The 68,347-nt window shown below is 45.5% G+C and overlaps 4 protein-coding genes across 11 annotated transcripts in view; 2 read left to right on the top strand and 2 right to left on the bottom strand.

Annotated features, from left to right (window-relative positions):
* Positions 1–7,765: 7,765 nt before the first annotated feature.
* LOC118940335 (dynein light chain 4, axonemal) lies at positions 7,766–11,248 on the bottom strand. Of its 3 annotated transcripts, XM_036949111.1 has the most exons (5): positions 11,070–11,248; positions 9,548–9,601; positions 9,348–9,431; positions 8,832–8,915; positions 7,766–8,680 (listed from the first exon to the last, which is right to left on the bottom strand). In XM_036949111.1, the coding sequence occupies exons 3-5, from the start codon at positions 9,417–9,419 to the stop codon at positions 8,516–8,518; spliced, it is 321 nt and encodes a 106-aa protein (XP_036805006.1). In that variant the 5' UTR covers positions 9,420–9,431; positions 9,548–9,601; positions 11,070–11,248; the 3' UTR covers positions 7,766–8,515. The 3 variants fall into 3 exon arrangements, with proteins under 3 accessions (XP_036805006.1, XP_036805004.1, XP_036805005.1); XM_036949109.1 differs by lacking the exon at positions 9,548–9,601 and having other exon boundaries at positions 11,065–11,245; XM_036949110.1 differs by lacking the exon at positions 9,548–9,601 and having other exon boundaries at positions 11,070–11,245.
* A 5,764-nt stretch (positions 11,249–17,012) lies between these two features.
* On the bottom strand, positions 17,013–35,830 carry LOC110519827. The gene is made up of 11 exons (XM_036948334.1): positions 35,053–35,830; positions 34,177–34,220; positions 33,796–33,861; positions 32,704–32,770; positions 31,226–32,500; positions 27,404–27,547; positions 24,415–25,170; positions 21,222–21,561; positions 19,900–20,141; positions 19,546–19,725; positions 17,013–18,728 (listed from the first exon to the last, which is right to left on the bottom strand). The coding sequence occupies exons 1-11, from the start codon at positions 35,119–35,121 to the stop codon at positions 18,480–18,482; spliced, it is 3,432 nt and encodes a 1,143-aa protein (XP_036804229.1). The 5' UTR covers positions 35,122–35,830; the 3' UTR covers positions 17,013–18,479.
* A 3,367-nt stretch (positions 35,831–39,197) lies between these two features.
* LOC110512844 (85/88 kDa calcium-independent phospholipase A2-like) lies at positions 39,198–65,500 on the top strand. Of its 5 annotated transcripts, XM_036949098.1 has the most exons (20): positions 39,227–39,349; positions 40,086–40,117; positions 40,536–40,759; positions 43,734–43,946; positions 44,494–44,674; positions 46,644–46,831; positions 47,529–47,625; positions 53,071–53,253; positions 54,630–54,738; positions 56,366–56,488; positions 57,604–57,694; positions 58,085–58,248; positions 58,523–58,673; positions 59,245–59,381; positions 59,785–59,862; positions 60,099–60,253; positions 60,356–60,407; positions 61,514–61,629; positions 61,885–61,958; positions 64,230–65,500. In XM_036949098.1, exons 3-20 carry the CDS (start codon positions 40,545–40,547, stop codon positions 64,375–64,377), a joined length of 2,475 nt encoding a protein of 824 aa, XP_036804993.1. In that variant the 5' UTR covers positions 39,227–39,349; positions 40,086–40,117; positions 40,536–40,544; the 3' UTR covers positions 64,378–65,500. The 5 variants fall into 5 exon arrangements, with proteins under 5 accessions (XP_036804994.1, XP_036804993.1, XP_036804996.1 ...); XM_036949099.1 differs by lacking the exon at positions 40,086–40,117 and having other exon boundaries at positions 39,198–39,349; XM_036949101.1 differs by lacking the exon at positions 56,366–56,488.
* Positions 65,501–65,784: 284 nt separating this feature from the next.
* LOC110515368 (brain-specific angiogenesis inhibitor 1-associated protein 2-like protein 2) overlaps positions 65,785–68,347 on the top strand; it is a 14,095-nt gene continuing 11,532 nt past the window's right edge. The window contains exons 1-3 of one of the 2 annotated variants that reach the window (XM_036949103.1): positions 65,787–66,070; positions 66,257–66,318; positions 67,855–67,930. In XM_036949103.1, the coding sequence (XP_036804998.1) occupies positions 65,962–66,070; positions 66,257–66,318; positions 67,855–67,930 (247 nt within the window). In that variant the 5' untranslated portion in view covers positions 65,787–65,961. Of the gene's footprint in view, positions 66,319–67,854; positions 67,931–68,347 lie in introns of both variants that reach the window. The other variant, XM_036949104.1, reaches the window with a different exon arrangement.

Raw genomic sequence — 68,347 nt, 5'->3', positions numbered from 1 at the left:
ACTCAGACTCCGATATACCTTTCACTATGCTTCTTCAGACAAACACACACATGGATGCACACAGTCACATTAATATTGGATTATGCTTAATCAATTCTCAACAGAGGCCTACTGGCACGGACAGGATGAAAAAAAATCAGCCCTTGCTTTCTCTTTACACACACCCCCTCTCGCTCTCTCTCTCTCTCTTTCCCTCTCTCCTCTCATTATCTCTCCTCTCATTTTCTCTCTCTCTCTTTCCCTCTCTCCTCTCATTATCTCTCCTCTCATTTTCTCTCTCTCTCTTTCCCTCTCTCCTCTCATTATCTCTCCTCTCATTTTCTCTCTCTCTCTTTCCCTCTCTCCTCTCATTATCTCTCCTCTCATTTTCTCTCTCTCTCTTTCCCTCTCTCCTCTCATTATCTCTCCTCTCATTTTCTCTCTCTCTCTCCCTCTCTCCTCTCATTATCTCTCCTCTCATTTTCTCTCTCTCTCTCCCTCTCTATCTCTCTCTCTCTCTCTCTTTTATTTATATTCCTGACATTAGTTGGTTCACATTCTAAGAGCCGACTCTCTTTTTATCTTTACCTGTTTTGTATGCAGTTATTGAATTCTGTGAGTTTTCTCTAACAAGACACACACACACACACACACACACACACACACACACACACACACACACACACACACACACACACACACACACACACACACACACACACACACACACACACACACACACACACACACACACACACACACACACACACACACACACACACACACACACAGCCGGTCAGCGCCAGTCCAGCATCTACCGCTCTGTCCAGTGGAGAGGTTGCTAAGATACAGCAGCAAGGGTTTCTCACATGGCAGGATGAAGTAAAAATTAACCTCTTGTCACAGACAGTAGAAGCCTACAACCAAACAGAGATACAGCAGTATATCATTATCTAGTATAGACTATTTAGCTGTATCAACCATAGATTATATAGAGATCCTGGGATAGATAGAGTATATCATTATCTAGTATAGACTATTTAGCTGTATCAACCATAGATTATATAGAGATCCTGGGATAGATAGAGTATATCATTATCTAGTATAGACTATTTAGCTGTATCAACCATAGATTATATAGAGATCCTGGGATAGATAGAGTATATCATTATCTAGTATAGAATATTTAGCTGTATCAACCATAGATTATATAGAGATCCTGGGATATATATAGTATATCATTATCTAGTATAGACTATTTAGCTGTATCAACCATAGATTATATAGAGATCCTGGGATAGATAGAGTATATCATTATCTAGTATAGAATATTTAGCTGTATCAACCATAGATTATATAGAGATCCTGGGATAGATAGAGTATATCATTATCTAGTATAGAATATTTAGCTGTATCAACCATAGATTATATAGAGATCCTGGGATATATATAGTATATCATTATCTAGTATAGACTATTTAGCTGTATCAACCATAGATTATATAGAGATCCTGGGATAGATAGAGTATATCATTATCTAGTATAGACTATTTAGCTGTATCAACCATAGATTATATAGAGATCCTTTTTTTCCCACCTTTATTTAACTAGGCAAGTCAGTTAAGAACAAATTCTTATTTACAATGACAGCCTAGGAACAGCGGATTAACCTCCTTGTTCAGGGGCAGAACGACAGATTTGTACCTTGTCTGCTCGGGGATTTGATCTTGCAACCTTTCGGTTAACTAGTCCAACGCTCTAACCACTAGGCTACGCTGTCTCAGTCTGACTCTTTGGTTCTTTATTCATATTTCAGCAGAGCAGAGAGACACAGGGGATGAGATATATAAAAAGACACACACACACACACACACACACACACACACACACACATACACACATACACACACACACACACACACACACACACACACACACACACACACACACACACACACACACACACACACACACACACACGGGAGGAGATAAAGGGCATCTGACCTGAATAATACATGAGGATCAAACAGGGTACCTGAGGGTGGCTAAATGTTTACTGGGAAGTCTCGAAACATGTTGGTTATTACAGCGATTGTTACATCAGTAGGTTCCTGTATGTGGGAAAGAGAGACGGAGAGTGACGACACAGAGTCTAACGTGAGACATTGTGTGTGTTGTCAGAGGACAAGGTGACCTGATCAGAGGTCAGTCTTTGAGTAAGCAGCTGCTTCTGTCCAGATTGCAACACACACTACCCGTGTAATAATCTGTCAACAACTAAATCTGTCCCTCTCTCGCTTTCCCCTCCTCTGCCAAAATCTCCCTCGTTCTTTTCCCTCCTTTCACTAATCCTGCTTTCTTTCTCTGTCAAAATCCTTGTATTTTCCCTCGTCAGAACTGTGTTACTTTCCCCTCCTGTCAAAATCTTTGTATTTTCCCTCGTCAGAACTGTGTTACTTTCCCCTCCTGTCAAAATCTTTGTATTTTCCCTCGTCAGAACTGTGTTACTTTCCCCTCCTGTCAAAATCCTTGTATTTTCCCTCGTCAGAACTGTGTTACTTTCCCCTCCTGTCAAAATCTTTGTATTTTCCCTCGTCAGAACTGTGTTACTTTCCCCTCCTGTCAAAATCTTGCATTCTCACCCCCCCTATAGTTTCTTTTCAGATAAATGATTTAGTCAAATATGTCTCCCTGATATCCACCCATAAAGAAAATGACTTCTATCCCCTATATACACTGAGTGGACAAAACATTAGGAACACCTGCTCTTTCCATGACATGACCAGGTGAATCCAGGTGAAAGCTATGATCCCTTACTATGATCCCTTATTATGATCCCTTATTATGATCCCTTACTATGATCCCTTATTATGATCCCTTACTATGATCCCTTATTATGATCCCTTATTATGATCCCTTATTATGATCCCTTATTATGATCCCTTACTATGATCCCTTACTATGATCCCTTATTATGATCCCTTATTATGATCCCTTACTATGATCCCTTATTATGATCCCTTATGTCACTTGTTAAATCCACTTCAATCAGTGTTTAAGAAGGATTTTTAAGCATTGAGGCATGGATTGTGTATGTATGCCTTTCAGAGGGTGAATGGACAAGACATGTAAGTGCCTTTGAACTGGGTATGGTAGTAAGTGCCAGGTGCACTGGTTTGTGTCAAGAACCGCAACGCTGCTGGGTTTTTCACACTCAACAGTTTCTTGTGTGTATCAAGAATGGTCCACCACCCAAAGGACATCCAGCCAACTTGACACAACTGTGAAAGGTATTGGAGTCAACATGGGCCAGCATCCCTGTGGAACGCTGTCAACACCTTGTAGAGTCCATGCCCTGACGAACTGAGGCTGTTCTGAGGGCAAAAAAAGTCTAAGTCCTTTCTCAAGCTGCTGCCTATAGCAACCATAATCTATCCCCATGTAACCATGTCCCTATAGCAACCATATTCTATCCCCATGTAACCATGTCCCTACAGCAACCATATTCTATCCCCATGTAACCATGTCCCTATAGCAACCATATTCTATCCCCATGTAACCATGTCCCTATAGCAACCATATTCTATCCCCATGTAACCATGTCCCTATAGCAACCATATTCTATCCCCATGTAACCATGTCCCTACAGCAACCATATTCTATCCCCATGTAACCATGTCCCTATAGCAACCATATTCTATCCCCATGTAACCATGTCCCTATAGCAACCATATTCTATCCCCATGTAACCATGTCCCTATAGCAACCATATTCTATCCCCATGTAACCATGTCCCTATAGCAACCATATTCTATCCTCATGTAACCATGTCCCTATAGCAACCATATTCTATCCCCATGTAACCATGTCCCTATAGCAACCATATTCTATCCCCATGTAACCATGTCCCTACAGCAACCATATTCTATCCCCATGTAACCATGTCCCTATAGCAACCATATTCTATCCCCATGTAACCATGTCCCTACAGCAACCATATTCTATCCCCATGTAACCATGTCCCTATAGCAACCATATTCTATCCCCATGTAACCATGTCCCTATAGCAACCATATTCTATCCCCATGTAACCATGTCCCTATAGCAACCATATTCTATCCCCATGTAACCATGTCCCTACAGCAACCATATTCTATCCCCATGTAACCATGTCCCTATAGCAACCATATTCTATCCCCATGTAACCATGTCCCTATAGCAACCATATTCTATCCCCATGTAACCATGTCCCTATAGCAACCATATTCTATCCCCATGTAACCATGTCCCTATAGCAACCATATTCTATCCTCATGTAACCATGTCCCTATAGCAACCATATTCTATCCCCATGTAACCATGTCCCTATAGCAACCATATTCTATCCCCATGTAACCATGTCCCTACAGCAACCATATTCTATCCCCATGTAACCATGTCCCTATAGCAACCATATTCTATCCCCATGTAACCATGTCCCTACAGCAACCATATTCTATCCCCATGTAACCATGTCCCTATAGCAACCATATTCTATCCCCATGTAACCATGTCCCTATAGCAACCATATTCTATCCCCATGTAACCATGTCCCTATAGCAACCATATTCTATCCCCATGTAACCATGTTCCTATAGCAACCATATTCTATCCCCATGCAACCATGTCCCTATAGCAACCATATTCTATCCCCATGTAACCATGTCCCTATAGCAACCATATTCTATCCCCATGTAACCATGTCCCTATAGCAACCATATTCTATCCCCATGTAACCATGTCCCTATAGCAACCATATTCTATCCCCATGTAACCATGTCCCTATAGCAACCATATTCTATCCCCATGTAACCATGTCCCTATAGCAACCATATTCTATCCCCATGTAACCATGTCCCTATAGCAACCATATTCTATCCCCATGTAACCATGTCCCTATAGCAACCATATTCTATCCCCATGTAACCATGTCCATATAGCAACCATATTCTATCCCCATGTAACCATGTCCCTATAGCAACCATATTCTATCCCCATGTAACCATGTCCCTATAGCAACCATATTCTATCCCCATGCAACCATGTCCCTATAGCAACCATATTCTATCCTCATGTAACCATGTCCCTATAGCAACCATATTCTATCCCCATGTAACCATGTCCCTATAGCAACCATATTCTATCCCCATGTAACCATGTCCCTATAGCAACCATATTCTATCCCCATGTAACCATGTCCCTATAGCAACCATATTCTATCCCCATGTAACCATGTCCCTATAGCAACCATATTCTATCCCCATGTAACCATGTCCCTATAGCAACCATATTCTATCCCCATGTAACCATGTCCCTATAGCAACCATATTCTATCCCCATGTAACCATGTCCCTATAGCAACCATATTCTATCCCCATGTAACCATGTCCCTATAGCAACCATATTCTATCCTCATGTAACCATGTCCCTATAGCAACCATATTCTATCCTCATGTAACCATGTCCCTATAGCAACCATAATCTATCCCCATGTAACCATGTCCCTATAGCAACCATATTCTATCCTCATGTAACCATGTCCCTATAGCAACCATATTCTATCCTCATGTAACCATGTCCCTATAGCAACCATATTCTATCCCCATGTAACCATGTCCCTACAGCAACCATATTCTATCCCCATGTAACCATGTTCCTATAGCAACCATATTCTATCCCCATGTAACCATGTCCCTATAGCAACCATATTCTATCCCCATGTAACCATGTCCCTATAGCAACCATATTCTATCCTCATGTAACCATGTCCCTATAGCAACCATATTCTATCCCCATGTAACCATGTCCCTATAGCAACCATATTCTATCCCCATGTAACCATGTCCCTACAGCAACCATATTCTATCCCCATGTAACCATGTCCCTATAGCAACCATATTCTATCCCCATGTAACCATGTCCCTATAGCAACCATATTCTATCCTCATGTAACCATGTCCCTATAGCAACCATATTCTATCCCCATGTAACCATGTCCCTATAGCAACCATATTCTATCCCCATGTAACCATGTCCCTATAGCAACCATATTCTATCCTCATGTAACCATGTCCCTATAGCAACCATATTCTATCCCCATGTAACCATGTCCCTATAGCAACCATAATCTATCCCCATGTAACCATGTCCCTACAGCAACCATATTCTATCCCCATGTAACCATGTCCCTATAGCAACCATATTCTATCCTCATGTAACCATGTCCCTATAGCAACCATATTCTATCCCCATGTAACCATGTCCCTATAGCAACCATATTCTATCCCCATGCAACCATGTCCCTATAGCAACCATATTCTATCCCCATGTAACCATGTCCCTATAGCAACCATATTCTATCCCCATGTCCCTATAGCAACCAAATTCTATCCTCATGTAACCATGTCCCTATAGCAACCATATTCTATCCCCATGTAACCATGTCCCTATAGCAACCATATTCTATCCCCATGTAACCATGTCCCTATAGCAACCATATTCTATCCCCATGTAACCATGTCCCTATAGCAACCATATTCTATCCCCATGTAACCATGTCCCTATAGCAACCATATTCTATCCCCATGTCCCTATAGCAACCATATTTTATCCTCATGTAACCATGTCCCTATAGCAACCATATTCTATCCCCATGTAACCATGTCCCTATAGCAACCATATTCTATCCTCATGTAACCATGTCCCTATAGCAACCATATTCTATCCCCATGTAACCATGTCCCTATAGCAACCATATTCTATCCCCATGTAACCATGTCCCTATAGCAACCATATTCTATCCCCATGTAACCATGTCCCTATAGCAACCATATTCTATCCCCATGTAACCATGTCCCTATAGCAACCATATTCTATCCCCATGTAACCATGTTCCTATAGCAACCATATTCTATCCCCATGTAACCATGTCCCTATAGCAACCATATTCTATCCCCATGTAACCATGTCCCTATAGCAACCATATTCTATCCCCATGTAACCATGTCCCTATAGCAACCATATTCTATCCCCATGTAACCATGTTCCTATAGCAACCATATTCTATCCCCATGTAACCATGTCCCTATAGCAACCATATTCTATCCCCATGTAACCATGTCCCTATAGCAACCATAATCTATCCCCATGTAACCATGTCCCTACAGCAACCATATTCTATCCCCATGTAACCATGTCCCTATAGCAACCATATTCTATCCCCATGTAACCATGTCCCTATAGCAACCATATTCTATCCCCATGTAACCATGTCCCTATAGCAACCATATTCTATCCCCATGTAACCATGTCCCTATAGCAACCATATTCTATCCCCATGTAACCATGTCCCTATAGAAACCAACCAGGTCTCTAGTAACCAATGAGTGTTAGGACATTCTGTAATCCCAAGAACATGTCTTCCACAAAACAAATCATCAAGTCTCTGTCTACCCTTCCCAAAATTGGTTACCCCTCTCTCTATGTACCATTTAAATAAGATAGAAAGAAGAGAGTTATCAGATAGAGAAAGATGTGAAAGAGAGGCTCTACTACACAGACAACTAGACAGTAACACTCATAGTGAGTATGTTTCTCAGTACAATTCAGGTTTTATTTCACAATCAGTTCATTTCAAACAGAAAATCAATCACATTGCCAGTATCAACCTGTCAGCTACAAATACTAACAAATTGTTTGTCAACAACAGTTGTATGTACTGTATCTGTAAAAAACAAAGATATTTAAAAAATCCAATCGGCATCAAAGTATTTACACATACTTACAATTATAAAATACTAAAACATATTGAATGGAATGAATGAGAAGTGTCACACTCTCTCACACACACACACACACACACACACACACACACACACACACACACACACACACACACACACACACACAGAGATATTGGAGACCCTGGCTGCATTTAATTTGTGTCGAAGTGAATTCACACACAGCATTTTAAAAACAAGTCCAATTGGACAGGATACAGTAACTCAATTCAGACGGGAGAGAGTAAGAAAGAGAAAGCCAACCGACAGAGAGAGAGATGATCCATGGACAGATAGATAGTAGTGAGTGTTGCAACTGAGGACAGACCATTTTTACATGCTACGCGCATCAGCGGTCCTGTTCTGTGAGCTTGTGTGGCCTACCACTTCGCGGCTGAGCCATTGTTGCTCCTAGACGTTTCCACTTCACAATAACAGCACTTACAGTTGACCGGGCAGCTCTAGCAGGTCAGAAATTTGACGAACTGACTTGTTGGAAAGGTGGCATCCTATGACGGTGCCACGTTGAAAGTCCCTGAGCTCTTCAGTAAGGCCATTCTACTGCCAATGCTTGTCTATAGATTGCATGGCTGTGTGCTCGATTTTATACACCTGTCAGCGGGTGTGGCTGAAATAGCCAAATCCACTATACCTTTATGTATGTGTATATATAGTGTAGATGGACAGACAGATATATAGATCTAATTTGGTTGTTGATGCTAGGAGCACTTCCAGACACACACGGCCAGGCTTCCTCCAAAGAACATGTAGAGCAGGTTCTTGACCTCGTGTGTCACCTCGAAGCCAAAGCCCTCGCCGATTACCACGTGCCACGAGCTGCCAAACTTCTTATCCATTGACTCCTTGATCATCTTCGCTGCACTCTGACAGAGGGAGGTGGGGGGGAGTGAAAAGGGGGAGAGAGAGAGAGAGATTTGTCAAGTACAGTAACTCACCATAGGTATTGATGTCATGTTGCTAGTCATATCCAAACAAACTTTCCAGGTGTCATAGCTCTGCATTTTACACACACACCTCATTGTTGGTGGCGAACTTCTCGCAGGCTGTGACACAGAGCTCCATGGTCTCCACTCTCATCTCCTCTGGCATGTCTGTGTGCTGCGGAGGGAAACAACATGTCATCACACACACACACCTTACCCTGATCTCTCTCAAACACACACACACACACCTTACCCTGATCTCTCTCACACACACACACACACACACACACACCTTACCCTGATCTCTCTCTCTCACACACACACACACACCTTACCCTGATCTCTCTCTCTCTCACACACACACACACACACACACACACACACACACACACACCTTACCCTGATCTCTCTCTCACACACACACGCACCTTACCCTGATCTCTCTCTCTCTCTCACACACACACACACACACACACCTTACCCTGATCTCTCTCTCACACACTCACACTCTCACACACACGCACACGCACACACACACACACACACACACACACACACACACACACACACACACACACACACACACACACACACACACACACCTCACCCTGATAAGAGGAAAGCTGTGCAGCCTTTTGTAGTCTGCCTCTTCTTTCTTACTCTCTGCTGTCTCTGCCATTCCACCCCACCGCTACAAACACAGAGACTCTGGTTAAGGCTTAACTAGTTTCTTCATAGCTAGCTAAACGAATCAGTAACTTTGTAGCAAGCTAACTTAGCTAGCTACCTATATTTATTTTATTTCACCTTTATTTAACCGGGTAGGCTAGTTGAGAACAAGTTCTCATTTGCAACTGCGACCTGGCCAAGATAAAGCATAGCAATTTGACACATACAACAACACAGAGTTACACATGGAATAAACAAAACATAGTCAATAATACAGTAGAATAAAAGAAAACAAAAAGTCTATATACAGTGAGTGCAAATGAGGTAAGATAAGGGAGTTAAGGCAATAAATAGGCCATCGTGGCGAAGTAATTACAATATAGCAATTAAAACACTGGAATGGTAGATGTGCAGAAGATGAATGTGCAAGTAGGGGGTGCAAACTGGGGTGCAAAGGAGCAAGATAAATAAATAAATAAATACAGTATGGGGATGAGGTAGGTAGATAGATGGGCTGTTTACAGATGGGCTATGTACAGGTGCAGTGATCTGTGAGCTGCTCTGACAGATTGTGCTTATTAAAAGCTAGTGAGGGAGATATGAGTCTCCAGCTTCAGAGATTTTTGCAGTTCGTTCCAGTCATTGGCAGCAGAGAACTGGAAGGAAAGATGACCAAAGGAAGAATTGGCTTTGGGGGTGACAGGTGAGATATACCTGCTGGAGCACGTGCTGCTATGGTGACCAGTGAGCTGAGATAAGGTGGGTCTTTACCTAGCAAAGACTTGTAGATGACCTGGAGCCAGTGGGTTTGGCGACGAGTATGAAGCGAGGGCCAGCCAACGAGGGCGTACAGGGCACAATGGTGGGTAGTGTATGGGGCTTTGGTGACAAAACGGATGGCACTGTGATAGACTGCATCCAGTTTGTTGAGTAGAGTGTTGGAGGCAATTTTATAGATGACATCACCGAAGACGAGGATCGGTAGGATGGTCAGTTTTAAGAGGGTATGTTTGGCAGCATGAGTGAAGGATGCTTTGTTGCGATATATGAAGCCAATTCTAGATTTAATTTTGGATTGGAGATGCTTAATGTGAGTCTGGAAGGAGAGTTACAGTCTAACCAGACACCTAGGGATTTGTAGTTGTCCACATATTCTAGGTTAGAACCATCCAGAGTAGTGATGCTAGTCAGGCGGGCAGCGATCGGTTGAAGAGCATGCATTTAGTTTTACTTGCGTTTAAGAGCAGTTAAAGGCCACGGAAGGAGAGTTGTATGGCATTGAAGCTCGTCTGGAGGTTAGTTAACAGTGTCCAAAGAGATATAGTAAAGCTAACGTTACTGATTAACTATTGGTACGTTACGTCAACCTACCCGTTGCATGGATGAGAACGTGTGCTAAAGTTAAATGCGTAGCTATGTTGCTTGCCAAAGTTTGCTTAACATGTTTTTGGGGTTTTCTTTATGTAACGTTACTGGTAGCTTTGTTTTTGATGGGTAGCTAGCAGGCTAACGTTAGCAATTTGGCTAGCTAGCAATAGCCGACTACATGCTGTTGTTTCACTTCCAAAATAACTTGAATTCTTACTTGCCCGTTGTAATTTATGTGATTTTATTGTAGAGATACGTTTTAGAAAGGTACTGCATGTTGTACTTACGTTACCGTTTGGTAATACAACCGAAGTTTACTCCACTTTTAGTCCGGTTGTTAAGGAGACATTTTCAACCATAGCAACAAACGGATCCCTTCAACAGGAACATTAAAAACACGCCTACTTAGCCGAGCGTCTTCTTCAGTGGTTTAGAAGCCTGTCAATCAATCGCTCCTAACCCGTGGCAAGACGGCGATGAGTTTGTCAATGCTTTGTCAATGCTCTGCTCAACACAAATAGATTGATATAAATCATGTGGCTTTGTTTTTATAAGGATGTGTCATTTGGAAGCAATACATTTCCTAAGCTAGCTACATTGACTATTTAATTTCAGTGTCCTTATGCCAACTTAATGTGTCTTGTTTCTCTCTCCTCCCTATGGTATCCTGTCTGGTCTGTCTGCATGACCCATAGGCCTATTAAGTTGTGATTGCAGCCACATCTGTTTGTGTGAAGGTTTTAACCCAAATATCCTGCATGAAAAAAAGAGAAATAAACCTCAGATGTGGATTTATGCACAGTTGCAAACAAGAATCAAATAGACTAGATGGACTTGGTCTATTGTAGACCCTAGCCTTCAATTTATTTAACTAGGCAAGTCAGTTAAAAACAAATTCTTATTTACATTGAGGGGGAGAACAACTGATTTTTACCTTGTCAGCTCAGGAATTTGATCCACCAACCTTTTGGTTACTGGCCCAACACTCCAACCACTAGGTCACCTGCTGACTTTAAGTATACAATGGGCCCTGGTCAAAAGTAGTGCAATATATAGGGAATAGAGTGCTGTTTGTGACGTAACAATTATGTCTCTAGACCAATTGTATTTATTTTCTCATTACAATGTTTTTTCAAAAGGTATATGAGTTCAGTTTCTTGGGAATATACTGAGTACATGTTGTCCAGGAGATAATAATGATTCCAGTTGTGGATGGATTATTGCAGATTATCAATTCCTGGAGAGATGGACAAAAACAACAGATCACATTGAGCTGATGACAACAGGGAGGAGTAATCTCCTTCTCTCTCTCTCTCTCTCTCTCTCTCTCTCTCTCTCTCTCTCTCTCTCTCTCTCTCTGTCTGTCTGTCTGTCTGTCTGTCTGTCTGTCTGTCTGTCTGTCTGTCTGTCTGTCTGTCTGTCTGTCTGTCTGTCTGTCTGTCTGTCTGTCTGTCTCTCTCTCTCTCACTCTCCCTCTTTCTCTGTCTCTCTTTCTCTTTTGCTCTCTCGCTCTGTGTTTGTGTGGGTGGGTGAGTGTGTGTGCTTGCGTGTTTGTATGAGTATGTATGCTGTGAGAGACAATGAATCATTAATTAAATTAATGTTTTTTTTTTAGATTAGGGTCACATTAGATAATAGATTTACCATAGAAATATAATTACTAGAGCAGGTATTAGTTATATTTCTATGGGGGTTGGCATCATGACATCATGGGTTCACTGGGCTTTGATCAGCCTGAGTGAACCACCTGAGGTTATGACTTTAGTTGGAGTTGGAGTCCCACTTCAGAAGTCAAGGAATTATACTGAAGTGTGTGCGTGTGTGTGTGTGTGTGTGTGTGTGTGTGTGTGTGTGTGTGTGTGTGTGTGTGTGTGTGTGTGTGTGTGTGTGTGTGTGTGTGTGTGTGCAAAAACTCAGAGTGTAGGGAGGTGAGTCATGTCGTAATCCCCAACTAAACTCATTAATGAGAGAAGATTAGATGGACTAGCCTTATCCTCATCCACGAGAGGGAGAGGGATATGAGAAGGAGAAAGAGGGGGGGGCGGGCTATCAGCTTTGTCAATCATCTGTATCCGTGTGATGTTTCCATGTTGCTGTATATACTGTATACTGTTGTTAATGTATTGTCATGTATTTATTGAGTTTTTACCACATGCTGCTAAATGAACTGGGGATCATAAATACTCTACTAGAAAGAGAGAGGAAACAACATATAGAAATGAACAAATAAGGAGGGAGAAGAATGATAAAACAAGGGAGAGCAGGAGAAGTGTCTGACAGATGGGAAAGTGTAAATAGTGACAGCAGATCCACCAGCTGGACCAACAGGGAAGAGGAGGAGAGATGGAGAGAGAGATCAGAGGAGAAAAAGAGAGGTGGGTAAGGACATCACAGTGGAGAACCTAACACAGTCCCAAATGGCACCCTATTCCCTATCTAGTGCACTATGGGCCCTGGTCAAAAGCCCTATGAGCCACTGATCAAATGTAGTACACTATTGCAGGGAATAGGGTGCCATTTGGCACTTAGCCACAGACATTCATCATCTCTGGCAAAGAGAGAGAAGAGCTGACTCACATAACAACGTATGCTTCCCAAATAGCACCCTATTCTCTTGATGGTGCACCACTTTCGACCCGGGCCAATAGGACTCTGGTCAAAAGTAGGACATAGGATGTCATTTGGGATGCAGGCAACCATAGAGGAAGTGTTGTTTGTTTTACCCTGAAAAACCAACAGTTGTGACTAACTGACTGACTGGTGGAGAGAGAGCGTGATAAAGGAAGAGGGGGGTGTGGGGGTGACGCAACATGAGAAATAATGGGTCATGTCCAGGATGGGGTGTTAGGGTCATGTCCAGGATGGGGTGTTAGGGTCATGTCCAGGATGTGGTGTGGGGGTGACGCAACATGAGAAATAATGGGTCATGTCCAGGATGGGGTGTTAGGGTCATGTCCAGGATGGGGTGTGGGGGTGAAGCAACATGAGAAATAATGGGTCATGTCCAGGATGGGGTGTGGGGGTCATGTCCAGGATGGGGTGTGGGGGTCATGTCCAGGATGGGGTGTGGGGGTCATGTCCAGGATGGGGTGTGGGGGTCATGTCCAGGATGGGGTGTGGGGGTGACGCAACATGAGAAATAATGGGTCATGTCCAGGATGGGGTGTGGTGGTGACGCAACATGAGAAATAATGGGTCATGTCCAGGATGGGGTGTGGTGGTGACGCAACATGATAAATAATGGGTCATGTCCAGGATGGGGTGTGGGGGTGACGCAACATGATAAATAATGGGTCATGTCCAGGATGGGGTGTGGGGGTCATGTCCAGGATGGGGTGTGGGGGTCATGTCCAGGATGGGGTGTGGGGGTCATGTCCAGGATGGGGTGTGGGGGTCATGTCCAGGATGGGGTGTGGGGGTCATGTCCAGGATGGGGTGTGGGGGTCATGTCCAGGATGGGGTGTGGGGGTCATGTCCAGGATGGGGTGTGGGGGTCATGTCCAGGATGGGGTGTGGGGGTCATGTCCAGGATGGGGTGTGGGGGTCATGTCCAGGATGTCAGAATAGATGAATAGTGACTAAAAGATCAAAAAGAGGAGGATGAGAAACTGAACAGAAAAGTAGATTAGAATGTAATGAGAAAGAAGGGAAGGAAAAGGCTAGAGGGGAAGACGTAAATATCAGAGAGCAGGAGAGGATGCAGGGAGAGAAATATGGAGGGATAGTGAAAGATACAGGTGGGAGGAAAGAGAGAGAGGGACGGAGGGCTAGAGAAGGTTAGACAAAGAGAGGGGTGCAGAGGAAGAGAGAGACAGTAGGGACCAGAGCTGAGTGACAGAGATAATTAAAGCTCATGTATTATTCAGGAGGAGAGGAGAGGGAGTGGGGCTATGACTGCATGTGATGCTAACATCACAAGCTGACGTGTGTGTGCGCGTGACTCCGTGAGTATGTGTGTGTGCGTGCCTGCCTGCGTACGCACGTACATGCATATGTGTGTGTGTGTGTGTGTGTGTGTGTGTGCTTGCCTGGGAAATAGATAGAGACAGAGAGAGGGGGACCTAACAAAGATTATAAAGTAGAGGCAAAAATATAGTGTTGAAGTGGGAAGACAGAATAACAAAGATGTTCAACAAACAAACAGTTTGAAGGATGTTGCTAGGGCTAGGGCTCGCGCAATTGCTAACTGGCGTCAGCGCAATGACTGGAAGTCTATGGGTATCTGCTAGCATGCTATTCATTGTAGCATGCTAGCATGCTATTCCATTCGTTGTGCTAATGCTAGTTAGCATTGGAATATGAAACCACCTGTAACTTGCTTCATACTGGACACAGAGACATTAAAATGGCATCCACAAGTTCATCTGACTCTGGGGAAGTATCCCTGAAATTATCCCTTTAAGTGAAAGGGACAGCTACATAAAAAGTATCCCTTTAAGTGAAAGAGACAGCTACATAAAGTATCCATTTAAGTGAAAGGGACAGCTACATAAAGTATCCCTTTAAGTGAAAGAGACAGCTACATAAAGTATCCATTTAAGTGAAAGGGACAGCTACATAAAGTATCCCTTTAAGTGAAAGGGACAGCTACATAAAGTATCCCTTTAAGTGAAAGGGACAGCTGCATAAAGTATCCCTTTAAGTGAAAGGGACAACTACATAAAGTATCCCTTTAAGAGAGAGAGACCTATACATAAAGTATCCCTTTAAGAGAGAGAGACAGATACATAAAGTATATATTTAAGAGAGAGAGACCGATACATAAAGTATCCCTTTAAGAGAGAGAGACAGATACAGAAAGTATCCATTTAAGAGAGAGAGACCGATACATAAAGTATCCCTTTAAGAGAGAGAGACAGATACATAAAGTATCCCTTTAAGAGAGAGAGACAGATACATAAAGTATCCCTTTAAGACAGAGAGAGACAGATACATAAAGTATCCCTTTAAGAGAGAGAGACAGATACATAAAGTATCCCTTTAAGAAAAAGAAACAGATACATAAAGAGAGACATATACATAAAGTATCCCTTTAAGACAGAGAGAGACAGATACATAACAGTATCACATTAAGAGAGAGAGAGACGGATACATAAAGTATTCCTTTAAGACAGAGAGAGACAGATACATAACAGTATCACATTAAGACAGAGAGAGACAGATACATAACAGTATCACATTAAGAGAGAGAGAGACGGATACATAAAGTATCCCTTTAAGAGAAAGAGACAGATACATAAAGTATCCCTTTAAGAGAGAGAGACAGATACATAAAGTATCCCTTTAAGAGAGAGAGACAGATACATAAAGTATCCCTTTAAGAGAGAGAGACAGATACATAAAGAATCCCTTTAAGAGAAAGAGACAGATACATAACAGTATCCCTTTTAGAGAGAGAGAGACAGATACATAAAGAATCCCTTTAAGAAAAAGAAACAGATACATAAAGAGAGACAGATACATAAAGTATCCCTTTAAGACAGAGAGAGACAGATACATAAAGTATCCCTTTAAGGGAGAGAGACAGATACATAAAGTATCCCTTTTAGAGAGAGAGAGACAGATACATAAAGAATCCCTTTAAGAGAAAGAGACAGATACATAACAGTATCTCTTTAAGGGAGAGAGACAGATACATAACAGTTAGTGTGGGAGAGATGATACTAGATCAGAGAGCAGCACAGTTCAACTCCACAGTTCCTTCTGTGTGGGTGGAGGACCAGTCACGACACACACACACACACAGGATTTGACCATACACACACAGTGAGCCAAAACGTACCTCCTTACGACATCATAACCATTTTATTTTATTCATCCATATATTGTCACAATATCATAGAAGATCCATGGAGGTGCACAAGATGAACAAGCACAACACTGACTGACATCACAGCTGGTTACAATAACATCATAACCAATAGCAGGAGAGAGAGAGAGAGAGAGAGAGAGAGAGAGAGAGAGAGAGAGAGAGAGAGAGAGAGAGAGAGAAAGAGAGAGAGAGAGAGAGAGAGAGAGAGAGAGAGAGAGAAAGAGAGAGAGAGAGAGAGAGAGAGAGAGAGAGAGAGAGAGAGAGAGAGAGAGAGAGAGAGAGAGAGAGAGAGAGGGAGAGTAGAGAGAGAGAGAGAGAGAGAGAGAGAGAGAGAGAGAGAGAGAGAGAAAGAGAGAGAGAGAGAGAGAGAGAGAGAGAGAGAGAGAGAGAAAGAGAGAGAAAGAGAGAGAGAGAGAGAGAGAGAGAGAGAGAGAAAGAGAGAGAGAGATAGAGAGAGAGAGAGAGAGAGAGAGAGAGAGAATAAAATACAGTTGACATTTGCATTGGGCGTGTAATACCCAGACAGGCACTTTACAACCATATGTCAATGGTGAAGTGGGGGGGAAGGACACCCAATAATCCAGGGACACTTTTCTTCACTACACCCCTCAACTCAACATCAGTGTCCCAATGTCCCTTCTGTACCCACTTATTAAGCAATTCTGTGAAGGTAAGATCAAGCTAAATACACATTCTTTGAGGTGGGTATTCATTTTGGCCTTTGTGGGGTGAAGCGCACCATTCAATAGTTCATATTGTTGTACGTTTTTGTGTTGTTGCTGTCTTGGAAACAGGACTATTTAGAAATCTGACCTCTGACCTCTAATTTTGAAAAAGCTTTTCTCATGCATACAGATATACATTCCATTCCATCAGCTTTACATTAAAAAAAACATTGAGACACAAATCACTTTAAAGGGCGAATCTGCAGTTGAAACAACAACAAAGTGGGCACCCTGCCACAATGGATGTACCAATCACTCAACAGATTGCCTCTTTAAGTCAAGCAGATGGATGTTATGAATCTAAGAAATCAATTGACGTCTTCATTTACATGATCCATGCGACTCACAACAGCTATCTCTATGGCAATACGTTGTGCTGGGCCGTTACAATTGCATCTTTGTGAGAGGTTTTGTGAGTCGCAACAGGTTTGTCTGAAAGCACGTAACACACACACATAGAAAGAAGACCGTGTTAGAAAAATAAACATTGCTGCAAAGAAAATCAACAAAATGCGCAGTAGAAAAAGCAGTCCAGACGCTCACTTTTACCGAGCTGTTGTTGATCACAAACAGTAGCAACACATCTCCAAAAGCAGAAGAAAATCCCTATTCCAAAGTTAGAAGCACAAGCTTCAGAACACGTGATGAGATGTGATGAGATGTGATGAGGCGTGGTGTATGTAGCTCTTCCCTGGGGGGCTGAGAACCCCCCCCCCCTCATCTCATCTCATCTCTAAATCAGAGGGGTGAAAAAAAGCAGCACCTTTCCCTTAACATCTCCCCACATGGCCGCGGAGCTAAAGCTAGTCTGGGTGTTGTTCTCAACAGCTGTAGCGCTGTTGATGTTAACACCTTCAGTGGGTGAACAACACCCAGATAACAACACTCCTACTCAACTAATCTCTAATTCCCCTGATCCCAGACCCTCCGAAAGGCTTCCTCAAGCACACCCACCCTCTCTTGGAAATAGCAATGCCCCTTTAAAACAACTCAACTGACTCTCCATCTCTACCCCAGTTTCCCATCACACAACCCCTGCCCCAGAAAAACACCTTAAACCCCCCTCTTATGAGGAGCATCAACAAACCAACTACCCTCACTGGCCTCACTGAGCGGCTCCCCTTTATAACAACCAAGAGACCCCTCTACCAACCCCTCTAACCCCTCACTGTTTAGGGCTAGAGCTGGGGCTGGCCCGGGGTGGCTGGTTGCAGGGGTCCACAGCCTCCTTGGTGGCCCCTCCGTAGACCTCCACGTCCTGGTCTGTCCAGGGGGCCACGTTGCCCAGTGTGCCCAAGGAACAGGCAGCCAGAGCGGATACCTCAGCAGGCTTCAGGACCCTGTCCCACAGGTTGAACTGGGAGAGCTCCCCAACCAGGGCCTGGGAGGCGTCGAAACGACCGCCCAGCGTGTCCTAGAAAGGAAATATAATATGATAGAGATGATAGAGAGTGAAAGAGAAAGAGAGAGATCAGGGACTCATCCACCCACCCAGCCAGCCAGCCAGTCACCCAGCCAGCCAGCCACCCTGCCAGCCAGCCAGCCACCCAGCCACCCAGCCAGCCACCCAGCCAGCCAGCCAGCCAGCCACCCACCCAGCCAGCCAGCCACCCAGCCAGCCAGTCACCCACCCAGCCAGCCAGCCAGCCACCCAGCCTGACAGAAAAGTCTGGTTCCTCTCAAGGTTTCTTATTACCCTTCTATCCCTCTATCACTCCACCCCATCCATCTCTCCATTCCTCCACCCTCCACCTCGACCCCACCCTTCTCACTTCCTCTTGCCACAGGATAAGCCACCCCCCTCAATCTCTCATCCCTCCACCCCTCCATCCTTCCACCACCCATCACTCCATCCCTCTAACTCTCCACCCCTCCATCACGCCATCCCTCTAGCACTCCACCACCCATCACTCCATCCCTCTAACTCTCCAACACTCCACCAGACCTCCATCCCTGTAACACTGAACCACCCATCACTCCATCCCTCTAACTCTCCACCCTTCCAGACCTCCAACTCTCCACCAGACCTCCATCCCTCTAACTCTCCAACTCTCCACCAGACCTCCATCCCTCTAACTCTCCACCCCTCCATCACTCCATCCCTCTAACTCTCCAACTCTCCACCAGACCTCCATCCCTCTAACTCTCCACCCCTCCAGACCTCCAACTCTCCACCAGACCTCCATCCCTCTAACTCTCCACCCCTGCAGATCTCCATCCCTCTCACCCACCTGCTCCTGCCCCAGAATGAGCACTCCTCCTGGCTTGATGGGGTGCCATGCGGCCAGCCCCTCTCCGCGCCCCTTCAGCTTCCCCCCCTGGTAGGCCTTCCATACCCCGTCTCTGAGGGTCCAGCTCAAACATATGTGCTCCCACACACCCTGGGCAAGGGACAGGGGCAGCTGAGCCACCTAGAAGTGAGGGGAGGGACATTTAGCTCAACCACCAATCAGTCGATCAATCAATCAATCAATCGACCAATCAATGTTATTCATAAAACTATACAAGTATGAACAATAGGAGGAGATAACTGATGTGTTTCAGTAATGAATATGATAATGACACACACACACACACACTCCTACCTTGTCGTTGATAAGAAGCTCTACAGGGTTGTGTATCCCCTGCAGCAGCACCAGCTCGTTGGGTTGTCCCGGGACGGAGTAGGAGAAGGGGGTGCCGATACCCCCCTCTTTCACCTTGAGCCAGACGCAGGCGGTGAAGGCATACATCTCAGGCATTTCTCTCCGCACCAGGCCGTACATGTATCTGGTCCTCACGGGGAAGGAGAGGACATAGCCGTCTGGATAATTGTACTCTGTCAGACCTGAAGGAGAGATGGAGAAGGAGGGGAGAGAGATGGAGAAGGAGGGGAGAGAGATGGAGAAGGAGGGGAGAGAGATGGAGAAGGAGGGGAGAGAGATGGAGAAGGAGGGGAGAGAGATGAGAAGGAGGGGAGAGAGATGGAGAAAGAGGGGAGAGAGATGGAGAAGGAGGGGAGAGAGATGGCGAAGGAGGGGAGAGAGATGGAGAAGGAGGGGAGAGAGATGGAGAAAGAGGGGAGAGAGATGGAGAAGGAGGGGAGAGAGATGGCGAAGGAGGGGAGAGAGATGGAGAAGGAGGGGAGAGAGATGGGGTAGGAGGGGAGAGAGATGGTTGTTACATGTACTTGGTCCTCATGGGGAAGGGTAGGACATAGCCGTCAGGGTGGTTGTACTCTGTCAGACTGCAGGAGAGGACATACTGTAGCCGTCAGGGTGGTTGTACTCTGTCAGACTGAAGGGTAGGACATAGCCGTCAGGGTAGTTGTACTCTGTCAGACTGAAGGAGAGGACATAGCCGTCAGGGTAGTTGTACTCTGTCAGACTGAAGGAGAGGACATAGCCGTCAGGGTAGTTGTACTCTGTCAGACTGAAGGAGAGGACATAGCCGTCAGGGTAGTTGTACTCTGTCAGACTGAAGGAGAGGACATAGCCGTCAGGGTGGTTGTACTCTGTCAGACTGAAGGAGAGGACATACTGTAGCCGTCAGGGTGGTTGTACTCTGTCAGACTGAAGGAGAGGACATAGCCGTCAGGGTAGTTGTACTCTGTCAGACTGAAGGAGAGGACATACTGTAGCCGTCAGGGTGGTTGTACTCTGTCAGACTGAAGGAGAGGACATAGCCGTCAGGGTAGTTGTACTCTGTCAGACTGAAGGAGAGAGGGAGGGAGAGATGGTTTACATTTGGCTCTGGGAAACAGATAGTAGTAGTAGTTGTAGTAAAAGAAGAAGTTACCGTTTTGTCCTTCTGATCTACTTTGCTTTCCAGCAAATCTGGGCTCAACTTATTTGACCTTCTGTTAGTTCCCTATAGTACCCCTCCTCCCTCCTCCCTCCTCCCTCCTCCCCCTTTCTGTTCCACTCACTCTGTTCCAGCTCTGCAATGCGGTGGTGTAGAGTATCAATCCCTTGGTCTATCTGTTTGTGATGTGTCTGTGTCTCCTTCCTCAGCGCCTTCCGCTCTTTCTCCAGCATCTCAATCTTCCTCTCCAGCTCTCCTTCCAGGTCCTTCCAGGGGCCTCCGCCTCCTCTGCCAGGGCCCCCAGGGGACTTTCGGCTCCCCGAGGAGACACTACCGCCTCCTGTCGTTGATGCTGATGACGGTGACCCTTGAACTTTAGTAGCGATGCCACTGCTGACGCCCACACCGGCGCTGGGGGATGGAGTCTCAACGGAGAGGTTCAGGGCAGCAGGGCCGATCTCCAACTGTGAGAGGAGAGAGAAAGAGAAGAGGAAGGGGTTAGTATGGAGGGAGAGAAAGAAAAGAGGAGGTTGTGGAAGAGTGAGTGATAGTGCAAGGAGGGAGAGACAGAGAGAGAGAGACAGACAGAGAGAAAGACAGAGAGAAAGAGAAAGAGAGACACAGAGAGAGAGAGAGATAGAGAGAGAGAGAGAGAGAGAGAGAGAGAGAGAGAGAGAGAGAGAGAGAGAGAGAGAGATAGAGAGAGAGAGAGAGAGAGAGAGAGGTGCACCAACAAAGTACTGAGTAAATAGTCTGAATTCTTAATGTATGTAAATGTAATATTTCCGTTTTTGTATTGTGTTTAGATTGATGAAGGGAAAAAAACTATTTCATCCATTTTAGAATAAGGCTGTAACATAACAAAATGTGAAGGGGTCTGAATATTTCCCGAATGCTCTGTATCTAGTTATTTTGTGAGGTACAGATTTACAAATCATGGGAATGTGTCATATGCAATGCAGACATTGACTCTCTCAGAGGTTTGTGTTGCTAGGCAACCCCCCTTGCAATTAGCGGGGCAGGATGGCTCCCTCCATAGTTAAAGCCAGGTTGAGAAATGTGCTAACAAATGTTTGTGCTTTGAAACTAAATAAATATTGCACTCTGACCCACTAAACTTACTTGCTAGATTCTAGATATTGTTGTTAGACCACTATGTGGTGTAGTTTTATTGGACTGTTCAGTTGTTATTGGTAAATAATGAATATTCTAGCTTCTGACATGACTTACTGCATCTTTAAGAAAACAACGAAAAGACAGGCAGGCAGATAGAGATAGGGTTAAAGTGGAGAGAGAGAGAGAGGAGGTGAATAGAAAGGAAGGGAGAGAGAGAGAGAGAGAGAGGAGGTGAATAGAGAGGAAGGAAGAGAGAAATGAGTAGGTGTAGGTGAAAGAGGAAGGATGGAGAAAGAGAGACAGAGAGACAGAGTATGAGAGAGAGAGAGAGAGCAACTAAGTACGAGTAAAGTGAGAGGGTTGCGACAAGAGAGAGCAACAGGAGACAGACACACACACAGAGACATGCACACAGACATACACACAGACAGACAGACTGAAAGAGAAGATGGGAGGCAGAGAGAGCAAGAGAGGGAAAGAGAGAGAGACAGAGAGAGAGAGAGAGAGTAAGAGAGGGAAAGAGAGAGAGAGAGCGAGAAAGAAAGAGAGAGAAAGAGAGAGAAAGAGGGAGAGAGAGAGAGAGATAATTGGCGTGAGGAGAGATTGAATGCCTGGACAGCTATAGACTACATACACACTCACTGTTCCTGGACTGTGCAGTATGTTATAATGCACTGGGAAATGTTAAGTGTCTCAAGCAATAAAATAGCCTCTCTTACATCAGACTGACTCTCCCTCTTTCCATCTCTCTTTCCATCTCTCTTCCTCTCTCTCTCTCTCTCTCTCACCCTGGCTATCTTCCTCACCCTCCCTAGCCCTCTCACCTCTCTCTCCCTCTCTCTTTCTCTCATCCTCTCTCATTTACTCTGTCCTTTCTCTCTCTCTCACTTTCTCTCCCTCTCTCCCTCTCTCTTTCTCTCATCCTCTCTCACTTACTCTGTCCTTTCTCTCTCTCTCACTTTCTCTCCCTCTCTATCTTCCTCACCCTCCCTAGCTTTCTCACCCCCCTCTCTCCCTCTCTCCCTCTCTCTCTCTCTCTCTCTCTTTCTCTCTCTGACACGTACACACTCAATACCTTTAAGACAGCAAGCTACAGCAAAAACACAGGTGTACACACACACACACACACATACACAGTATGGCTTAAGTCTCAAGGTCTCTCCTCTCTTCATCCAGCATCCCTTCATATTTTATTGATGTGGACGGATGTGGATGTAAGAGCTGCGTGGTGATGGGGGAGAGATAGCAAATGAAAGAAACTATATCCCCTTGCACTGAGGGAGCGGGTGCATATAATGATGCTGATGAGAGAGGCTGTGAGTTGGATGGATGGATGGATGAATGGATGGATGTGAAGGAGAGGTGGAGGAGGGAGGGAGTCAGGGATCCTGATGTCTATCAAGTCAGGAGGGAGGGAGGAGGGAGGGTCGGGGTGAGTTAGAGGTCCTGAAGTCAATCAAATAATTGATGTCATTAGGATATTCTAACCATTAGGAATACTAGACCCATGGTAATTTACGTCGTTATCACGTGATATAGCCTATGCCTCGCCCCATGCATCACGGGCGCGCCAAGTGGGGGTTCTGGAATTGGGACGCCTCTGTTTCCGCGCTGATATTGTAGCCTATTTGTTGCATAAGGTTGAGACGTTGGGTTGTGCAACATGTCTGTCTGTCGGTGTTGGATATTACTAACAATTGGTGGCGACATGCTTTTCATTATTTTGGATTATCTACTGAAAGATTCACTTTGTTTGGGGGCAAGCAATCAGTAACCATATAGTCATATTGCATAAATCTCCCTTGATCATATAAATAATACATATGCTAACCGTAGTAGCCTATAGGCCTCGCTCAGTGACTGACTGGAGATGATCAAGACATTATAAAACACACTGGGACATATAGGTTAAACCTATCAAAAGCGCCCCTCGAGGCGCTAACGTGTGTTATACGCTCTCCCAAGGCGCTAACGTGTGTTATACGCTCTCCCAAGGCGCTAACGTGTGTTATACGCTCTCCCAAGGCGCTAACGTGTGTTATACGCTCTCCCAAGGCGCATTATCTCTACTGTTGAAACTTTTTACAAAATTTGCTTATTCACATGTTTGCTTATAGCTAGTTTATATCGAGACTGTATATGACTACAGTCTGTGGCTTTGGGCTATATGGTAAGCTATACTCAATATTCACCCAACCCACCTCCAGTTTCTCGATGCGGTCTTTCAGGTTGAGAATGGCCCTCTCTAGCTCCTCCACGGCTCTAGCGGTCTGCAGCTGCACAGCGGCCGATGAGCTCACATCATCCCCGGCCATGAGTCGGCGGTTGCCCACCCAGGCCCCCAGGCTCCTCTCGGAGTGCCCGGGACTCCCGTCCTCCAGGCCGGTCTCGCACTCCGATAGTTTCCCCGACAGCTCACGGATGGTCCGCTGATCTATGAGTATCTGGCCGTTCTGCTGCACCACCGTCTGCCGGAGGTCGTCCGCGGTGGTCCGGAGGTAGCTCCAGTCTTCATCCACATAGAGTGAAGGGTCGTCCGCCTGCTGCTTCATGCTCTTGGCCTTGCATTCTCCGGCGGGAATCGGAGTGCAGATGAGCCGGCTGAAACTGAACTGTTTCGGCGCCCCTCCACCACCACCGGTCACCTCCCCGGGGCTGAGCTCGTTGAGAGTGGAGGGACCCCCCAGCCCCAAGCCGCCTCCTCCGCCGCCCTCGTAGGATTCAGCACCATGGAGAGCGCCCAATGGACCGGCGTGAGCCACCGAGTCCAGGGAAAACAAGGGCTCAGCAGACAGAGTCGCGTTGTCGGACAGGTCCTGGGGCGCGGCAGCTTTCCGCGGGTAAACACTGGCGATGATGCAGATGACCGCGCCGAGGAAGACCACGGAACCAGCACCGACCAAGACTACAACGAACTTCATAGCGGCAGCGCGGCGAGATGGGCTAAAGCGATCGATAGATTAGCCTATAAATCAGAGATCAAATTCAGTTGGAAAGATAGATTCTACTGAAAAACAAGGTCAGTTTTTCCCCCTCACAATCTAGATTACATTAGGCTATGAAAATGCTATAGCCAACATCACTCGTGCGATTTCATAATCCGCTCCTCGATAGCCTATCAGTTGATTAATCTACCTGCTTTTTTATATGATTAAATACAACGAATAACCTAGGCCTATATTATAATACGCGATCACCTAAAAAAAAAAACTCCCAACGCGCAGAAAACAAACGACATTGGTTGACAGACGCGTTTGTTGCGTTTTTCTCTAAATGTAGAAATACCGATTGTTCTGTCAGCGGGCCTAAATCGAAAGACCGTCTCCCTCTCTCGGTGTTGCTAAGCTCCGCTCCTGTCCTCCGTCCGTAGTTACTATGGGAACCGTGACAGAGTAGGCGGGGAGACAGACGAGGGAGTGGAGGGTGTGTATGTGTGGGATGCGTCATTGGAGGTGAAGAGGAAAATAACATTATATACACCATCTAATACGATAGAGGCGTGTGTGTGTGTGTGTGTGTGTGTGTGTGTGAGAGAGAGAGAGAGAGAGAGAGAGAGAGAGAGAGAGAGGGGACGAGAGAGAGAGGCCAAAATACTACACCCGTTTATGGATTGTGTGTGTGTATGTGCGCGCCCCCAGCAGAAGTGTGTATGAGGCATACATCCTCTATTACCAGACCGGAACATAAACCACTTCGACACGATATCCCCCACGCACATCACGAGTCTAGTCTAGTCTGCCTGGACACTATACTCCAGTAAATCAAATCAAATTCAACGTTATTGGTCGCGTACATATTTTGCAGATTTTATCGCAGGTGCAGCGAAATTGTTATGTTTTTAGCTCCAGCTGTGTAGTAATATCTAACAACACAAAACAATACAGTCAAATCCCCGCACTCAGAACAGCCTCACTCTGTCGTGGCATGGACTCTACGTGTCGAAAGCGTTCCGCAGGGATGCTGGCCCAAGTTGTCACCAAATGCTTCATATAGTTGTGTCAAGTTGGCTGGATGTCCTTTGGGTGATGGACCATTCTCGATACACACAGGACACTGTTGAGGGTGAAAAACTGCAGTGTTGCAGTTCTTGGCACAATCCAGTGGCCTGGCACCAACTACCACAGCTGTTCAAAGGCACTTAAATATTCTGTCTTGCCCATTCACCCTCTGAATGGCACACATACACAGTCCATGTCTCAATTGTCTCAAGGCTTAAAAATCCTTCTTTAACCTGTCTCCTCCCCTTCATCTATAACCTGTCTCCTCCCCTTCATGTACACTGATTGAAGTGGATCTAACAAGGGAAATCAATAAGGGATCATAGCTTTCATCTGGATTCACCTGGTCAGTCTATGTCATGGAAAGAGCAGGTGTTCCTAATGTTTTGTGTACTCAGTGTATGTGTATGATGGTGGGCATAGACAGTATGGACAGTATATGAATAGAAAAGGTGTACCGCAGTAGTTAGGATAAGCCTTGACTAGAATACATGATATACATACGAAGTGGGTAAAACAGTATGTAAACATGATTAAAGTGACCAGTGTTCAATGACTATGTAATTAGGGCAGCAGTCTCTAAGGTTCAGGACAGAGTACTGAGGGCGGCTAGTAGTGACTATTTAACAGTCTGAAGGCCTGGCGATAGAAGCTGTTTTTCAGTCTCTCAGTCCCAGCTTTGATGCACCTGTACTGTTTCCGGGTTCTAGATGGTAGCGGGGTGAACAGGCCATGACGTGGGTGGCTGAGGTCCTTGATGATCTTCTTCTTCTTCCTGTGACACCAGGTGCTGTAGATGTCCTGGAGTGACAGCCATCACACTAGGAAGTCCCATCTGTCCAGTCCCTAAACCACAATGGGAGGCCAGCCAGAGATGGGGAGAGGAGAGAGGGCGAGGAGAAGGGAGGATGGGCTGGTTCTGGGAGAGAATGGAGGAGGAACAGGGAGACCAAACTAGAGAGGACTGAGGCCATCCAGAGGAGGACTGGCTGGGTTTGGGAGAGGAGGGGGGACCATGGGTCGCCGGCCAGAGTATGGGCTGGGCTGGATGGGGTTGGGAGAGGAGAGGGGGACCATGGGTGGCCTGCCAGAGTATGGGCTGGGCTGGATGGGGTTGGGAGAGCAGGGGGGACCATGGGTGGCCTGCCAGAGTATGGGTTGGGCTGGATGGGGTTGGGAGAGGAGGGGGGACCATGGGTGGCCTGCCAGAGTATGGGTTGGGCTGGATGGGGTTGGGAGAGGAGTGGGGACCATGGGTGGCCTGCCAGAGTATGGGCTGGGCTGGATTGGGAGAGCTGGAGGGGACCATGGGTGGCCTGCCAGAGTATGGGCTGGGCTGGATGGGAGAAGGTGGTAGAGAGTTGAGGACATGGATGCTAAAGGGACATGAAGGATTGAAGGTGAGGAGTGTGGTAGAATAGGACAATAGTAGACAAGGCATACAAATCGAATCACAATTTATTGGTCACATACACATGGTTAGCAGATGATAATGGTCACATTACACATGGTTAGCAGATGTTATTGGTCACATACACATGGTTAGCAGATGTTAATGGTCACATACACATGGTTAGCAGATGTTAATGGTCACATACACATGGTTAGCAGATGTTAATGGTCACATACACATGGTTAGCAGATGTTAATGGTCACATACACATGGTTAGCAGATGTTAATGCGAGTGTAGCGAAATGCTTGTGCTTCTAGTTCCAACAGTGCAGTAATATCTAACAAGTAATCTAACAATTCCACAACAACTATCTTATACACACAAATCTAAAGGGGTGGATGAGAATATGTACATATAAATATATGGATGAGCGATGGCCGAGCGGGATATGCAAGGTGCAATAGATGGTATAAAATACAGTATATACATGTGATACATATGTAAACATTATTAAAGTGGCATTATTTTGAGTGGTATTGTATAAAGTGACTAGTGATCCATTTATTAAAGTGGCCCTTGATTGAGTCTCAATGTAGGCAGCAGCCTCTCTGAGTTAGTGATTTCTGTTTAGCAGTCTGATGACCTTGAGATGAAAGCTGTTTTTCAGTCTCTCGGTCCCAGCTTTGATGCACCTGTACTGACCTCGCTTTCTGGATGATAGCAGGGTGAACAGGCAGTGGCTCGGGTGGTTGTTGCCCTTGATGATCTTTTTGGCCTTCCTGTGACATTGGGTGCTGTAGGTATCATGGGGGGCAGGTAGTTTGCCCCAGGTGATGCGTTGTGCAGACCGCACCATCCTCTGGAGAGGGCCGTGCAGTTGCCATCATACCAGGCTGTGATACAGCCCAACAGGATCCTCTCAATTGTGCAATCTGTAAAAGTTTGTCAGGGTTTTGGGTGACTGTTGCGTCTTCTTCACCACACTGTCTGATGTTTGTCTGTGATGTGTACACCTAGGTACTTAAAACAGGTCGTGGGAAGGACCATGGGAAGAGAAGCTGCTATCTTTTCTCACAATAGTGTGTCCACAGATATTCTCTCAACTTCTGTGTTCCGTGGCTAACCCCTGAAGTCCACCAAAGCCCTAGAAGCACAACCATCGCCCCAACCTTCGTCTCTTCAAACCTTTTGAGAGTGCAGGCTAAGAGCAAAAATCCTGCCCATGTGACCTGTGTTAACAGTGCCACCATGTGGACCAAGCAGTGGTCTGAGCTCAGGCCAGTTTCCCCAGACCTACTACTCAAAGTCTAGGACTAGGCTTGATCCGGGCCCTGGAAACCAGCCATAGAGAATCAAATACAACCTTCTCATTCAGTTGAAAGCCAAGATTCCAGATTGAATCTTAAAGCGATAAACTCACAAGAATCAGCATATAGAGGTCAGAGAACTCCTCTGTAAAGAACTGAAGAGATGAACGACAAAAGGAGCGGTCTTGGAGGTGTTTTTTATTAAAAGCCTCGCACAACAGAACATATACAGAAAGCAACAACGAACGAATGTCAACATGACCACGCTCACCTTACCTGTACAATAAGGGCTCGCAAAACATGCTTCAGCTACATTATCACAACGTTACCATCGACATTATCCTCGTCATTATCATCATCGTTATTACCATTAAACAACAATTCAATGTACATCATTCATATTACCAATATTACGAGACACAAACTGCAGTCTTGATACACATTTATAATTCATAAAAAATCTGGGGTTTTCCATTCTTATCAAACCCATATTGGACATGAATCAAAAACAACAATAACAATCAACGGTAATTATTAAAGAAGGTAAAGCTTACACATTACGCTTCATTCAAACATATATAATGAGGTACATAAGCAAAAGCCCTCGAAATGAACCAGTTTACATGGACAAACATTTCATATTGGATTCTTCAGGTCGGCTTCTTGTCATTACATTAAAGTGCCAATGACATGGCTCTTGAAATTACATCCAAAAATAAAACAAAAGAAATCTAGAGCCCTGCTTGGTATAAATGTAGGCCACTATGTCAAGTTGTGCTACCTATTTATATCAACTGTTAAATCACCACCAAGAAGTACATGAACACTCCTTCTACTGGCTTAACCAATGAGTCAACAGAATCTACTGGTTTAGCCAATGACAGTCAAGAGAATCTACTGGTTTAGCCAATGACAGTCAAGAGAATCTGTTTTTATCCATTAACAGCTGAATGAAGATGTGTTTGTGGTAGGATGTGTATTATTATCACAGTATCAAAGACTAGACGACAATCAACCATCGATCTAATACAGTATACGGACCAGATGCAGTGGAGTTGGAACTGAGCAGCTATAAGGCAACACATGCTTTTAAATATTGTAATAATATTGTACAAATACACCAGACAGAGAGAGACACAGAGAGAGAGAGAGGGGGGCCCTATAGAAACAGGGGCAGCACCAGAAGATGGTCAGATCTGGGACCAGGATATCAGAAGGCCATTGAGAGGTTTGGACTACAGGTTATTCCACAGAGAATATCTGGTAGGTAGGTACAGACATGATGCAGAGAATATCTGGTAGGTAGGTACAGACATGATGCAGAGAATATCTGGTAGGTACAAACAGAAGTGTTCCCGGTGGATAGGTTACATACTACATCGTCATTACTCCCACTCCATGCAGTCCACAGCTTAAATAATTAGAGAGTCCGTTTAGAGTCTTGACTGAGGTTCCAGGAATACTGGACATTCCGGAATCTTGAAGGCGACAGCGAGTTAAAGGCAGGCGTTGGAACATGGCAATAAGAAAAGCAATAACTTAACTTTCTATGCTTTCCTCGCTTAGTTGTATTCTTTTTGCAGCTGAATTAACGTTGTGCGTGCATATAAATATATACTTATATCGGCCTGTGCATTCGAGAGAGAGAGAGGGGGAAAAAAGAAGGGCTTGTAATTCACATGTGGATATTGGATACGGAAATTATACAGAATAGGGTTGTTGTCAACAATGGAGTCAAGTGCGTTGCTAAATATCTCAATGTAGAAATGCAGTATTGCCGAAGCCCAACAAAGCAAGTGCAACGTCATATCATCACCTCATTTAAACCTTAAAGAGTTGGACTTCCAATGGAGAAAAATGGGTATAAATATGAACAAATAACAAACACTTATCGGTTGTATGAATTTCCCTACAATAAAGATTGAATTGAACGTTATTATGACTGACGGTATCTGTTACCAGCCTCCAAACAGTCACGGTTAAGAGAGTGGACATGAATTGAATAAACTTTATTGATCCTCAGAAGAGAAATCACGCTGCATAAAGTTGGACAATCAGCATTGTTACAGATGTATATTGCACGCCCTGCTCTTAGCTTCTTATAGTTCTGTTCAAAAAAATAACGCTCTTCTTCAATATTCAAATGGCCTGAATTTCATTATTATTGGAAGTTTTTTTTTAACCTTCTGTGTTAATATAGCATTACTCCCTAGCCTGGTCCCAGACAATGACCACAGGAGTTGGCCAAGAAAGCACAAACACATCAGGGAGCCAGGCTAATTCATTCATCTCCACTTCTTTGATCTCTTCCTATGGCTTGGGTTGTGGGGGGTTCTTCAGTTGGGGTGAGGAGGAGGTGGTATTTTCTGGGTGTATTGGTTGGGGGGAGGAGGGGCGGGATGAGGGGGAGGGGAACTCTTTGATAGTGACGGTGAGGAGGTTGGTGGTGACGTCGGTCACGACCACGTTGGCGCTGCTCGCCACCATCTCCGGGTGCCAGTCGGGGTCGCCCTCGGCGGGGACCCTCTGAGGGTTGGAGGTCAAGGGGCAGGCTCTGGCGGCAGGGGGGTGAGGAGGGGAAGCGGTACTGACGGAGGGCGGCTGGCGTTTCTGCCGGCGCCGACGGCGAAGCTTCCTCTTCCCCTCCTGAGGTGAGGAAAGGTCCAGAGCATCAGCATCATCCTCCTCTTCATCAAATGAGGAAGAGGAGGAACCGGAAGCAAAGGAGAGGGAGGGGAGGAGGGGGTTTGGTCCTTGTTCAGCGTTCTGGTTCTTCTGGAGCTCTGGGGGGTGGCTAGGGGTAGACTGGGCAGAGGAGGCCAAAGCCTGGGTGCTCAAGTTGGGAGCCGACCCAGAGGCAGAGGCCCCAGTGGCGGGTCCAGGAGGGGAAGGATGGTTCTGGGCGGGTGTGGTGGATCCACTGGAGCTGGATGGAGAGGGGGGTGGCTGGGTGTCCCTAGCCCCTGAGGTCCCTGTGCTGGAGCCTGTAGCTGAGTGTGGAAGGTGTAGAGGTCCGGGGCCGCCACACTGGAGACCAAACGGCTTCCCGTACATGGGGAACCCCAGCATGGGCTGGAAGGGCCGGTACGGAGCCTCTCCACTCCTCTTTCCTATGATCCTATTTCGGGAGGGGATGTTCTGACGACCCCCTTGGAGGGACATGGAGCCGGATGGCGCCCTCCGGTTACCCCCGCCGCCCCTTCCTCCGCCTCCACTTCCTGGTTTGTCGATGACCTTGAGGTTTAGGATGATGCGACCCCGTTTGACCTCGCGTGGTTTGACGCGACGATTGAGGATGCGGACGGTCTCTGAGAAGGGGGAGACGGGGGGCCGCGAGGGGAACCCACTGGAGCCGGAGAAGGATCCGGGAGAGGCCAGGGGGTCGGGGCGAGGTAAGGGGCGGCGGGACATACTAGTGCAGCGGCGAATGTCTTTCTTCAGCTTGTGTGTCGCTGCCAGGGAGTTGAGTTTAGGGGAGGGCGCTGGAGAGGCGGAGGGGAAGGAGGATGGAGGGGCTCGAGGAGAAGAGGAAGAAGTGGAGCGAGGCGCTCGAGGGGTGGAGGTCTCCCTCTTCTGGGCTCCACGTGCCTGAGAAGGGAGGAGAGGAGAGAGAAGGTGAGAGATGAAAGTAAAGTGAGTCGTAAACTCAAAAGGAGAATCTCATCATCAGAACTTCCAGAAGGAAAGGTTTGGTCTTGTTCTTACATTCTCATTGGGACAGGTAATATATCAGCGAGTCCTAATTCTGCTGTGGTTCTGATAGTGGCACACAACAACATCCAAAACAATACCTTGACAGGAAGGTTTTTGGGTTTGGGTCCTCGCTTCTTTGGTCCGTGAAGTTCTCTCTCACGCTCTCTGAGGGAAAAAACAAAGGGACAACAGTGAAATACGTTGAAATACGACCCTAGCCTGCCTGGATACAATAGGCTGGGGTGGGTTGAATTGGGATTGAGCCAATTATTGAAGTAATAACATCTAGGCCTCGACTGATACAGTTCAAAGCCAACTGAGGGAGACGTTTATTAATGTAACATCCTGTTTCTCATACATCCCAACTTCCAGTTAGACAGGGATGATCAAAAGACCCGGGGTGGCGTCCCAAAAATCGCACCATATCCCCTACGTAGGGCACTACTGTTAACCAAATCTCTATGAGCTCAGGTCAAAATTAGTGCACTATAATCGGCAATAGGGTGCAATATGAGACAGACTGGGTGTGTGAAAGCAGAACAGCGGACCCCAGGACGACTAGCTAGCGGTTGGTTGCTATGGCGTCAGCTAATAGGGATCTGAATGAAGAAAAAATTAAAGAATAACAGTTTGACGTTTGTTTGACTAAGACTGAACACAGAGACACAGAGAGAGAGACACACACACACACACACACACACACACACACACGGGATCATTTTAGTTCCATGATCCCCTGTAAGCAGCAGAGTGCTTTGAAGTGTGTTTGGCAGGAAGAGACAAAGAGAGGACTTGGACAGATATAAGACCTTTATATATAGACGGAGTGAAAGAGAGGGAGAGAGAGAGAGAGAGTGCAACAGAGGGAGCAAGGAGAGAGAGAGAGAGAGTGCAACATAGAGAGCAAGGAGAGAGAGAGTGCGACAGAGGGAGCAAGGAGAGAGAGAGAGAGAGAGAGAGAGAGAGAGAGAGAGTGCAACAGAGGGAGCAAGGAGAGAGAGAGAGAGAGAGGGGAGCTGGGAAAATGAGGGGGAACAGGAAAACTGATGTTGGGATGAGAGAGAACAGGAGAGAGAATTGTGTTACCCTTTTTGACAATTTCTCAAATGTCCTTACTGTGTCATAAACATCACTTCTCTTAAAGGAATTGAATGTGTAAGAATTGAAATACTGTTAACTGTTTCACTCACTTCTGTTCAAATCCTGCGATCAGTCTGTCATCCAGGATATTCTCTTCTGGTTCCCAGGTACTGTGTCTAAAGCAAAGAGGTGGCACAATGGTTTTATCTCTACATTTACATAACCTGGGTAACAGTATGTTTGTGCTGACATTCCACTCCATGTTTGGCACAGGACACAGAGTACAAGGAGTGGAATGTTAGCACAAAACAGGTCTGGATTTCAGGCTAACATTTTCTGGTTGTGGTATAAATTGGAGACTTATAAGTCTATGAAAGATGTAGCTACTAGGATAGATGTACTATAAAACACAACATGTCTCTTCAGACAAGGTGATTGCTGGTATGCAAAGACTCTGAATGATTTTTTTAGTTAGAAACACAATCACTTACTTCAGTGCCCATCCTTTCCATTTCACTAGGTATTCTAGGCGAGACTGAAGAGAGAAAGGTACAGAGGAATGAGGAAAAAGCCCAAAAGTGTTCAATACTGTATTCAGCCATTTTATAGCTAGTGTAAGAGCAAAAATGGCTTCTTATTATCTAGTTATTCATGAATACTAAGATACATATTAACAGTAACGTATTACTCTAAATAATACGTAACTCAATACATTGAGTAATATAAATTGGCTCAGTTCTGATTAACACGTTGGCTGGTATGCCTGTCTTGTTTTGTAGTTTTAGAGGGAAAAGCTGCTACAAAACACTACCATCAAGCAGACACAGACAGGCTGGCTAGCAGATTAGTTCCACTGGCATCTGGACAAAACATTCACTCAAGCTAGAGAGGGAATAACTGATTTAGCTGCTATGTAGCTAAAGTTAATAATGACACACCGTCGACTTTAATGTATGGTTTGGCGAGCTAGTTTATGGTATGTGGGGTGCAATCATATATTTATAGTCTAGCTGTCTGGGTAAAAAGTCAAAGACAAAGCATAGATTTGCATTTGACGCAAACCCGGCCTTTATTTTAATTGGCATTGCTAATTAGCTAAAGGTTACGTTGTCTTTACACGCCGACTCGTTTGTGTAACGTTAGCTATTTTTTACGATTCACTGCAAACCATCAGCACAGCACACTTGCTAGCTTCTCGGCTAGCTAAAACGGCTTGCTAGAGAAGCATCCGCTTGCTACTAGCTACAGCAAGGCCTCCCCGTTGTCATTAAAAAACAGATCCTCGGTTCTCGCCCTCGAAGCACGCCGCGGAGACCCTCGCCCACGTCTGCTCTTCTGCAGCGACAAAAAAACGGCGGCATGCTCACCTTGCGAACGCGGCGTTTCAGAATGGCTTCCGCGGCGAAAACGCGTTCCCCGACCGCAGAGAGCTCCATCTCTCAACGCCCGACTGCTCTCTCGGTCCAGACGACCAACTCCACTGTCTGGTGGCAAGACCAGAGCAGACCACTTTCTCTTTCCCCCAAATCTGTCACAGTGGCAGCAGACAACACACACTACACCCGGAGGCAGGAGAAGAGAGGAGCTCTGTCACGTGGACGGGGTCAGCCCCTTCTGGTTGTCCTGGCAACGCAGGAGGCCTCGACAAGATGCAGAAAGGGCAGGAGAGCGTTATTCGTCCTGAGTCTTGTTCTGGAGGCAGCTCTGCAGAGTGGTCACTAGCTGGCACAGCCACCAAGTCATACAACCTGCTAACCTTAACATATTAAGTGCACTTTTGTCCTGTGCATTTTGCCTTTCCTGATTTCAATGGTAGTGAATGAGGTAGCCTGTTCCCAAAACTGTTATTGTGCTGCCTTGCCGACTACTATAGTCATTGTTTAGCGTGACAGTGACCATAGGAGTTGGCAAGACAGCACAAACCGGCAGGGACAAGGAGGAGTCTTGGACACAAATAATCTCTTTGTGTTTTAACGACCTTTTGTTACAGAAGAAAAAGGAAATGGCGGGCTGCTACCAGTAATTTAGGAGCAGTGGAGCACTCTGTTATTGTTGGTTATTTTGCTAATGACAGAGAGAGAGAGGGAGGTTAAACTATACTGAACAAAAATATAAAACGCAACATGTAAAGTGTCCCATATTTCACGAGCTGATATAAAAGATCCCAGAAATTTTCCATACACACAAAAAGCATATTTCTCTCAAATGTTGTGCACAAATTTGTTAACATCCCTGTTAGTGAGCGTTTTATCATTTATCAAGATTATCCATCCACCTGACAGGTGTGGCATATCAAGAAGATGATTAAACAGCATGATCATTACACAGGTGTACCTTGTGCTGGGGACAAGGTGTAACCACACCAGCCCAGGTCCTCCCCATCAGGCTTCTTCACCTGTGGGATCATCTGAGGGGGAGGGGTGCTGAGGAGTATTTATGTCTGTAATAAAGCCCTTTTGTGGGAAAGACTCATTCTGATTGGCTGGGCCTGGCTCTCCAGTAGGTGGGCCTAGCTCCCAAGTAGGTGGGCCGATACCCTCCCAGGCCTACCAAGGCTGGATGTGAAATCCATAGATTAGGCCCTAATTCATTCAATTCAATTGATTGATTTCCTTATATGAACTGTAACTCAGCAAAATCTTTGAAATTGTTGTGTCTGGAAGGATCAGCATAGCAGCAAGGTCATGCAGAAGACCTATTCTATATTATTGTATTGTATTGTATTCTATGATATTTTATGATATTTTATTGTATTTTATTGTATTCTATTAAATTCAATGTTATTGAATTTATTATATTGTATTATATTGTATTGTTTCTATTACATTTCTGTCTCTGGAAAGTAGATAATGTGCAGATGAGTTGCGTTTGGAGGAAAGAGTTGTTGTTTAAAAAAAGATGTGCAATCTGATCAAGTCAACTTTTCTCACAGGAGAGCCTTCCCTACTATTTGAACTGTCAAAATAGATCAAGTTGGCCATTACTCTCTCATCCTCAGCTCAACCCTGGCAGTGTGTCCTAGCCTTAGATGGAGTGAGAGTTAGAATACCTCATGACCATACAATTTACCAAGAGTTTTCACTAGCACAGACTGGACTATGTTGCAGGATTCATCTGATGGCATTGAGGAGTTTACCACATCAGTCACCGGCTTCATTAATAAGTGCATCAATGACGTCATCCCCACAGTGACTGTACGTACATATCCAAACCAGAATCATTGGATTACAGGCAACATTTGCTCTGAGCTAAAGGCTAGAGTTGCCACTTTCAAGGAGTAGGACACTAATTTGGACGCTTATAAGAAATCCCACTACATCCTTTGACAAACCATCAAACAGGAAAAGCGTCAATACAGGACCAAGACCAAATTCTACTACACTCGCTCTGATGCTCGTCGGATGTGGCAGAAATGGCAAACTATCATGGATTACAAAGGGAAACCAAGCCACGAGCTGTCCAGTGATGCAAGTCTACCAGAAATACCTTCTATGCTCACTTCGAGACAAACAACGCTAAACCATGCATGAGAGAACCAGCTGTTCCGGATGAATATGTGATCACACTCTTCGTAGCTGATGTGAGTAAGATCTTTAAACAAGTTAACATTCACAAGGCTGCAGGGCAAGATGGATTACCAGGACACATTCTCAGAGCATGCACTGACCAGTTGGCAAGTGTCTTCACTGACAGTTTCAACTTCTCCATGACCCAGTATGTAATACCTACTTGTTTCAAGCAGGTCACCATAGTCCTTGTAACCTGTCTAAATTACTATTGCCCGTAGCACTCACATCTGTAGCCATGAAATGCTTTGAAAGGCTGGTCATGGCTCACATCAACACTATCATCCCAGACACCCTGTATCCACTCCAAATCGCATACCGTCTCAGCAGTTCCACAGATGATGCAATCTCTAGTGCACTCCACACTGCCCTTTCACATCTGTACAAAATGAACACCTCTGTGAGAATGAGGTTCATTGACTACAGCTCAGCGTTCAACACCATAGTGCCATCCAAGCTCATCACTAAGCTAAGAATGCTGGGCGTAAACAGCTAACAACTGCAACTGGATCCTGGACTTCCTAACACCCCCCCCCCCCCCCCCCCCCCCCCCCCAGGTGGTGAGGTAGGCAACAACACATCCGCCACGCTAACCCTCAACACGGGGCCCCCTTGGTCCCCTCCGGTACGCCTTAATCACCCACGACAGCTTGGCCGCTCACGACTCCAACGCCATCATTTAGTTTGCGACGGTGGTAGGCCTGATCACTGACAATGATGAGACAGCCAACGGGGAGGATGTCAGAGACCTGGCAGTGTGGTACCAGGACAACAATCTCTCCATTAAAGTCAGGAAGATAAAGGAACTGATCGTGGACTACAGGAAACGGAGGGCCGAGCACGCCCCCATCTACATCGACGGGGCTGTAGTGGACCAGGTCGAGAGCTTCAAGTTCCTTGGTGTCCACATCACAAAGGAATTATAATGGTCCACAGAAACCAAAACAGTCGTGATGAGGGCACGACAACGCGTCATCCCCCTCAGGAGGCTGAAAAGATTCGACATGGACCCTCTGATCCTCAAAAAGTTATACCACTAAAACATTGAGAGCGTCTTGACTGGCTGCATCACCGCTTTGTAAGGCTACTGCATGGCATTTGACCACAAGGCGCTACAGAGGGTAGTGCGGACGGCCCTGTACATCACTGGGGCCGAGCTCCCTGCCATCCAGGTCCTCTATACCAGCCGGTTTCAGAGCCCTAAAAACTGTCAAAGACTCCAGCTACCCAGTCATATAGACTGTTCTCTGCTACTGCATGGCAGGCGGTACCGATGCACCAAGTCTTGAACCAACAGGACCCTGAACAGCTTCTACCCCCCAAGCCTTAATAAGACTGCTAAATAGTTAGTGAAATAATTAAGCAGTAGCTACTCCGACTCTCGGCATTGACCCTTTTTGCACTCTTTTGACTGATCACATACGCTGCTGTTACTGCTTATTATCTATCCTGTTGCCTAGTCACTTTATCCCTACCTATATGTACATATCTACCTCAATTACCTTGTACCCCAGCACATCCACTCGGTATTGGTACACCGTGTATATAGCCAAGATATCGTTACTCATTGTGTATTTATTCCTCATGTTATTATTTTTCAAATGTTCTGTTATTTCTCTATATTTTTTTGCATCGTTGGAACGGTTCCATAAGTAACCATTTAACCGTTAGTCTACATCTGTTGTTTTTGAAACATGTCACTAATAAAACTCGATTTGAGAAGTGCAGAAAATGTACCTGGAGAACAATAAACTAGAATATTCTATTCTGTTATGTCTACCAAAAAAACTGTTACAATCTGTGACGCAGATCCAGGGTCAGATTTTCTCTCTAAATCCTCTAATTAACCATTTAGAGTGTGAATGAAAAAGCCTGTAGTAGGCCGCTCCGTCCGACACACATTCAGTCTGTGCGCTGTGTCCCCTCTAATTTATTGGTTTTCTAAAATTGGTGTAGGCAACGCCTTCCAATGCGTGTTCACTGATTGGTGTAGCTCACATCAATCAAGCTTTGCAGCAAGGTTGGTTGAACGCCAGCTGGTTGTTGATGTTCTATCAAAAGTCGTCAGTCACTGGTGGAGAGGAGTCGCAGTAATCAGGTAAGGTTTATGATCAGCTCCTTCCTAAACTAAACCGATTATCGTAGATAAGAGTACAATGAAAGTTAGCATAAATGCGTTTGTTTCCGATTGAAAGAATATTCATTCAGTGTCAGTTCTCTTTCGCGATTCTGCCCTTGACTGTATCGGTCGCTAAGCGAAGCTAGCTATGTAATGTGTGCCAAATTGATTCAGAGACTGGACTGAGAGAGTCATACGCTTTAACTGGCAGGACTCGTGAATTGCATGAATGGCACCGCTTGTTCACGTTGAATAAGGAGCCAGACAATGCCTTATCATTCAAGAGATTTGCAATGGAAACAGACTAAAGGCAAAGCAATTCCACATTGACTCTACAAGCTGTGGCAGTTTTGAAATAACTTTTGCTTTCAGTTTTTGATTGTCAGTCCCCTCCCCTCCCCTCTGTCTTTAGTCAAGCAAAGCACATAATGCTGCTTAGCTATGCAGTTGGGACATGGTTGTCTCACAAGGGAGTGGGTGGGGACCAAATGCTGGGCTGGGTTCAAATACTATTTTAAATACATTTTGATTCATTTCCCTGTGTTCAATTGAGCTTGTCTGGTGAAATGGAACCAACAGAATAGTCCCAGATGTGTAAAACCCACCCATTTGGGGTTGGCATTACAGACACGCTGAAGTGAATGCTCAAAGTATTTGAAAGATTTCAAATAGTATTTGAACCCAAGTCTGATTGCATCACTGTTGTTGTTCATAGACCAGAGAGAACTACTCAAGATACCAGATCAGGTAAACATAATTATGACCTTTGTACACAGATTCATATCTTGACTGTTTGCAGTAGGAGTGATTCCTCTCAAAACTAGAACCAAGACAGACCATGATTTTGGGGATTTTCACAAAATGTAATCCATAGAAGAATTGGTCTGTATTTTCGTGAGGAATCACACAATACGTCTTGCTGATTTCCATCCCTGTCTGCATCCCTTATTTGTCCTTGCTTGATTCCTTGCATCCTTGCATCCTATCTCCTCGCCTAGGCCTAACTCTCAACTGTATTGGAGGAGGAGGTCCAAGGACCCTCCCCTCAAACCTTCTACTCCAATGGGTTTTGAGAAGGAGGCAAACAGAGAGAATGTGAGGTATTGTGGAAGAATGAAATGAGACAGAGCCTGTTCCTTCCTTTCTCTCTCCTCTCTGTACCCAGGCCACCACCATGCAGTTTCTAAGGGGAGTCATGGAGACTGTGTCCGCCGTCTCCAACCTCTTCTCCAACCCCTACCGCGTCAGGGAAGTACCACTGTCAGACTACAGCGGAGGGGGGAAAGTCAAGCTGAAGGAGGAGGGACGTATGGTGCTGTACAAGAACACCCCTTGTCAGAGTTGGGACTGCCTGCTCAAGTGCCCTGATACGCCCACAGTCGCCTTGAGGTGGGTTGGGGGGCAGAGAGAGTGGGATGGGAGAGGACAGAAGAAGACAGGAGGAGAGTGTGATGGAGGGAGAGGAGGATGGAGTTGGAGAGGCCTGACTAGAGCCCCTCTTTATTTACGCCCACAGTCGCCTTGAGGTGGGTTGGGGGGCAGAGAGAGTGGGATGGGAGAGGACAGGAGGAGAGTGTGATGGAGGGAGAGGAGGATGGAGGTGGAGATGCCTGACTAGAGCCCCTCTTTGTTTACGCCCACAGTCGCCTTGAGGTGGGTTGGGGGGCAGAGAGAGTGGGATGGGAGAGGACAGGAGGAGAGTGTGATGGAGGGAGAGGAGGATGGAGGTGGAGAGGCCTGACTAGAGCCCCTCTTTGTTTACGCCCACAGTCGCCTTGAGGTGGGTTGGGGGGCAGAGAGAGTGGGATGGGAGAGGACAGGAGGAGAGTGTGATGGAGGGAGAGGAGGATGGAGGTGGAGAGGCCTGACTAGAGCCCCTCTTTGTTTACGCCCACAGTCGCCTTGAGGTGGGTTGGGGGGCAGAGAGAGTGGGATGGGAGAGGACAGGAGGAGAGTGTGATGGAGGGAGAGGAGGATGGAGGTGGAGAGGCCTGACTAGAGCCCCCCTTTGTTTACGCCCACAGTCGCCTTGAGGTGGGTTGGGGGGCAGAGAGAGTGGGATGGGAGAGGACCGGAGGAGAGTGTGATGGAGGGAGAGGAGGATGGAGGTAGAGAGGCCTGACTAGAGCCCCTCTTTGTTTACGCCCACAGTCGCCTTGAGGTGGGTTGGGGGGCAGAGAGAGTGGGATGGGAGAGGACAGGAGGAGAGTGTGATGGAGGGAGAGGAGGATGGAGGTGGAGAGGCCTGACTAGAGCCCCTCTTTGTTTACGCCCACAGTCGCCTTGAGGTGGGTTGGGGGGCAGAGAGAGTGTGATGGAGGTGGAGAGGCCTGACTAGAGCCCCTCTTTGTTTACGCCCACAGTCGCCTTGAGGTGGGTTGGGGGGCAGAGAGAGTGTGATGGAGGTGGAGAGACCTGACTAGAGCCCCTCTTTGTTTACGCCCACAGTCGCCTTGAGGTGGGTTGGGGGGCAGAGAGAGTGTGATGGAGGTGGAGAGACCTGACTAGAGCCCCTCTTTGTTTACGCCCACAGTCGCCTTGAGGTGGGTTGGGGGGCAGAGAGAATGTGATGGAGGTGGAGAGGCCTGACTAGAGCCCCTCTTTGTTTACGCCCATTCAACATCGCTGCAGACCTTTTTTTAAGCCTTAGCCCCAACCATCTCTTTAAGAGATGAGTCAGCGTGGCGTTGTCCTCCAGAAAGTAGTCTCTCTAAGTACACTTTCTGTCCATAGCACCTGCTAAATCCAGGGCAGCCACGTCGAGACCTGTAGCAACTTTTGCACTTGTCCATAGCTGTATATCTTTCCACAAATCATTTCCTACTTCCGATTTCCTACTCCTCCTTCCCAGCAAAGGGTGCACTCACTCACTATATTTCATTTCCCAGTCCGTAGGCTTGCCGAGGGTGAGTGAATCACTCACTATATTTCATTTCCCAGTCCGTAGGCTTTCCGAGGGTGAGTGAATCACTCACTATATGTCATTTCCCAGTCCGTAGGCTTTCCGAGGGTGAGTGAATCACTCACTATATGTCATTTCCCAGTCCGTAGGCTTTCCGAGGGTGAGTGAATCACTCACTATATTTCATTTCCCAGTCCGTAGGCTTTCCGAGGGTGAGTGAATCACTCACTATATGTCATTTCCCAGTCCGTAGGCTTGCCGAGGGTGAGTGAATCACTCACTATATGTCATTTCCCAGTCCGTAGGCTTTCCGAGGGTGAGTGAATCACTCACTATAGGTCATTTCCCAGTCCGTAGGCTTTCCGAGGGTGAGTGAATCACTCACTATATGTCATTTCCCAGTCCGTAGGCTTTCCGAGGGTGAGTGAATCACTCACTATAGGTCATTTCCCAGTCCGTAGGCTTGCCGAGGGTGAGTGAATCACTCACTATAGGTCATTTCCCAGTCCGTAGGCTTTCCGAGGGTGAGTGAATCACTCACTATAGGTCATTTCCCAGTCCGTAGGCTTGCCGAGGGTGAGTGAATCACTCACTATAGGTCATTTCCCAGTCCGTAGGCTTTCCGAGGGTGAGTGAATCACTCACTATAGGTAATTTCCCAGTCCGTAGGCTTGCCGAGGGTGAGTGAATCACTCACTATAGGTCATTTCCCAGTCCGTAGGCTTGCCGAGGGTGAGTGAATCATGAAACTTTGGGAAGAAGAGTAGAACATCTGAATGCAGAGAGGAAGAGGTGAAACAAGACTTTTTACTCCGCCCAAAATCTGTCCATGAAAAATAAGCCCACGAAGTGAGGAATGTTTGAATGGAGCTCAATGAGAGAGTGTCTAATATGCTAAATTGCTACCTGAAGCTTATTTGATCGACTAGATCTTTCCTAAGGGTTAGGTTGTTAGGACTGCGCTAATATAAGTGGACGCACGTGGCATTTCGGCAACGTTGAAAAAAAACAACTGTCGGAGTTGTGTCTGTTGTCATAGAGGACTCATCATGGATATACCCCGTTTTAACATGGACATTGCCATTGAGGGCTTCCACCATTTTTAAGTAGTCAACTGGGTGGGGATTCCTATCAGTTCGGAGCAATCAGCCAATGAAGAAGAAAATTGTCTGCTTTAAAATGGCGATAGCCTGGGCAACACCATTGAGTCTGTCACAGATGCTATAATGTCACTGATACAAAGATGAGTCCTCTATCTATCTCAATCTCCTGTTGTTTACATGCGTATCTGCCTTCTCATTGGCTAGAATGGTCCCACCTGATCTCGCCTCCTCACGCCTGCATTCCATCCTTGAGGACATATATTTCCATTTTTAATCTTCTATCTTGCCAGTATAATGAACAATCTTTGGTCAGGGGTCAGCTGATCTTTGGTTGACATCCCCACTTCCTGTCTCCTAGGTTGTTTCAGGTCAACTCCGAGGAGGATGCCATGAACTGGTTCCCCCAGTACGCCCTCAAGCTTCGTCCCTTCTACGAGACCCTCCCCCTCCCCAAGCCAGAGGCAGTCCAGCCAATAGTAGACTGCCTCCGTAGTCACGCTGACTGGAGCTCAGCCCACATCGCCGTGGATACGGGCCTGAGGGAATGCCTGAAGCACAACCACGTCCAGAGGTGAGGTTGTAAAGTGTGGCTATAAGCATGTAAAAAGGAGTGGTTATAAGCATGTTATTACCAAAGAGTTGCTGTAAAGCAATAGGGCGTGAGTAATCTCTCGGACAGATCTGCGTCAACAGAACTGCTACTGTAGAATCTGTCAGGAAGGAATGTGATGGTGAGATAACTTGCAGCAGTAAGTCTGGTGTTTTCGTCACTGGTTATTTGGACAAATTATGATTTAACAGGTGTTTAGCATTTCGAGAGAGAGAGAGAGAGAGAGACACACACGTTTTTCCATCTCTTAACATGTATGGACCCAGAACTTAATGGAGCAGCTGACCAATTTACATGAGACTTTAGTTCTGGGTTAACCGATATTGTGGCTCTCTCCCTAATCATACTGATGCTTCACACTCCTCACCCTCTCCTCTCTCCCTAATCATACTGATGCTTCACACTCCTCACCCTCTCCTCTCTCCCTAATCATACTGATGCTTCACACTCCTCACCCTCTCCTCTCTCCCTAATCATACTGATGCTTCACACTCCTCACCCTCTCCAGCCAGATCAACGCCAGGGACGGTGCTGGTCAGACCCCATTACACCTGGCGTGTGAGCGGGGGGAAGTGGCGTGTGTCAGAGAGCTGCTGGAGGAGTGCCAGGCTCGCACCGACGTCAAAGACAAGAACGGGGAGACGCCAATGCATTGTGCCGCCAAGCAGGACTCTGCTACTATTATACAGGTGTGACACACACACACACACACACACACACACACACACACACACACACACACACAGAGAGAGTTGTGTACAGCTAATCTTGTGGGGACACACAATTCAGTCCCATTCAAAATCCAATGTTACCCTAACCCGTACTCTTACCCCTACCCATACTCTTCCCTTTCCCTAACCTTAACCCTAACCCGTACTCTTACCCTAACCCTAACCCGTACTCTTACCCTAACCCATACTCTTCCCTTTCCCTAACCTTAACCCTAACCCGTACTCTTACCCTAACCCGTACTCTTACCCTAACCCGTACTCTTACCCTAACCCGTACTCTTACCCTAACCTTAACCCTTAACGTAATTCTAACACTTATTCTAACCTTAACCCTAAACACCCTAGATTAGCATTTGACCTCGTGGGGACTAACAAAATGTCCCCAGTTGGTGAAATTGTTGTTTGTTTACTAGTTAAACACGTCCACAGTGAGTATCCAAAACATTAAGAACACCTGCTCTTTCCATGACATAGCTTTCACCTGGTCAGTCTATGATCCCTCGTTGATGTCACTTGTTAAACCCATTTCAATCAGTGTAGATGAAGGGGAGGAGACAGGTTAAAGATGAAGGGGAGGAGACAGGTTAAAGATGAAGGGGAGGAGTCGGGTTAAAGATGAAGGGGAGGAGACGGGTTAAAGATGAAGGGGAGGAGACGGGTTAAAGATGAAGGGGAGGAGACGGGTTAAAGAAGAATGTTGAAGCCTTGAGACAGTTGATACATGGGTTGTGTGTGTGTGTGTGTCATTCAGAGGATGAATGGGCAGACAAAATATTTAACTGGGTATGTTAGTTACCAGGCACACTGGTTTGTGTCAATGGGGGTGGGCAACTCAATATTAGGAAGGTGTTCCTAATGTTTGGTATACTCAGTAAGACGCCCATGCACTGTGCTGTCAAACAGGACTCGTGTGTGTGTGTGTGTGTGTGTACAAAGAGGTCCCATGCACTGTAACAAGTTCCAGTGTGTACCTATACCAATATGACAGTCATAGACACTGCATGACATGGGAATAGGGCAGGCTGGCCTGAGTGGAGTTGCCAACAACCTGATTTTCCGGTTTCCAGGGATACAGCTATTTTCAACCTAGCTTCCTTTTTCTACTGAAAATGTGTGAACTCCGCTCAGGCGTTTGTCTCATGCCTGGCACTCCAGGTTAATGGCAGGCTAACATCAACCAGGCAGCGGGGGGTTGTGCCAGTCACAGGTATCCAGTCTCAGAAAGGGGACATTGACACTACTGCGAAGGCAAGGCAGGGCTGTGCTAGTTCTTTTAGTCCGGTGGTACTCATTAGTCCACACTGAAGCAAAAGAGAGTTTCTCGTTGGACAGATTCAGCTAGGTCCCTGCCTGTTTTGGCCTGTTTTCTTCTTCTGTTTGATTGCCATTGAATGCAACCCTGCTTTGCAGTGTACGTGTTGAAGTATTAGAGCTCAGTGTCTCCGATCCGTGTGTCCCAGATACTCTGCTGCGGCCGGGGCCCAGAACTGTCAGGACAGGGACAGGACCCGGCTGCTGTTATACAGGTCAGACTGAGGACTCTGGGTCACCTCTCTATAGCTGTTAGGACACAATGCTGTCTGCTCCCTGCATTCAGTTTAGCCACAAGACTGCTGCAGTACTTCTGCTATTCCTTCCTTCTTTCTTTTAAATGGGGTTTGAGCCTGGGGCTTCAGCCTGGGGCTTCAGCCTGGGGCTTGAGCCTGGGGTTTGAGCCTGGGGCTTCAGCCTGGGGTTTCAATACACATTTGGGAGGGAATAGTCACGATCTCACTCGCAGTTAAACATGCAATGTTTATTCACTTTTGCAAGTTAAAAACATATTGATGGCCTTCATCAGAAACGTATACATTGCAATTAAAATGTCGAAATTACAGCAAGGTCCCTATTAAAATGTGTCTGCTTTTGGTCTCTCTCCCTCCTCTAGGCGCTGTGCAGTAGGATGTGTGCGGGGGTGAATGAGCTGAACGGGGCGGGGGAGACGCCCCTCCATGTTTCTTGTCGCCTTGGGAGGGTAGAGGCCGTGAACGCACTCCTGGGGGGAGGAGCCCGCTGTGACATCATCGGGAGCAGTGGCTACCCAATCCACGCCGCCATGAAGTACAGTGAGAAGAGGTGAGGGCACTGATTGGCAAAGAGGGAATGGTGATGAATGTTGATTGGCTCTTTCATTAGCTAAGGGAGAATGGAGAACACTTATTGGTGGTAGAGTGGTGAGCGGAGATTGCCTCATCCCAAATCTACCCCCTAGCTACTGTTTTCCCCACAGTGTTTGCAGATGTGAAGGCGCTGGATAGGTCAAACAAGATTCCACTACATTGTTTACAATTCTCTCTCTCTTCTTTCTACCCCTCTTCCTCCTCCTGCTCTCTTCCTCCTCTCTCGCTCTCTTCCTCCTCTCCTGCTCCCTTCCTCCTCTCCCGCTCCCTTCCTCCTCTCCCGCTCCCTTCCTCCTCTCCCGCTCCCTTCCTCCTCTCCCGCTCCCTTCCTCCTCTCCCGCTCCCTTCCTCCTCTCCCGCTCCCTTCCTCCTCTCCCGCTCCCTTCCTCCTCTCGCGCTCCCTTCCGCTCTCTCCCTCCTCTCCGCTCTCTTCCTCCTCTCTTCCTCCTCTCCTGCTCTTTTCCGCTCTCTCCCTCCTCTCCTGCCCTCTCCCTCCTCTCCTGCCCTCTCCATCCTCTCCTGCCCTCTCCCTCCCCCTCTCTCTCCCTCTCCCCCCTCTCTCCCTCTCCCCCCTCTCTCCCTCTCCCCCCTCTCTCCCTCTCCCCCCTCTCTCCCTCCCCCTCTCTCTCCCTCTCCCCCCTCTCTCCCTCTAGTTGTGCTGAGGCTGTCCTGGATGCAGACCCAGGTCAGCTACAGGTAGAAGATGCCGTCTATGGAGGAACCCCCCTGCACTGGTGCAAGACTGCAGAGGTAGAGGGGAACACTTTACAATGACAAGACTGTAGAGGTAGAGGGGAACACTTTACAATGACAAGACTGCAGAGGTAGAGGGGAACACTTTACAATGACAAGACTGTAGAGGTAGAGGGGAACACTTTACAATGACAAGACTGCAGGGGTAGAGGGGAACACTTTACAATGACAAGACTGTAGAGGGGAACACTTTACAATGACAAGACTGTAGAGGTAGAGGGGAAGACTTTACAATGACAAGACTGCAGAGGTAGAGGGGAACACTTTACAATGACAAGACTGTAGAGGTAGAGGGGAACACTTTACAATGACAAGACTGTAGAGGTAGAGGGGAAGACTTTACAATGACAAGACTGCAGAGGTAGAGGGGAACACTTTACAATGACAAGACGGTAGAGGGGAACACTTTACAATGACAAGACTGTAGAGGTAGAGGGGAACACTTTACAATGACAAGACTGTAGAGGTAGAGGGGAAGACTTTACAATGACAAGACTGCAGAGGTAGAGGGGAACACTTTACAATGACAAGACTGTAGAGGGGAACACTTTACAATGACAAGACTGTAGAGGGGAACACTTTACAATGACAAGACTGTAGAGGGGAACACTTTACAATGACAAGACTGTAGAGGGGAACACTTTACAATGACAAGACTGTAGAGGGGAACACTTTACAATGACAAGACTGTAGAGGGGAACACTTTACAATGACAAGACTGTAGAGGGGAACACTTTACAATGACAAGACTGTAGAGGGGAACACTTTACAATGACAAGACTGTAGAGGGGAACACTTTACAATGACAAGACTGTAGAGGGGAACACTTTACAATGACAAGACTGTAGAGGGGAACACTTTACAATGACAAGACTGTAGAGGGGAACACTTTACAATGACAAGACTGTAGAGGGGAACACTTTACAATGACAAGACTGTAGAGGGGAACACTTTACAATGACAAGACTGTAGAGGGGAACACTTTACAATGACAAGACTGTAGAGGGGAACACTTTACAATGACAAGACTGTAGAGGGGAACACTTTACAATGACAAGACTGTAGAGGGGAACACTTTACAATGACAAGACTGTAGAGGGGAACACTTTACAATGACAAGACTGTAGAGGGGAACACTTTACAATGACAAGACTGTAGAGGGGAACACTTTACAATGACAAGACTGTAGAGGGGAACACTTTACAATGACAAGACTGTAGAGGGGAACACTTTACAATGACAAGACTGCAGAGGGGAACACTTTACAATGACAAGACTGCAGAGGGGAACACTTTACAATGACAAGACTGTAGAGGGGAAGACTTTACAATGACAAGACTGTAGAGGTAGAGGGGAAGACTTTACAATGACAAGACTGTAGAGGTAGAGGGGAACACTTTACAATGACAAGACTGTAGAGGTAGAGGGGAAGACTTTACAATGACAAGACTGCAGAGGGGAACACTTTACAATGACAAGACTGTAGAGGTAGAGGGGAAGACTTTACAATGACAAGACTGTAGAGGTAGAGGGGAACACTTTACAATGACAAGACTGTAGAGGTAGAGGGGAAGACTTTACAATGACAAGACTGTAGAGGTAGAGGGGAACACTTTACAATGACAAGACTGCAGAGGGGAACACTTTACAATGACAAGACTGTAGAGGTAGAGGGGAAGACTTTACAATGACAAGACTGCAGAGGGGAACACTTTACAATGACAAGACTGTAGAGGTAGAAGGGAACACTTTACAATGACAAGACTGTAGAGGGGAACACTTTACAATGACAAGACTGTAGAGGTAGAGGGGAAGACTTTACAATGACAAGACTGCAGAGGGGAACACTTTACAATGACAAGACTGTAGAGGGGAACACTTTACAATGACAAGACTGTAGAGGTAGAGGGGAACACTTTACAATGACAAGACTGTAGAGGTAGAGGGGAAGACTTTACAATGACAAGACTGTAGAGGTAGAGGGGAAGACTTTACAATGACAAGACTGTAGAGGGGAACACTTTACAATGACAAGACTGCAGAGGTAGAGGGGAAGACTTTACAATGACAAGACTGCAGAGGGGAACACTTTACAATGACAAGACTGCAGAGGTAGAGGGGAAGACTTTACAATGACAAGACTGTAGAGGTAGAGGGGAACACTTTACAATGACAAGACTGTAGAGGTAGAGGGGAACACTTTACAATGACAAGACTGTAGAGGTAGAGGGGAAGACTTTACAATGACAAGACTGTAGAGGTAGAGGGGAAGACTTTACAATGACAAGACTGCAGAGGGGAACACTTTACAATGACAAGACTGCAGAGGGGAACACTTTACAATGACAAGACTGTAGAGGGGAACACTTTACAATGACAAGACTGTAGAGGTAGAGGGGAAGACTTTACAATGACAAGACTGTAGAGGTAGAGGGGAAGACTTTACAATGACAAGACTGTAGAGGGGAACACTTTACAATGACAAGACTGCAGAGGTAGAGGGGAAGACTTTACAATGACAAGACTGCAGAGGGGAACACTTTACAATGACAAGACTGCAGAGGTAGAGGGGAAGACTTTACAATGACAAGACTGCAGAGGTAGAGGGGAAGACTTTACAATGACAAGACTGTAGAGGGGAACACTTTACAATGACAAGACTGTAGAGGTAGAGGGGAAGACTTTACAATGACAAGACTGTAGAGGTAGAGGGGAAGACTTTACAATGACAAGACTGTAGAGGGGAACACTTTACAATGACAAGACTGCAGAGGTAGAGGGGAAGACTTTACAATGACAAGACTGCAGAGGGGAACACTTTACAATGACAAGACTGCAGAGGTAGAGGGGAAGACTTTACAATGACAAGACTGCAGAGGGGAACACTTTACAATGACAAGACTGCAGAGGTAGAGGGGAAGACTTTACAATGACAAGACTGCAGAGGTAGAGGGGAAGACTTTACAATGACAAGACTGTAGAGGGGAACACTTTACAATGACAAGACTGTAGAGGTAGAGGGGAAGACTTTACAATGACAAGACTGTAGAGGTAGAGGGGAAGACTTTACAATGACAAGACTGTAGAGGGGAACACTTTACAATGACAAGACTGCAGAGGTAGAGGGGAAGACTTTACAATGACAAGACTGCAGAGGGGAACACTTTACAATGACAAGACTGCAGAGGTAGAGGGGAAGACTTTACAATGACAAGACTGCAGAGGTAGAGGGGAAGACTTTACAATGACAAGACTGTAGAGGGGAACACTTTACAATGACAAGACTGCAGAGGTAGAGGGGAACACTTTACAATGACAAGACTGTAGAGGGGAACACTTTACAATGACAAGACTACAGAGGTAGAGGGGAACACTTTACAATGACAAGACTGTAGAGGTAGAGGGGAACACTTTACAATGACAAGACTGTAGAGGTAGAGGGGAACACTTTACAATGACAAGACTGCAGAGGTAGAGGGGAACACTATACAATGACAAGACTGCAGAGGTAGAGGGGAACACTATACAATGACAAGACTGTAGAGGGGAACACTTTACAATGACAAGACTGCAAAGGTAGAGGGGAACACTTTACAATGACAAGACTGTAGAGGGGAACACTTTACAATGACAAGACTGTAGAGGGGAACACTTTACAATGACAAGACTGTAGAGGGGAACACTTTACAATGACAAGACTGTAGAGGGGAACACTTTACAATGACAAGACTGTAGAGGTAGAGGGGAACACTTTACAATGACAAGACTGCAGAGGTAGAGGGGAACGCTTTACAATGACAAGACTGTAGAGGTAGAGGGGAACACTTTACAATGACAAGACTGTAGAGGTAGAGGGGAACACTTTACAATGACAAGACTGTAGAGGTAGAGGGGAACACTTTACAATGACAAGACTGTAGAGGTAGAGGGGAACACTTTACAATGACAAGACTGCAGAGGTAGAGGGGAACACTTTACAATGACAAGACTGCAGAGGTAGAGGGGAACACTTTACAATGACAAGACTGCAGAGGTAGAGGGGAACACTTTACAATGACAAGACTGTAGAGGGGAACACTTTACAATGACAAGACTGTAGAGGTAGAGGGGAACACTTTACAATGACAAGACTGTAGAGGGGAACACTTTACAATGACAAGACTGTAGAGGGGAACACTTTACAATTATACTTTTTCACCCAAAATGAATTGTGATAAATATTTGAATTGCCCCTCCATGATAATATCGGCGGAACTTTGCATCTGTTTCCGTCCGTTCGTACCTACTAACATGCTTACCAGGGTTTCCATTTACCGACATTTGGCCGATGTAAAACGATAAATGTTTTGCCTGACAAATTGTCTGTTTATAGTTTAATTTGCCTAATTGTGTAGAAAGAAATGCTACAATTTTTAAAATCTTAATTGGTAATTGAAATGCACCTCCCAATCGCCGTTCCAGTGCATAGCCTCCCTACCGTTTTCTATCAGCGTGTCACCCACCACTTTACAATGAGCTGGAGGCAGCATGCATTTTGAAAACATATACTTTGTTGTTTGAAACCTGAACGTTTTACTTCATATTATGAGGCAGGTCTTACCTTGCTTCAAAGTAGCCTAGTCAAAATCCCACCGTACAAAAGCAGAAGCAGTTATTTTATAAAGTCTTCCCCATTGAAACTGGCGTTTCTCTCCTGTTATATTGGTTTTTGACGTTCTTTCGTTGTCCAGAAGCCAAAGCCACATTAGTCATGTTAGAAATTCATCCTAGTGTTTTACATGACGTTATTTTGGCTGCTTCATTACAGGAGCTGCACGTTATGTTACGATCAATTACCTTCATCTAGATGTGATTTCTGTCACTCTGAGCATTGTGGGTGGACGCCCTACTGGGTCTCTTTCCTAACGGAAACCCTGGTACGTACGTTAGTCACACGCCATATCTCAGACACCACTCGCCTGATTTATTTGACATTTTTTATGAAACTCTGGCGAATGATGCGTCTTGCCATGGAGATACGGCATTTGCGAAACGACACTGATTGGCCCGAAGGGGGCGATATAGTAATCAGCTGAACTGAGAAAGTTTGAACGAGCATTTCTCCTGTCCCGTTGAGCTCCAGTCCTGACACTTTGTACTGTATATGCTTCTCCTCATGAGAAACAGGATACTGGGGTGAATGCATCTCGCTGTGGAGATCCAACGTTTGACGAAACGACACTGAGTGGGCCAAAGGGGGCGCTGTATCATTCTGTAGGGGACAACATGTTGTTGCCAGTTAAACGTACTGAAACCTGAAGTACCTACTTGTTTCTATGTATCAGGTTATGGTCAAACAGATATTATTTACAAGTCTGTGTTAAATATGGCTATCATGCTTTCCCTCCCTCCCTCCCCCCTACTTCTCCCCCCTTTCTCTACCCATTCCCCTCCCTCCTCTAGATGTGTCGTACGCTGCTGGAACGAGGTTGCTTGGTGAACTACCTCAGTAAGACAGGGGAGAGTGCACTGCACGTCCTGACCAAGAGGGGGCGCTTCGATGCTTCCATGGTGCTGCTCACACACGGGGGGGAACCCAACCTCAAGGGTCAGGATGGGAACACAGCCCTGCATCTGGCTATGAAGGTATGTGGTGTGTGTGTGGGGTGTGTGTGTGTGTCACACACAGAGAGGAAACACGGCCCTGGCTATGAAGGTAGGGAGGGTGTGTGTGGTGTGTGTGTCACACACAGAGAGCAAACACGGCCCTGCCTCTGGCTATGAAGGTAGGGTGTGTGTGGTGTCGTGTGTGTGTGTGTGTCACACACAGAGAGGAAACACGGCCCTGCCTCTGGCTATGAAGGTAGGGAGGGTGTGGGTGGGTGTGTGTGTGTGTCACACAGAGAGGAAACACGGCCCTGCCTCTGGCTATGAAGGTAGGGTGTGTGTGTGTGTGTCACACAGAGAGGAAACATGGCCCTGGCTATGAAGGTAGAGAGGGTGTGTGTGTGTGTGTGTCACACAGAGAGGAAACACGGCCCTGCCTCTGACTATGAAGGTAGGGTGTGTGTGTGGTGTGTGTGTGTCACACACAGAGGGGAAACACGGCCCTGCCTCTGGCTATGAAGGTAGGGAGGGTGTGTGTGTGTGTCACACAGAGAGGAAACACGGCCCTGCCTCTGGCTATGAAGGTAGGGAGGGTGTGTGTGTGTGTGTCACACACAGAGAGGAAACACGGCCCTGCCTCTGGCTATGAAGGTAGGGAGGGTGGGTGTGTGTGTGTGTGTGTGTGTGTGTGTGTGTGTGTGTGTGTGTGTGTGTCACACAGAGAGGAAACAAGGCCCTGCCTCTGGCTATGAAGGTAGGGAGGGTGTGTGTGTGTGTCACACAGAGAGGAAACAAGGCCCTGCCTCTGGCTATGAAGGTAGGGAGGGTGTGTGTGTGTCACACAGAGAGGAAACAAGGCTCTGGCTATGAAGTTAGGGAGGGTGTGTTTGTTGCACTCAGTGGAAGTTTAATGCTTCAGTAACCTTCCTCTTTATCTCAAACATATGAATCCTCTCAACAATATGACAAATGATTAGGGGTTAGATGGGAATGATTAGGGGTACGGTCTAGGGTTAGACTGGAATGATTAGGGTTAGATGGGAATGATTAGGGGTCCGGTCTAGGGTTAGATGGGAATGATTAGGGGTCCGGTCTAGGGTTAGACTGGAATGATTAGGGGTCCGGTCTAGGGTTAGATGGGAATGATTAGGGGTACGGTCTAGGGTTAGATGGGAATGATTAGGGGTACGGTCTAGGGTTAGACGGGAATGATTAGGGGTACGGTCTAGGGTTAGACGGGAATGATTAGGGGTACGGTCTAGGGTTAGATGGGAATGATTAGGGGTACGGTCTAGGGTTAGAATTTGGACACTACATAGTCCCCTTTCCGTTCATGACCCCTTGTTTTTCTCTCTTACCCCTCCTTCCCCTCCTTGACCTTTACTCTCTGACCCCTGCTGTTTCGCTACTTACAGATGGACCACATGGAACTGATCAAGGCTCTGATCGTGTTTGGAGCCGACGTGGAGATACACAATGACCTGGGAGAGACTCCCGGGTTGATAGCAGCACGCACTAGTAAAGGTGAGAGGGAAGAAAGAGAGGAGGGAGGGAAAAGGGAGGATGGGGGAGAGGGTGAGACACCCGGACTCAAAGCATCACTCACTAGTAAAGGTGAGAGGGATTGGGGGGGAGGGGTCGACAGGGAAGGGAATAGAGTAGGTGGATGGAGGGATAGAGTGAGCAAAGGGAAGGAAGGAATGAATGGGTGGATGAATTAGTGAAAGGTAGAGGAGAGTTAGTTCCTTGGTGCCTTTATAAAACGGTGACGTCACAAGCCAGCAGATGAATGAATCCTAACACAACAACAATCTCACATTGATGTGGATGATACTGAATTCAAAAGCATGTGTTATTGTGGATGATATAGCATGTATGTGTTAAGGCTGTGTGAACATTAATATAACATTAACTACAGTATATTGTATTCATTGATCACATGAACTCTGCTCTTTGCCTCGATTACATTGATTAATCAGCTGTTTGAAATGTGCTGAAATGATCATAGGCCTTTCGCTCGAGGGTGGGTCAAATTGCGGGGGACTTTCTGGGAATGACTATTTCCTGGGTTTTTTCCACCAACACTTGATTTGTCAGCCACTGTCACTTAGGAAGCCAGCAGCCTGAGACGGGTTGCTAGCTAAGCTAACGTTTGTAAAGCTAGCGAGGTAGCTGAACATTATAGCTGAAAAAGATTAGCTTGCTACCAAAGAGCTTGCTAAGACTATGTATATACAATCAAAGAAATATATAATGTTATTTCAGAACATTATCAGTGGTTTATAGCATTAATATCGCTAATGAAAGCTAATCAGTGATGGATGCTTTCACGTTTAGCCTGTGTGGGTTTGTTGCTCTTAGCTAGCACACGGACAATCCGTAGCATACTGCCGTAGTGAGACATGAGACAAATTAACAACATAGTTGGATCCTTCATTTATTTTTACATTACACAATAACCGTTCATGAGAACAGTCTGCCCTCGAATGCTAGCTAGCTGACGTTAGCTTGCAAGTCAGAATGCTAGCTAGCTGACGTTAGCTTGCAAGTCAGAATTGAAAAACAAGCTAACTAACGTGAGCAAGCAGGGATTTTAGCAAGCAGGTCATATTGAAAGTTAGCTACGTCCTATCAAACCTGTCGCCTGGTGTTAATTTCTGTATTTTTTAAAGTTATTGTCCATGTCAATCAACCCCTCTGTTGTGGTTTCCATGGTTATACATTTATATAGTTTTTATTGATTGATAATGTCTCAATACAAAAGAATACATGTTACATATGTCTTTCTATGGAAACTATGCGTGTTCAAATCTGCATGTGTGATTGTTTGTGTGTCAGTGTGAATGTCTGTATGATCTGTTTGACCACTCCTCTGTCTCTCCAACTGTCTTTCTCTGTAACTGACGGTTTGTGAAATTGAACATTTTGCTCTCTTCTCTTCCCACTCTCCCCTACTCTTTCACTCTCTCGTTCTCTCTCTCTCAATCTCTACCTATCTACCTCTTTCTCTCACTCTATCTCTTCACTCCCCCTCTCTTTCTCCCCTCTCCCCTCTTCTCTCTCCTCTCTTCTCTCTCCTCTCTCTCCTTCCTGCCTGTCATTGTGTGTGCATGTCTCTAACCCTGTGGCTTGGTGTGTTGATTGACTGAAGGCTCCAACAGAAAGGTGCTACTGGACATGCTGTGTAGTGTAGGGGTACAGCGGTGCGCCCCACCCTCCTCCCCCCTCAACTCCCATCCTCCCCCCAAGAAGGTTGCTTCGTCACCAGGCATAGGTAAAGCCCCCCCATCCTCAATCCCTAAATGTCTCTCTGACCCTTCTCCTCCTGGGGACATACAGTATGTATCAAGCATTTCAGAGTAGGAGTGCTAGGATCAGTTTTTGCCGTTCTGATCATAATGAGTTTGATAGAGGGGATCTGATCGTAGATCAGCACTCCTACTCTGAGATGCTTTATGAATACAGGCCCTGATACCATTTAATCTTTCACCCGCTGACCCCCACCCCCATACCCCAGAACCTCCCTCTCTCTTCTCTGACCCCAACCCCCATACCCCAGAACCTCCCTCTCTCTTCTCTGACCCCCAACCCCAATAGCCCAGAACCTCCCTCCCTCTCTCTTCTCTGAACCCCAACCCCAATACCCCAGAACCTCCCTCTCTCTTCTCTGACCCCCAACCCCCATACCCCAGAACCACCCTCCTTCTCTCTTCTCTGACCCCCAACCCCCATACCCCAGAACCACCCTCCTTCTCTCTTCTCTGACCCCCAACCCCAATACCCCAGAACCTCCCTCTCTCTCTCTTCTCTGATCCCCAACCCCAATACCCCAGAACCTCCCTCCCTCCCTCCCTCCCTCCCTCTTCTATGACCCCTCCTTTATCTGATGGTGTTTTATCCTTTCTTTCATCCCCTCTTTTTGTTTTCTCTCTTTTTGTTACTGAAGTCTCCTCTCTCCGGCATCGTGATCCTCCTCTCCTCTCTCCTCTCTCCTCTCTCCCTCCTCTCCTCTCTTTCTCTCTCCCCTCCTCTCTCCTCTCTCCGGCATCGTGATCCTCCTTACCTTATGGTCTTCCCCTTTTCAAGACTTTTTGCTCTTTTTCTCACTTTTTCCTTTTTCCTCCCTTACTTCATCAGTCCCTTCAAACATTCATCTGCTTTGTTTTTAATTCATCCTTCCCTCTGCTATCGCTCCATGTTTGTATTCATCCCTCTGTTCTCTCCCTGCATTTTGAGTTATGCTGTTACTTCTCCCCTCTCTTCTCTTCCCACTTCTCTCACTCCTTTTCCCCCCAGGCTCATCCCCTTCTCTCTGTCCCTCTCTTCCATTCCACTCTGCGCTCCTATTGGTTGATTAGACCTGGGTCCTTGTCTGTGATTGGCTGACAGGGTTCGAGGACATTATGCACGTTGCGGCGGCGGTGGGTGCGATGAGTCGCGGCCGGGAGGAAGTGGATGGGTTCAAAACAGGAAGCAGGAAGTAAGTTTCTGTGTATTTTATTTTGGTTATTTAGAAATGTATCAGTTGTTTTTCTTAATTCAACGTACTGCTGATCTGTGTGATTCTTTGGTTGGTTGATTAATTATAACACCAGTTTGAATGAATAGTCAAGTGTACAATATAGACAAATGACTTATATATTGTCTGAATGGCTTGTTCCTCTTTCTCCTGCTGTGTAAGAGTCACTCTAATGGTCTCCTCCTCTAGGATAGACAGACTGCTGTGTAATGGTCTCCTCTAGGATAGACAGACTGCTGTGTAATGGTCTCCTCTCCTCCTCTAGGATAGACAGACTTCTGTGTAATGGTCTCCTCTCATCCTCTAGGATAGACAGACTGCTGTGTAATGGCCTCCTCTCTCCTCCTCTAGGATAGACAGACTGCTGTGTCTGGATGGAGGGGGCATTAAAGGCTTGGTTCTGATCCAGTTGTTAATCTCCCTGGAGAAAGAGGCAGGCAGGCCCATCAAGGAACTCTTTGACTGGGTTTCTGGGACCAGCACAGGGGGCATACTGGCCCTGGCTATCGTCCATGGTGAGATGTTACTGCGTGTGTATTATGAGTGTCTGTGTGCAGAGAAACTCATATGGTGTAATGTATGTGTTTTATATAGTTAATGTGGTCCTCAATAGTTTTAATGGAGTGTTTTTATTTTTCATACAAAGTTGTCCCTAACTTCTTAAAGAGCAGCCTTGAAGCGTAGACCCTTTCCACATTGAAGGTGTTTGTTTGTGAGATGCTGTCGTACCTTTCCAGGTACGGATATGGAGTAAATCTCCTCTCTCTCTTCTCTCGCTCCCCCCCCCAGGTAAGGATATGGAGTATCTGCGATGCCTCTACTTCCGTATGAAGGAGCAGGTGTTCAAGGGGTCGCGACCCTACGAGTCGGCCCCTCTGGAGGACTTCCTGAAGAAAGAGTTCGGCGAGAACACCATGATGACAGACGTACGGCACCCCAGGTAACCATGGCAACACTCTGGCTTTGTCTGATTGGTCAATTCAGGGGGCTGCTGTAATACTAACACCATTTCATTAGTTTCAATTGTATTTTCAGTGTCTCTGAATGTAGGTTTTCTCTCATCCTGAGGTTTCCTTTGTCTCTCTAATATTCTCTGTGTTTCTCTGTCTCTGTGTGTGTTTCTCTGTCTCTCTGTGTGTGTGTGTCTCTCTCTGTCTCTGTGTGTGTGTCTCTCTGTCTCTGTGTGTGTGTGTGTCTCTCTGTCTCTGTGTGTGTGTGTCTCTCTGTCTCTCTGTGTGTGTGTCTCTCTGTCTGTGTGTGTGTGTGTCTCTCTGTCTGTGTGTGTGTGTCTCTCTCTGTCTGTGTGTGTGTGTGTGTCTCTCTGTCTCTGTGTGTGTGTGTGTCTCTGTCTCTGTGTGTGTGTGTCTCTCTGTCTCTGTGTGTGTGTGTCTCTCTGTCTCTGTGTGTGTGTGTCTCTCTGTCTCTGTGTGTGTGTTTCTCTCTGTCTCTGTGTGTGTGTGTTTCTCTCTGTCTCTGTGTGTGTGTGTGTATTTCTCTGTCTCTCTCCACAGGGTGATGGTAACCAGTGTGCTGGCAGACAGACATCCAGGAGAGCTCCATCTCTTTAGGAACTATGACCCCCCTTCCCTGCCCAGAGAACGCCCCTACGCTGGCACAGCCACCTTCCTTCCCCTCACCATACCACAAGGTAACAGAGTGGGGGGGGCAGGCTGTGTTTGTGTTCTACCTCAGTGTGTGTGAAGTGATAATGGCCATGTACTGTTATAATCTGCAACCGGCACAGCCAGAAGAGGACTGACCCCTCAGGGCCTGGTTCCTCTCTAGGTCTCTTCCTAGGTTCCTGCCTTTCTAAGGAGTTGTTCCTAGCCACCGTGCTTCTACATCTGCATCTTCCTGTTTGGGATTTTAGGCTGGGTTTCTGTATAAACACGTGGTGACATCTGCTGATGTAGAAAGGGCTTTATAAATACATTTGATGGATAATGATCGCCCTGTGGTCTGAGTGTCGGTGGTGTTTGGAGTGTGTGTGTCAGGGCCAGCTGTGTTTCCATCTGGTGGTGGTATGAGTGTGTGTGTTGTTGTTGTTTCAGGATGGGAGGATGAGGATGTGTTGATAGTTGGATACACTCGGGAACCTGCTAAAAAACGTAGGAAGGTGACCGACCAAGGTGTGTGTGTGTGTGTTATGGCTCTATGTGTGTTTGGTCTGTCTGTGTTTTTGATCTGTGTGTGTGTGTGATGCCTGTTCTCTCTGAGTAGAGGTGAAAAGGTCACAGTGAAGATGCTTGGTGAATCTGCTCTCACACCTCACCAATTTCACTTGAACTTTTTTCATCATCGATCATGATTTTGTCTGATTGATTGGTTGACTTGATGCTTAGCCCCAATCCTCTTGGCCTATCAGAGCAGGTCGTGTGGAGAGCCGCCCGTTCCAGTGGCGCCGCCCCCACCTACTTCCGACCAATGGGGCGGTTTCTGGACGGAGGGTTGCTGGCCAATAACCCGACACTGGATGCCATGACTGAGATCCACCAATACAACAAATCCCTGAAAGCAGAGGTGTGACTCTAAGACGTTTCATCTGAAATGTTCCTTTTGTACTGACTTGCCTGTTTAACATCTCTCTCTCTCTCTCTCTCTCTCTGTTTAATTTGAATGTAGGGGCGTGGCCTGGAGGTGCAGCGTCTAGGTGTGGTGGTTTCTTTAGGGACAGGTAGAGCTTTATATTGGTATATTATAATATGTAGAGATCATATTGATGTGTATATTATTATACTGGGACAGGTAGAGCTTTATATAGGTATATTATAATATGTAGAGATCATATGTATATTTATTGGGACAGGTAGAGCTTTATATAGGTATATTATAATATGTAGAGATCATATGTATATTTATTGGGACAGGTAGAGCTTTATATTGGTATATTATAATATGTAGAGATCATATGTATATTTATTGGGACAGGTAGAGCTTTATATAGGTATATTATAATATGTAGAGATCATATGTATATTTATTGGGACAGGTAGAGATCATATGTATATTTATTGGTACAGGTAGAGCTTTATATTGGTATATTATAATATGTACAGATCATATGTATATTTATTGGGACAGGTAAGAGCTTTATATTGGTATATTATAATATGTAGAGATCATATGTATATTTATTGGGACAGGTAAGAGCTTTATATAGGTATAATATGTACAGATCATATGTATATTTATTGGGACAGGTAAGAGCTTTATATAGGTATATTATAATATGTACAGATCATATGGATGTGTATATTATATTGGGACAGGTAGAGCTTTATATTGGTATATTATAATATGTAGAGATCATATGTATATTTATTGGGACAGGTAGGAGCTTTATATAGGTATATTATAATATGTAGAGATCATATGTATATTTATTGGGACAGGTAGAGCTTTATATTGGTATATTATAATATGTACAGATCATATGTATATTTATTGGGACAGGTAAGAGCTTTATATAGGTATATTATAATATGTAGAGATCATATGTATATTTATTGGGACAGGTAGAGCTTTATATTGGTATATTATAATATGTACAGATCATATGGATGTGTATATTATTATATTGGGACAGGTAGAGCTTTATATTGGTATATTATAATATGTAGAGATCATATGTATATTTATTGGGACAGGTAAGAGCTTTATATAGGTATATTATAATATGTAGAGATCATATGTATATTTATTGGGACAGGTAGAGCTTTATATTGGTATATTATAATATGTACAGATCATATTGATGTGTATATTATTATATTGGGACAGGTAAGCCTCCCCAGGTAGTGGTGAACTCTGTAGACGTGTTCAGACCCTCCAACCCTCTGGAACTGGCCAAGAGCTTTGTAGGTGCCAAGGAGCTGGGCAAGATGCTGGTGGACTGCGTGAGTTGGTTTAACGATTGGTTGATTTATTGAGTGACCCTTTATCCTGCATAGTTAAATGTTTGAATTAGTGAAACGTAGGTGACACTAATAGCTGATAGTAATTCACATTTTAAAAATCTTCATTTTTATTCAACATTTCCGCTCTGAAACCAATGTCCTAGTGGTCCCTGTATGAAGAGGTCCCTGTTGTATTACTCATCTGCAACACACTGATTTCCTCTGTCTCTCTCTCTCCCTCCTTCTGTCTGTCAGTGTACAGACTCTGATGGTTGTGCTGTGGACAGGGCCCGGTCCTGGTGTGAGATGACTGATACTGTCTACCACAGGTCAGTCTGACACTAACCTCATCATACTGATACTGTCTACCACGGGTCAGTCTGACACTAACCTCATCATACTGATACTGTCTACCACAGGTCAGTCTGACACTAACCTCATCATACTAATACTGTCTACCACAGGTCAGTCTGACACTAACCTCATCATACTAATACTGTCTACCACAGGTCAGTCTGACACTAACCTCATCATACTAATACTGTCTACCACAGGCCAGTCTGACACTAACCTCATCATACTGATACTGTCTACCACAGGTCAGTCTGACACTAACTTCATCATACTGATACTACTGGTCATATGGCACATTGAATCCCATTAATATACATGGGGTGGACAACACATTAAGAACACCTGCTCGTTCCATGACGTAGACTGACCAGGTGAATCCAGGTGAAAGCTGTGATCCCTTATTGATGTCCCTTGTTAAATCCACTTCAATCAGTGTAGATGAAGGGGAGGAGTCAGGTTAAAGATGAAGGGGAGGAGTCAGGTTAAAGATGAAGGGGAGGAGTCAGGTTAAAGATGAAGGGGAGGAGACAGGTTAAAGATGAAGGGGAGGAGTCAGGTTAAAGATGAAGGGGAGGAGTCAGGTTAAAGAAGGATGTTTAAGCTTTGAGACATGGGTTGTGTATGTGTGCCATTCAGAGGGCGAACGGACAAAACAAACGATTTAAGTGCCTTTGAACGGGGTAGAGTATTAGGTGCCAGGCACACTGGTTTGTGTCAAGAACTACAACGCTGCTGGGTTTTTCACTCAACAGTTTATCGTGTGTATCAAGAATGTTCCACCACCCAAAGGACATCCAGCCAACTTGACACAACTGTGGGAAGCATTGGAGTCAACATGGGCCAGCATCCCTGTGGAACGCTTTCAACACCTTGTAGAGTCCATGTCCTGATGAACTGAGGCTGTTCTGAGGGTGAAAGGGGGAGGAGCAACTCAATATTAGGAAGGTGTTCCTGATGGTTTGTTCACTGTGTCTCTGTTGTACATTGGAAATGGAACGTTTTAACCCTTTGCACTCGTACCCATAAACGTGTTGAAAATGGTAGATTTGGGCCCTAATAAGCACCTAAATTGGAACTTAGTGATTGTACAGTGACATGATATACATGAGGTCAGAGCTCAGGGTCTGTTTCACAGCTCTGTGTGGGTTTGGCTGACAGATGTTCTGATCTTCAGCACCACGCGCAGCAACAAGCTGCCCCCATCCCTCCCGCTAGTGAGGCGACGTTTGCAATAGTTTTGTCTTGGTGAGGGGAACCGCTGTGAAGGAAGATGACTGGATGTGTTTTGAAAGACGGAGCCCTTGAGGATTGTAATAAATGTCATACAAGCAGGCAGACACCTGTGAGTGTAAATGTGCACTTCGCATCTCCAAATCATCATGTCGTTTCCAGTGTCAGCGTTTTTATGATCACGGTCTGTTGTTCAGGTCCAAGATGACATGGCGTCATACCCTGGGAGGTTCTGAACACAATCAGCCTGTGTTTGTTTGTTGTGAAGGAAATCTGGCGTGGCACACGCACCTGAATGCACTCAGGACTCCTTTCTATGGGCACCTACGTTACAATCTGTTTGCCTTGTGAAAGTCTGTAAGATCCTATTTTACATGTTGGCAATGGAACAAGCTGTCACATGATGCCCACCTGACACAAATTGCAATTTATAACGGACCTGTTTTTGTATTGTGTGAACCTCAACAGTAATTGTGTAATTGCAGGGTAGTGTTCCAAACAAATCAACTACAAGTGTGCTTGATCAGGTTCCTCAACGGCACAGCTAGGAGAGCTCCAAACAACACCTTATAGTTGAAACTGTTCTCACACTGGAGAGGTGTGTCTCCTCTTGGAGACACCAGTTGGTCCTCACTGAAACTCTTGTCATTGTTTTGTGTCTTCTGTTGCACCTCCCCCACGTTTTCCAGGAATATTCTTATGTTACATTCAGTATCTGGAGTATTTTCAGTTTTCGAAGTCAACAAATGCAGCGAGAAGAACAGTAAATGTAAAATGCACATAAAGTCAAGTGTTTGGCTTCAGTCTTGTCAGGTGATCTGTTGTCCTCACCTTCAGTCTAATCATTTCCCCATTATCTCCAAAACTGTTCCCTTTCCATTGCTACAGTGGTTATGCATTTCATATTTATTCTTTATCCCATAAAGGCCAATCCCCACAAGTGTAAAGGGTTAAAAACATTGTGTGACACTGTGCTCTTGTTGAACTAGCCTGCTCTCTCCTCCCATCCCCCCCAGACTGAGCCCCCAGCTCTCCCAGGAGGTGATGCTGGATGAGGTGAGTGACGCCGTGCTGGTGGACATGCTGTGGGAGACCCAGATGTACCTCTACGAACAGAGGGAGAACGTCCAATTCCTGGCACAGCAACTACTCAACGGCTGCTGAGGAGAGGAGAGGCAGGGATTGGAGCATGCTATGGGAATCCCAGATGTACCTCTATGAACAGAGGGACATCATACAACTACTGGCACTACAGGGGTTTGTTCATTACGCCGATTCTGTGGCAAAACGTTTCGTCAACAGAAGCAAATGGAACGAAACAGGGAGTGACCTACCAATACCTACCTACCAATTTGTTCAGTAGAAACAAATTTTCTATTGGGGTGTAATCATTGTGTAGATGAAAAATGTACTTGAAAAAGCTCAGAGCAAATGTCCATCACCTGATGGTTTGTCAGAGAGGTAGAGGGAGACACACAGAGAGGGGAAGAGGTAGATAGATACACACAGAGAGAGGGAGATAAAAGAAGAGTGACATTTCTTCTCTTTCAATAAGTCAGTCTAAAACCTGGGGAAAGGAAGATTCAGCTTTGCACAACAGTCCTGAGACTGACACAGTTACAAATTATATAAAAAATAAAAATCAGAAACATTTATACTGGAAAAAGATAAGAAATAGAGGATTACAGTTTGTACAATTGACCTCTTCTTGACATATCCTGAAGTTGTATTTATTTATTGAGCTAATCCAAATCCTTCAAATAATCAGATTTACATTCAATAAAACAAATGTAGCCATGTGAATGATGTGAATGACTGTTTTGCATCATTATTACCACATACTACACCCATAATCCCTCAAACCGACATCCCCATTCAAGTCAACGATGCCTTAATGGGAGGGCTGGCGGGCCATTCTGAACCTGTTCAATAAGAAACTCTTGTTTTCGTTGCAACATGTTCTACTATGATTTGCTACGGTGTGCACTAATGAATACGACCCGGGTCTATCTCTTGTAACTACTTTTGTCCTATCATGTCTGCCGCCTTGCAGTCTTAACTCATCTCAATGGGTTGTGATACTATCTATCTGCACTATTTGTCTGTGTCTGAAATGGCGCCCTGGTCAAAAGTAAGTCTACCTCGTGAATAGGATGGTATTCAGACTCAAGACTTTCAGTTTTTAACTGAACTCCTCCACTTGTTTGTATTAATATCCTATGTACGGTTGTGTATCGGCTTTATTATTGATGATGAAGTGGATATATGAATAAAATAGTAACCTATGGAACTGAATCATTGATTTTTTTATTGTGTAATTACTGTGCAATTAATTAGGTAAGGACCATTTTAAAACGTCATTTCTAAGTAACAACTTGTTAAACACAGGGCTGTAAAATAAAAGGTGTCCTATCTCTGTTGCTATGCCTACAGGTAGTGTGATGTTTTTCTACATTTTGAGGTATAGTTTTTAGTTTCGTCTTTACCTTATGCACAGGAAATGTGTCCTACAAGTGTATTTTTTTATTATTACCGTAATCTAATGCTACATGTAGTGCTCCGAGTGTGAGCCTACCTACCTACGTCCCTCCCTGTGGTGGTGGCTGAGTTGGAACAGGGCATGTTTCCATCCTTTCACTCTGATCCATCCATCTATAATTCAGCTGACCCGGCCGTATCGGTGTCTCTTTCTTTCCTTCCCTCTGTAAAATTGGCGTATGATGCAGGGATGAAGAGGCTGATTAACGAATGGGAGAAAGAGGGAGCGAGAGAAAGGAGCTATCACAACAGGTTGTTGTTGGTGGCAGAAAGAACAAGGGAACAACGAGGCAGAAGGAGGAGTGGGTTAATAGCCAAGGTGACTTTCACTATCAAAAGAAAAGAAGCCTGTAACTGAATACGCTGATTAGTACCTAGCTAGCCTACTACCAACTAAATTGTTTTATTTCTTAACTTTCAACTAGTACTCTGGAGTGTAAAGAGAATAGTTTATTCATGTATGTAAAATCCTAATTATTCCGTTTTTGTTTTGTGGAAATCGAAGCGGTTACTATGTCGGGGGCGAACAGTGATCAGTTACATAGGTCTACATTGTCTGTGTACGCGGTAAGTAAATATTTTATGGTAGGCTAATACTATGGGGTTAGATTATTGAAATGTTGTAAATAGAGTATTGGCAGTAATCTACCCCCATCTTCCACCCTCCAATAATACTCTAAATGTGGGTGTATTGGGGGAAAAATGTACAAAACTTTTCAAAAAACATTTTACAGGGTGGTTCGAGCACTGAATTCTGATTGGCTGACAGCCGTTGTATATCAGTCCATATACCAGGATATGACAACTTTTATTTCTACTGCTCTAATTATGTTAGTAACCAGTTTATAATAGCAGTAAGGCACCTTGGTGTTTGTGAGCATTTCGCTACACTCGCATTAACATCTGCTAACCATGTGTATGTGTGACAAATAAAAATTTGATTTGTGATACAGTGGGCTCCAAAATTACTGGCACCCCTGACTGGCAATGCACAAACAATGCTTAAACAAATATAAACAATATAATTATAGCGATAAACTCAAAATACCAACATGTGAGAAATACTGTACTTTATTAATGTTTCAATGGAACCCACCAAAATAATTGATTGATTTAATTAAAAATCAATGTCCTCCAAATCAAGGTTTCACAATGAATGGCACCCTTAAAGATTGTTGTAAGTAACATCAACCAAAATTAAACCACAAATTAAATTCCACTTATTTAAGTGATGTTTTGGGGCTGTTTTAATTCCAGTGGTCCAGGGGCACTGGTTAAGATTGATGGCATAATGAATTCCGCCAAGTATCAGGCAATTTTGGCTGACAATCTGGTTGCCTCTGCCAGAAGGCTGGGACTTGGCCGTAGATGGACTTTCCAACAAGACAATTACCTGAAACATTCCTCAAGATCCACACAGAAATGGTTCTGTGACAACGAAGTCAATGTTCTGCCAGGGCCATCTCAGTCGCCGGACCTCAATCCAATCTAAACCCTGTGGACTGAGTGGAACAGGGCAGTTGATAAGCGCAAACCCAAGAATGTGAAGGATCTTGAAAGGATCTGCATAGAGGAATGGTCCAAAATCCCTCCAGATGTGTTCCTTAACCTTGTCAAACATCACAGGAAAAGACTTATCCTTGCCAGAGGTGGTGGCGCTAAGTACTAAATGAGGAGTGCCAATAATTATGAAACCTTGATTTTGGTCAAATGTATTTTGTGTTAAATAATTGTTTGATTTTTGTTGGTTCCATTGAAATATTAATAAAGCACAGTATTTCTCACATGTTGGTATTTTGAGTTTATCTCTATAATGATATTATTTATATTTTTTAAAGTATTGTTTGTGCATTGCCAGTCAGGGGTGCCAGTCATTTTGGAGCCCACTGTATATGGCCAATATACCACGGCTAAGGGCTGTATCCAGCCACTCCACATTGCGTCGAGCTAAGAACAGCCCTTAGCCGTGGTATATCGGCCATATACCACACCCCTTTGGGCCTTATTGATTAAATATACAACCACTTGTAAGCCCTACTAAACACAAGGCATTTAGTTTTGGCCATTATTCAATGTTTGTTTGTTCTGTGTTCTCTTCCATAGAACCTGATGGAACAGTTCAACCCAGGCCTACAGACGCTAGTTACATTAGGAAACAGCTATGTCAAGGCTTTCCAAGGTGTGTGTGTATATGAGTGAGTGTGTGTGAAAGTTAATACATAAGTATGCATTTGTGTCATTGTGTGTGTGGGGGTCATCCCCCTGACAAGTTCCCTAGACCTAGTTGGGCTAACATGATGTCAGCGTCCTTCCTCTGACAAGTTCCCTAGACCTAGTTGGGCTAACATGATGTCAGCGTCCTTCCTCTGACAAGTTCCCTAGACCTAGTTGGGCTTACATGATGTCAGCGTCCTTCCTCTGACAAGTTCCCTAGACCTAGTTGGGCTAACATGATGTCAGCGTCCTTCCTCTGACTGATATAAACAGTACAAGGCATCTATCACAGGTCAGATAGTTAGCAGGTAGATTTAACATGGTAAAGACAGGCGTTAGCAGGTAGTTGTAACATGGTAAAGCCAGGCCTGTTTCCCATAGA

The sequence above is a fragment of the Oncorhynchus mykiss genome, chromosome 17 (genome assembly GCF_013265735.2).
Source record: "Oncorhynchus mykiss isolate Arlee chromosome 17, USDA_OmykA_1.1, whole genome shotgun sequence".
In the NCBI taxonomy this organism is placed as follows: Eukaryota; Metazoa; Chordata; class Actinopteri; order Salmoniformes; family Salmonidae; genus Oncorhynchus; species Oncorhynchus mykiss.
The sequence above is the reverse complement of the archived record's forward strand: the minus strand, read 5'-3'. Positions and strand labels throughout refer to the sequence as shown.

Excerpts from the sequence above, each read along its gene's own strand:
- LOC118940335 (XM_036949111.1), bottom strand. The coding sequence starts at position 9,419 with ATGGCAGAGACAGCAGAGAGTAAGAAAGAAGAGGCAGACTACAAAAGG. Across the intron at positions 8,916-9,347 it reads ACAGCTTTCCTCTTATCAGG|CACACAGACATGCCAGAGGA; the intron begins GTGAGGTGTGTG and ends TTCCCTCCGCAG. Across the intron at positions 8,681-8,831 it reads AGTTCGCCACCAACAATGAG|AGTGCAGCGAAGATGATCAA; the intron begins GTGTGTGTGTAA and ends TCCCTCTGTCAG.
- LOC110519827 (XM_036948334.1), bottom strand. The coding sequence starts at position 35,121 with ATGGAGCTCTCTGCGGTCGGGGAACGCGTTTTCGCCGCGGAAGCCATT. Across the intron at positions 32,771-33,795 it reads ATCGCAGGATTTGAACAGAA|AGAGCGTGAGAGAGAACTTC; the intron begins GTGAGTGAAACA and ends TTTTTCCCTCAG. Across the intron at positions 18,729-19,545 it reads TCATTCTGGGGCAGGAGCAG|GACACGCTGGGCGGTCGTTT; the intron begins GTGGGTGAGAGG and ends TTTCCTTTCTAG.
- LOC110512844 (XM_036949099.1), top strand. The coding sequence starts at position 40,545 with ATGCAGTTTCTAAGGGGAGTCATGGAGACTGTGTCCGCCGTCTCCAAC. Across the intron at positions 40,760-43,733 it reads ACGCCCACAGTCGCCTTGAG|GTTGTTTCAGGTCAACTCCG; the intron begins GTGGGTTGGGGG and ends CCTGTCTCCTAG. Across the intron at positions 58,249-58,522 it reads GGCCCTGGCTATCGTCCATG|GTAAGGATATGGAGTATCTG; the intron begins GTGAGATGTTAC and ends TCCCCCCCCCAG.